Source organism: Juglans regia, chromosome 8 (genome assembly GCF_001411555.2).
Source record: "Juglans regia cultivar Chandler chromosome 8, Walnut 2.0, whole genome shotgun sequence".
Classification (NCBI taxonomy): Eukaryota; Viridiplantae; Streptophyta; class Magnoliopsida; order Fagales; family Juglandaceae; genus Juglans; species Juglans regia.
In genome coordinates, this window is record NC_049908.1 from 9,312,939 (window position 1) to 9,368,931 (window position 55,993).

At 35.9% G+C, this 55,993-nt stretch overlaps 4 protein-coding genes across 4 annotated transcripts; 3 read left to right on the plus strand and 1 right to left on the minus strand.

Annotated features, from left to right (window-relative positions):
• The first annotated feature begins 26,620 nt into the window (after nucleotides 1-26,620).
• On the plus strand, nucleotides 26,621-34,726 carry LOC109000475 (squamosa promoter-binding-like protein 1). The gene is made up of 10 exons (XM_018977346.2): nucleotides 26,621-27,600; nucleotides 27,897-28,078; nucleotides 29,151-29,734; nucleotides 30,480-30,554; nucleotides 30,641-30,748; nucleotides 30,837-30,954; nucleotides 31,257-31,398; nucleotides 31,723-31,873; nucleotides 32,752-33,375; nucleotides 33,976-34,726. Exons 1-10 carry the CDS (start codon nucleotides 26,999-27,001, stop codon nucleotides 34,411-34,413), a joined length of 3,024 nt encoding a protein of 1,007 aa, XP_018832891.1. The 5' UTR covers nucleotides 26,621-26,998; the 3' UTR covers nucleotides 34,414-34,726.
• Nucleotides 34,727-37,127: 2,401 nt separating this feature from the next.
• On the plus strand, nucleotides 37,128-39,691 carry LOC109017247 (major pollen allergen Ole e 10-like). The gene is made up of 4 exons (XM_035693421.1): nucleotides 37,128-37,374; nucleotides 37,770-37,846; nucleotides 38,284-38,590; nucleotides 39,436-39,691. Exons 1-4 carry the CDS (start codon nucleotides 37,290-37,292, stop codon nucleotides 39,462-39,464), a joined length of 498 nt encoding a protein of 165 aa, XP_035549314.1. The 5' UTR covers nucleotides 37,128-37,289; the 3' UTR covers nucleotides 39,465-39,691.
• A 1,587-nt stretch (nucleotides 39,692-41,278) lies between these two features.
• On the plus strand, nucleotides 41,279-45,843 carry LOC108999620 (glucan endo-1,3-beta-D-glucosidase-like). The gene is made up of 3 exons (XM_035692751.1): nucleotides 41,279-41,296; nucleotides 44,585-44,891; nucleotides 45,775-45,843. Exons 1-3 carry the CDS (start codon nucleotides 41,279-41,281, stop codon nucleotides 45,801-45,803), a joined length of 354 nt encoding a protein of 117 aa, XP_035548644.1. The 3' UTR covers nucleotides 45,804-45,843.
• Nucleotides 45,844-51,869: 6,026 nt separating this feature from the next.
• On the minus strand, nucleotides 51,870-54,258 carry LOC109000474 (S-adenosylmethionine synthase 1). The gene is made up of 2 exons (XM_018977345.2): nucleotides 54,160-54,258; nucleotides 51,870-53,264 (listed from the first exon to the last, which is right to left on the minus strand). The coding sequence occupies exon 2, from the start codon at nucleotides 53,253-53,255 to the stop codon at nucleotides 52,074-52,076; it is 1,182 nt and encodes a 393-aa protein (XP_018832890.1). The 5' UTR covers nucleotides 53,256-53,264; nucleotides 54,160-54,258; the 3' UTR covers nucleotides 51,870-52,073.
• Between the last annotated feature and the right edge of the window lie 1,735 nt (nucleotides 54,259-55,993).

The window sequence follows — 55,993 nt, forward strand, 5'->3', positions numbered from 1 at the left end:
TACGTTTTTGCCCAATTGCTATTGTGTTGTGACTTTTGAGCCTGTTTTCTCTCTAGGTAGGATGCATAGGAGAGTAGACAAAAAATGACAGAAATAAGGAAGAGAGAGGTCAAGTGATTGAGAGAATGACACTTTTTTTCGTTGATCGATGAAAATAAAAAATAAAGTGAAATGAAAAAGAGAGATAGGGAGAAGAGAGATATGGGAAGAGAGACTTTAAGAAATGGGAAGAGAGACTTTAAGAGCTATATGTTTTCTATTATCAAGTGTACATAAATATAAGGCATAGAACCTATTTATAGAGAAATAGGTCAAGTAAGGGAGTGTTATAATCAAAGTAATATGTATCAACTTAATCTAGGTAGTATTATAATCAACTTTGATTTGATAATCATATCAAGATAATATCAAATTAAGAGTCTTAATTTGATATTATCTCCAACATCCTCTCAAACTTAAGATGGAAAATCTTGAAATCTTGAGTTTGAAATTTGAATATAGCCTTCATATACATTGATTGATCGCTGATAAGATGGTGAAAATGGTGTTGGTGGTGAAGTAACTAGCAATTGGAACATCAAATTTTGAGTTGTGGCTAACAATGGGCTATATGTGGCCAACAATGGGTTGTATATGTCCATGGTCAACTATAGGACCAAAATTAGAAGGTTGAAACCCAATGGAAAAGAAAAAGACTCATAGTTAATGAGTATACTCCATATGCATGGATGTGAGAATAGACATAATCATCTAAATTAGAAAAATTTTGAGCAATTGGAAGAAGTCCAATGCAAAAATAGATGGAAAATATGAAGCCAATGTGAAAAATTGAGTAGGAAGAACACCAATCAAAGTCAATGGTCTAAGGTCAATGGTCAAAGTCAACTGATGACATGGCACTTGTTGATGTGTGCTCTAGGGTTGATGTTGACTGAAGACATGGCATTAGAGGTTGATGTGGACTTGGGCTAACATGGCACAATACGAGGATGACACGTGTCGTTGGTGATCTTTCTGTGCTTAGACCGCGCACAAATCCTTTGGGCAACATGTGCGGGCAAGTGCAACGTGTGATGGTGTTGGTTCTTGGCTTGTTCAACTCGCCAGCAATTGTTATATCAAAATATGTTGTTAAAATTTTAGAAAAGTAAATACTAGTGGCTAATCGTGGTGTTAAGAGCCGAATATTGTGATGGGCCATGGCGGCACGTGTGACGATGTATGAGATCGAGTCTTTCACAGATTCGATGATCTCTACCTTGCAAACTTAATTCTAAAATTTGTTTCAGAATGAGCAATTCTAGTGATGATAGGTTTGTTGGAAAACAACGCCGAAAAAATTACGGAAAGAGTTTATAGGTTCTGATACCATGATGAAAATAAGAAATAAATATAAAATATAAAAAAGGAGATGGGGAAGGAGATTAGAAAAGGGGAGAGAGACTTTGAAGGTTACATCTTTTTATGTTATTAAGTGTACATAAATAAATACAAGGCACAAACCTCTGTTTATAAAGAAAGAGACCAAATGTAATAAGGGAATTTTCTAATTAAAGTAATATACATCAACTTAATCAAGATAGTATTCTATAAACTTTGATCAATCATATTGAGATAATATGATCTACAACATTGATATTCATGAACTCATGATAATATCTCCTCCTCCTTCAAACTCCACAGAGAAATAGAGAGATATGAAAAAACAACTAAAGATCATTGGCCAAAGGCAAAAATTGATGTAAGCTCGTATTTTGGTTTATGTCCAAGGCTACGTCAGTGTTGGTATTACGTAATAGTTAAGGGTCTTTTTCGTCTTTCTCTGTTAAGTTAGTTTGGATTAAGTTAATGCGAGACTGAGTCGAAGGAGTCACATGAACCATGTTGGTCATGCCTCAGTGTTTTAGGGAACAATTATTTTACAGTTATTTACGTACTGCTACTTATATTTAAACCTTTGAGTTTTTTAGTAATATTACATTAGAAATTTCCTATCAAAAGTCTGTGTGATTGGAGGATAATTGGCTCCTTGAATTGCCAATAGAGTAATCTTAATTTCATTGAATTACAGTAAACATAATAGTGGTATCCGAGCTGTGTTCCTACGCAATGGCTGAGGGTACCCGCCATGCTCAACTTGCGAAAGTTGTCCAATCTGAAGGGGGAAAATGTGAACCTACGAGAAGAACAAGAAAAACAAAGGCAAATGTTGGAAGCAGTATTGCAACAAGCTAACAACTTGGCCACCAGTTACGATCAATTGCCAGTTATGGTTAGGAATCACCAATCGGGAGAAGGCTCTTCCAATCCTAATGTTAAGGTCAATGCTAATCTTTTTTTTAAGGGAATGGGGGAATTCAAGCTAGGACTCGTAGGTTGGACTTCCCTAAGTTTGATGTTCCTAGACCCATGGAGTGGATTCTTAAGGCTCAACAATTTTTTTTCTTATTGTAATACTCTAGATGATGAAAGGTTGCAAATAGTCGATTTTCATAGGGAGGGCAAGGCCCTTTCTTGATATTGCTTGCTCATGGACTCTAGCCTAGTCCGTACATAGGAAGAATTTGTGATAGCCCTAAAGGTGCATTTTAGGCCTTCAGCTTATGAGAACCCTATGAGGGCCTTTACAAAGCTAAGGCAGACAACTACTGTAGAACAACACCTTGATCCTTATGTAGCAAAAAAAGCAAGACTGCCAGTGGGAGAGAGCCATTTGACTGTCAAGGTAGCTAATGGTGCTAGCCCACCTTGCCTTGGTTTCTGTAGGGAAGTCCCAATTCAATTACAAAAATCCCACATAACAACTAATCTTTATTTGTTGATTCTAGGTGACTGTGAGGTGGTGTTAGGGGTTGATTGCCTACAGATTTTGGGATCTATTTTGTAAATTTTTTATATTGATTTAACTAGGCAGTTTTCTTTTGGTGGTGCTGAGGTGAAGGTATAAGGAATATAGTTACCAACCAAGACTATAGAGGAAGGAGATCACATTAATCAACTTAAAACGAGCTCAGCTAAGGGAGTATGGCTTCAAGTTTTGGATGGAGTTAGCCTAGATTCTCAGGCTTCGATTCCACCTGTTGTATAGCAAGTGGTTGATGAATTTAAAAATGCTTTTGCTAAGCCCACAAGTCTTCCTCCACACAGGAGTTACGACCATAGGATACAGTTGCATGAGGTTTCTAAACCCACTTATGTAAGACTCTACTGGTACCCTAATTATAAAATAGAGGAGCTCGAATGATTGGTGGCTGAAATGTTACGTAGTGGCATCATCCGGAGTAGTAAAAGTCCTTACTTCTCTTTTGTGTTACTTGTAAGGAAGGTGGAAGGTAGCTGTCGCATGTGTCTAGATTATTGTGCTCTCAACAAAGACACTGTCAAAGATAAGTATCCTATCCCTAATACTGATGAGCTACTTGATGAAATTTTGGAGCTGTGACTTTTTCAAAATTGGATCTATGTTCGGGGTACCATCAGATCAGAATGAATCCTAAAGATAGCCAAAAGATTGCCTTTGGACCCATGAGGGTCACTATGAGTTTTTGGTGATGCCCTTCAAGCTCATCAATGCTCCATCAACTTTTCAAGGGATGATGAATTAGGTTTTCAGGCCCTATCTATAGAAGTTTATGCTGGTTTTCTTTGATGATATTCTAATTTACCGCAAGACTTTGCAGGAACACTTACAACACCTACGCATTGTCTTAGAAATCTTACAATCTCGTCATTTGTCTACAAAGGCTTCTAAATATATTTTTGCCAGTAAGGAAGTGGAGTACTTGGGTCATCTTATTTCTTAGGAGGGAGTCAAGGCCGACCCCCAGAAAATTGCAACAATGCAGAATTGGCCTATTCCTAATAGTCTTAAGGCCCTAAGGGGACTTTTGAGCCTCACTGGGTACTACAAAAAATTTGTGTAGGGTTATGGAGCACTTGTAGTACCATTCACAACACTTCTTAATAAGAATTATTTTTATTGGACAACAAAAACTCAAGGGGCTTTCAACCAACTCAAGGAGGCTATGGTAAATTTGCCAGTTTTAAAGTTACTGGACTTTTCTAAAGCTTTTGTAGTGGAGTGTGAAACTTCGGGGGAAGGCCTAGGGGTTGTTTTGATGTAGGAGGGGCATCATATTGCTTATCTCAGTCAAGCATTAAAGAGAAAGAGTCTGACTCTATCTGCCTATGAAAAAGATCTTCTTGCTCTAGTCCTGGTAATAAGGAAATGGATGCATTATTTGTTGGGACAGTCTTTCAAGGTTCGCACTTATCACCAAGCCTTGAAATACTTGTTGGAGCAACGCATTGGGACTCCTACCCAGCAAAAGTGGGTATCTAAGCTACTAGGCTATGATTTTACAGTAGAATACAAGAGTGAAAAAACCAACACAATGGTAGATGCTTTATCTCAACTACCCATAATAGATAACAAAAACCAACTAACCAATCCCACATCTACTCCACAAAACCAAAGCAACTCCACAACCATAAACTCCAAGCAGTCAGTGTGATGCAAACACAATGGATGGAAGAGTCAGGCTGTGTTTGGATGTTGAGTTAAGTTGAGTTGAGTTTAGTTTAGTTTTTTATGAATAGTAGTGAGTTGAGATGGTTGAGTAAATTTGGTGGGGTTCATTTGAGATGAGTTTAGGTGTGTTTGGATTTTAATATGAGTTTTGTGGGATCCATTGTTCACCTGACATTCCTTCTGACTGCCGGCACAAAAAACTAAAAGTTTTTGTACAAACTGCACTTGCACCATGTCGCCAAGTATGCAAAAGTAATAAACAATATGAGGGCCCCACGAGAAAGATGGAAATCCGTGTGTTTGGCAATTAATGTTTGTCAGTTATGGGCCCCACGATGAATTCAATTTTGAACTAGACTCCAACTGTATAAACCATGTGTTTGGATGTTGAAGGCAGTTTAAAGATGAACTCATCTCAGATGAGTTTAACATCCAAATGAGTCCTTAAAGAAATATTTCCCCTAGAGCCCTAATTGCAGGAGTTGATTAGCAACTACCATCAGAGGATCTTGGACCCAACTCAATACAAAGTCTGTAATGAATTACACTTCTACAAAGGGAGACTTCATCTTGGGTCCTTGGTTTCATTTCAACAACAAATCTTGTAGCAGTTCCATAACAGTCCATTAGGGGGCCACACAGGAGTTCATAAAATATATGCTAGAGTAAAAATAGAGTTTGTTTTAGCCTGGTTTATGCATTGATGCCCAGGCCTTTGTTCGTGAGTGTGACACGTGCCAGAGAAATAAGGTTGAAACCTTTCACCCAGCAAGATTGCTTCAACCTCTGCCCATTTTGTCACGAAATTGGGTAGATATCAGTATGGATTTCATTGAAGGGTTGCTACCTTTAGGAAGGCATACAGTGATTATGGTGGTGGTGGACAGGCTGAGCAAGTATGCTCATTTTATGTCACTAAACTATCCCTACACAACACTGTCAGTGGTAAGGATTTTTATGGACAATATATTTAAATTACATGGGATGATCCCAAATTATTTTTAGTGATAGAGACCCCATCTTCACAAGCCAATTATGGAAGGAATTATTTTAGATTTATGGCACGAAAATTCTATTGAGCTCTGTTTGCCACCCATAAACCAATGGTTAGACGGAGATCATGAACACGAGATTAGAATGTTACCAACGGTGCTTTTCCAGTGATAGGCTGAGGGATTGGGCTAGGTGGTTGTCACTGGCCGAATATGCTTACAACACTTCGGTGCACACCTTAACAAAGATCTCTCATTTTGAAGTTGTTTATGGCCACCCCATTGAGAATGTTACCATATGAACCTGGATCCACAAGTGTTCAAGCCGTTGATGAGGAATTCAAGAGTCGTGAACTTATAACTGCTCTGGTATGAGAAAACCTACAAGATGCATAGAACAAGATGAAAAGGGTAAGCTTGTGCCTTGAGTATATTTTTCTTTAAAATAGCCATTATATCATCTTGGGACCTTAGCTGAGAGTCCTCCTAAGTGTTTTGTGCGGTCCCTACAACATATTTTAAGAGGGTGGGTGGGGTGGGGTGGGGAGGGGGGATCTATACAGAGCTTCGAAAGGGGTAAGCTTCGTGGAAGAGTGGAGGTTGGTGTTATACCACCATTCTCTCCAAGGCAACCAAGTCACCCACTCCTCAGGTCGGTAGTTGACAAAACACCTTATATATTGCTTGATAACATGGTTTACCACTTTTTTCTGCCCGTCAGACTAAGGATGGTAAGCAAAACTATAACTAACTGAGTACCATGCAATCTGAACAGCTCCTTCCAAAAGGAGATAGTAAATGTGAGATCCCTGTATGTGACTATGGTGAAAGGCATGCCATGTAATTTAAAGACCTGAAATATGAAGATTCTAGCCAGTGTAATGCTGTGTAGGGGTGGGAGAAGGGAAGGAAATGAGCGTACTTAATAAGGCAATGCACCACCACCAAAATCACTTTGTAGCCTTTGGATGAGGGCAGAGAGACTCAATGAAGTTCATAGAAATGTCTGTCCAACTTCTTGATGGAATGGAAAGAGGCTCGAGTAAAGTGGCAGGTTATAGGTTTTCAGACTTGCATTACTGACATGTAGGACACTCCTTAATATAAGTCTTAATGTTCTTTTTCATCCCTGGCCAATAAAAATCAGCCTTGGCCCTGTGGAGGGATTTATGGTACCCAGCATGCCCCCTATAGGGGTTGTCATGTATATACTGAAGAACTTGTGCCTTAAAGGTGGGATTCTTGGGTAAATAAATCCTGCCATTCCTTAGTAATAGCCCATTAACTAAGGAAAACTTTAGAGTCAAGAACTGCTCTTGCTACAATTTCTGACATAGTTCTACAAGCTCCAAGTCAATCTTATAACATGCCCTTAAATCTTGTAGCCACATTGGGTCCAATACTGTGATGCCAACTAGTAACACTACCCCCTCTTTCTTGGACTGCTTGGACAAGGCATCTGCTACCTTATTCTCCATTCCCTTCTTATATTTGATAGTAATATCATAACCAACAATTTGATAATCCCCTTCTGTTGGGAGAGATTTTGCTCTAGCAGAAACTTCAAACTCTTTTGATCTATCCTCGCAGTAAACACACTACCCTAGATGTATGGCTGCCATTTTTTTATAGCATAGACTTGAGCTAGGAGTTTCTTTTCATAGGTGGATAAGTCTAAGGCTTTTCCCTTGAGGGCATGGCTAGGTAAGCCAAGGGTCAGCCCTCCGGCAACAAAACAACCCCTATGCCTACCCCTAAGGCATTACACTCTATGAGTAAAGGCTTAGAAAAATTTGCCAAGGCTAACACTCAGGTTTAGTCATCATTGTCTTCAATTATTCAAAGGCCTTAGAGGCTGTTGTAGTCCATTGGAATGAATTATTCTTCAATAGGGCAATACGTGGGGTAGCTATAGATCCATAATTTTGTACAAATTTCCTATAATAGCCCGTGAGCCCCAATAATCCTCTTAAGGATTTGAGAGAGTTGGGTAAGGGCCAATTAATCTTGGAGAAGTAAGCTTTTACACCTTTAGCTGAAACTAAGTATCCTAAGTATTCTATCTCCCTACATCCAAATTTACACTTACTCTTTTTGGCAAAAATAGTATGAGCAGCCAAAGTTTCTAACACAACAACCAAGTGAATTAGATGGTATTTCTTATTCTTAGTATATATCAAAATATCATCGAAAAAGACAATCACAAACCTCCTTAAATAGGGCTGGAACACCTCATTCATCAACTCTTGAAATGTGGTTGGGGCATTCATTAGTCTAAAAGGCATCACTAGGAACTCATAGTGGCTAGGGGTGCTACCCTCCCCTACGGGGCGTGGGCACCCCTTCCTCGCTAGGGGCCCTAGATGCGGGCCGGAGCAGAAGCGGGGTGGGGCAGCGGGGGCGGGGTGCGGGGAATTGGCCCCCCTCGACACAATTGATGGTTCCACCATTACCAATAGTGGAGATTGCCAGTCTCCTCACCATCCTAGAAACAAACCAATGCATTTCCCTCCATGTGGAAGGAATACATCAGAATTATTTAGTGATCGGGCATAGGATGTAGTACAAAATAATGATTCTCCTAGTATACACATCCAGTTGGATTTTTCCCATTAAATCTGAGAAAATCAAGCTTAATTGAGTGAAATTGCATCCCCTTAAAGCGCTAGAGCCTTCAGTATGTAATTCTTTTTCATTGTTTTTGTTGTGATGGTGACATGAGTGGGTGTGTGCCCCATTCAAGGTTTCTAATAATAGATCCATTTTTTTAGCTAGATTATCTAAAGATTTTTGGTGGCTTTCGACCCTTTGTTCTTGCAGTCTTGGTGTTGCCTCAATCCCATCACTAGCTTCTCCAGCTCCTTATTCCTTGTGTCATCAGCCATTGTTGCTACTACACGTCTAGGATCTCACTACTTTGATGCCAATTGATAGGAATCCAGTGGCGATTTTGAATGAAAACAAGGAAATGTAATGGAAGATAAGATCTGATTGTTCGAGAAACTTGAAACCTCCAATTTTGGCAAATGCCTTTGTGTAATTTTATTCATCGTCAAATATTGGAACATTCTATCGATACAAATATCCCATGCATAACTGGATTATAGGAAAATGACAATAATGCCCTTAATGGGTTGAAATACCACATATATACTAATGGACTCAATTAACTAATATAACCTCATAATATAGGCCCACATCAGAACATAACATCAGCCCCATATCAGAAGTAAACCCGAAGCCCACTCAGCTTTTACCCACAACAATAACACAAACTCAAGCAAAAATCAACTAAGTCTTTAGAGTTATTCCTTCAGTTCCATGCCAACAACCTGAGAGAGAGAGAGAGAGAGAGAGAGAGAGAGAGAGAGAGATCACAAGCTTGGTGTTTCACCAGCGTGTCCAGGGTCCAGGCTGGGCACATTACAGTGGTTGGAGGGCCTTGACTATAATGCTCATGTCTGTCCTTAAGTCAGGTTCATGTCTGGCCTTGACTCCAAACCACCTGTATATCATATTTCGAGTTCTACCTTGCATCTCTAAGGCTACATGTCTAATATTTTTTGCTTGGGTTGTAGTAGAAATCTATCATCATCGTTCGATTGCATAGAGAAAACAAATGCTACTTCTTCAAAAGTTAAAAAGGAGGGGCCAAAGTACCTTTGCAGCTACCTTAGGAGGGTAAACTCTGTCAAGTCTTGTATCAACACACTGCTTAACCTTGTCTTCGAATAGCCTCATTTGTTTTCACAACTCCTTTCAACTTATCTCATCTAATCTAATCATTACAATTTTATCAAATTCTCATATAAAATAAAATAAACAATTCAACTATTTCAAATCTTAAAACAAAAATAATATTAAAAAAATATATTCTAACAATATTTTATTTAACTTTTAACTTTAATCTCAACTCATCTCATCTACGAAAATAAACGAAGGTCTAACTAAACAAATTTCAAAACCTTCTATGGTCAGCTTGGGTGCATGGAAAAAATAATTGAAAACAAAATAGAGGAGCTAGATTTAAGAAACCTTCCTGTCTCCACTCCATTAATTTTTTTTTCCAAAATAATTGAAAACAAATCAAATGAGCAAGATTTAACAAAAGAGTAGTGATTAGAAAAAATGAAAGAGTAGTGCAATCTAGCACCCGTCTGACTAAAGTCTGCCATCCATTCGGTGAGGTTTGATCAATAAGCTTTCGCCCTGTCAGAAATTCAAGCAGGACAACACCAAACATGTACACGTCACTCTTTGTATTCCACGATCCATCCATGTCATACCTGCCAACCACAAATACAAAATGACAAATGTATGGAGCTCAAGAAGTTGTAACACTCTTTTGGTATTTTTAGGAATTAAGAGATGGAATGCTGGGAAATGTGAATGCCTGAGCTTCGAGGGTAGGCTCCTCCAGAAGATGAATTGATAGAGAGAGAGGATTAGCGAAAGAGAAAATGAATCTTCATAGCATTTTTTATAACCAACCCGAATGGGAGAATTACAAACATATATCACTACCTTCATAACAGAAATGAAACTATTATCAAATTAATGACTGTTACTTAGCTTAAATGAAAGACACTACTTCTGACTGGGCTCACAGGCCACGCTACAACCAACCGGCTCACAGGCCCATTAACACTGACTCAACTAATTGTATAACCCAACCCTTACATAACCCGAGCACTGCATAAAGGCCTTTTTATTACTTCTCGGCCCATGGCCCACGATCACCTTCAGACTTCTGCTTCTCCAGACTCTTCACTTTACTTTTTCTCTTTCGTTTCGCATCTCCTCTCTTCTTCTCGCTATGCGACAGAACCCTCTCCTTTAGATCAGCTTGCCCACAAGGTGAGGGAAGGCTTGCTTGATCTCGATGTACAATTCCCATGTAGCATCATCCTCACTCATGCCGTGCCATTGGACCAAGATCTCAACTTGAGGGAGGTTTTTCATTTTTCTCACCTAGCGATCCAGTACTTTCTCCAGCTCTGGTCTGATGATTCCTCTCGGATCCATCGATGAGAGTGTTAGGATAGCCACAACCTGTCGACCTAGCTTCTTTTTCAACTACAACATGTAGATGTGAAATTTTGGCTAGGATTGGGTGACTAAGTTCATAAGTTTGGATATGATTAGATGACTAAAATGATTGAATTTATCTTATCATTAATTTTGCATTTTTGATGAATGAAAATTATCTTGACTTTATCTATAATAATATTGAGTTTATCTAAGGAGTAGTAGAGGTTGTTTAGATAAGTCATAAGTGTGAAAATCGAGTCCATAAGGATCTACACTTATCCAGAACAAAAGATTAAACTGAAATCAGAAGCTGGAGTGAAGAGTTATCGCGGGTGCCAGCATTCCGTCAGGAGATGTCTACGCGACAGACTCACCACATTAGAAGAGTCCTACAGAAACTAAAAGTTCTTTCAAATTGTTTATTTAAAGGATCCTATTGGTTAGGATCTGTAGAGATTCAGATATGGATATTTTCTAGAGCACTTTTCAGTGCATATTTTGGTGAGAAAATTCATTGAAGAATTTTCATATTGTTTCTCTCAAAGAGTGTGATCGTGCTTCATGTTGGAAAATTGATTGAACGAGTTTCAATCACTGGAGTTCCAAGAGAAAAATCAATGTTTGAAGACCGTCAGAGGTTCTGGCTGCTACTACGGTAGAAGACAAATGAGTCATTTGTTTGATCAAATAAGTGCGTCAATTGACAAAGGTTTTGTAATTGAATTTTACTTGTAATTGATTTTCAAATAATAAAATTGATTTTTCTGGATTTGGCTGCCCCGTAGAGTTTTACCTTTAAAAAGTTTTTTAAAGGGTTTCCCTTCGATACTAATCTTGGTGTTATGCAATTTATTTACTTTATGTTATTGCTTAATTATTAAATAATTGCATGATTAACGACTAACCAATTTGTTGAGTGAATTGATAGATATTTCCGCTGTGTTACTATATAAGGGTACTTGGGTAATCTCAATTGGCATCAGAGCATGGTTCACTCATTCAAGTGTGATCAGTGCCCCTGTAGAGCATGTCATCGTTATAGCCACATGAGGTACACGACTTCCCAAAGTAAAGAATATATAACCTCATCATCCGCTGCCACTACTTCTAAGGATATTGTCTTTGTCAAAGGAAGTCAAGTTGTGGGTGATCAAAGAAGATGCAGTATGACAATAATAGGACCACTTGCATGTTCGTGCATTCCTTGCATATAATTAGTCTAGGACATGCATTTTTGTCTTATTTTGTTTTATGTTTCTATTTTTCAGTTTAAAATATATTATTTTTTTCTAGTTTGTTTCTAATTTTTTAAGGGAAGTGCATGTTTGATATGTCAAAGTTTTGAGCACGTGTTCTTACAAAATAAATTCTTGAACCTATGCATCTCTCTACTTTGTGTAGCTCACTTTGTGTATACTAACCCTATAGGTCATCTTGAAAAAGTTCATTTACAAGCACTGTGAGGAACTTATATGTATGCTCATTATAATTAAGCCTCATATTTATTGAGATGATCACCATAAAGAAAGTACATGCCTTGAATTAACTAATACTAGTTGAACCTAGTACAATAATAAAGGGTTCTCCCCTTGCTAAACACAAATGGTTGATCCAAAAAGTCGGTGTTGAATCATTGAAAAAAAATACAAACACCCTACACGGATATGTCCCTTAAGTCCTTATAGAAAGAATCGCTGCTCAAATTATTGTGAAAAAAATTAGCAACAAAAAATGGACATATAAAAGGGTTAGAACTAAATTTTGGACATAATTTTGATGTTAGACTAGAACATGGCTAGACTTTGATTTGGATTTTAAATCTTGTGAATTTTGATAGTACTAATCTTAGTCATTGTTCTATGTCAGTATTTTTTATTCTTGATTATTTGCTTGAAATTTCTACTCGATTTCTTGGTCTTTTATTTATACTTGTGACAGGTTTATATTGCATTCATCAAGTTGATTTTGTCACCAATCCGCTAAAGGGGGAGATTGTAGATGCAAGACATTTATCAAGTTGGCTTTGTCACCAATCCGCCAAAGGGGCAGATTGTAGATGTAAAAGTTTGGTTAGGACTAGGTGACTAAGTTAATAAGTTTGGATATGATTAGGTGACTAAAATGATAGAGTTTATCCTATCATTAAATTGGTAATTTTGGATGAATGTAAATTATTTATTGACTTTATCTATAACAAAATTAAGTTTATCTAGGAGGTACTAGAGGTTATTTAGATAAGTCATAAGTGTGAAAATCAAGTCCATAAAGATATGCACTTATCCAGAATAGAAGATTGAACTGAAATCAGAAGTTGCAGTGAAGAGTTATCGCTGGTGTCAGCATTCCGTCAGGAGACTTCTTCACAACAGACTCGCCCCATCAGCAGAGTCCTACTGAAACTAAAACTTCTTCCAGATTGTTTATTTAAAGGATCATATTGGTTAAGACCTGTAGAGATTCAGATCTGCATATTTTCTAGAGCACTTTCTAGTGCATATTTTGGCGAGAAAATCTCTTGGAGAATTTTCATATTGTTTCTCTCAGAGAGTGGTACTTGAGTGTGAGATTTCTAGTTTTTTATCTCTCTTTTTGAGTGCGTGCATACTCCTTGTTGGAGTTGAGGTGATCAAATTCAATTACTGGAGTTCTATGAGAAAATCCAATATTTGAAGATCGTCAAACGTTCTGGATGCTACTGCAATAGAAGATAAATAATTCATTTATCTAGTCAAATGAGAGTATTAATTGACAAAGTTTTGTAATTGAACTTTACTTGTAATTGATTTTCAAATAATAAAATTGATTTTTCTGAATTTAGCTACCATGGATTTTACCTTTAAAGAGTTCTTTAAATTGTTTCCCTTCAACCAAAATTAGTGTTATGCACTTCGTTTATTTTATATATTTAATTGTTTATCAAATTATTGCATAATTAACAACTAACCAATTTGTTGAATGAATTGGTAAATATTTTCACTGCGATGCAGGGATACTTGGGTAATTTCAATTGGCATTAGAGCATGATTCATTCATCCAAGTGTGATCTGTATCCCTGTATATCATGTCATCATCATTATATGTCATGTCACACTTTGATGAGGAAAACTATGCTTATTGGAAAGTTCGTATGAGGGTTTTCCTAAAGTTTTTAGATGAACGTGTGTGTGACATTAAGTGATAGAACCACTTGTATGTTCTTGCATTGCTTGCATATCATTAGCATTTATGACATGCATTTTTGTTTAGTTTTTGTTTTATGTTTTTGTTTTTCAGTTTAAAATACATTATTTTTTCTTGTTTGTTTCTAATTTTTAAAGGAAAGTGAATGCTTGATATGTCAAGGTTTGAGCACTTGTGTTCTCACATAGTAAACTTTAGAACTTATGCATCCCTCTATTTTGTGCAGTCCACTTTGTGTATACCAACTCTATGGGTCATCTTGATAAAAACTAATTTACAAAGCACTATGAGGAACTTATATGTATGCACCTTATAATTAAGGTGCATACATATAAGTTCCATATTTATTATTAAGATGCTTACCATAAAGGGAGTTCATGCCTTAAATTGACTAATACTAGTTGAACCTAGTACAATAATAAAGAGATATTCCCTTACCAAATACAAATAGTTGATCCATATAGAAAAAGTTAGTATTATATCATTGCAGAAAAAGACAAACACCATACACGGATCTATCTCTTAAATTCTTATAAAAAGAATCGCTGCTCAAATCATTGTGGAAAAAGATGAGTAACAAAAATGGACATGAAATTGGTTGTGCAAACTAGTGTTTGGAGAAGATACTCATGTATTTAAGCCCTAGTATAAAGTTTGACTTTTGAAGTGAGTGATAATCTCTTGGGAGCATCTATAAGAATAAAATATTCATGAATAATATTATCAAAAATAAATTGAAGAGAAAAAGAAATAAAAAGTAATTGTTCTATATAAGTTTGCTCACTCACACACTCATATGGATTTTTGACATTGATGCTCTTTTGAGGTTTGAACATCCAATGAGATTGTTGCAAATAAGAGAGTGTAATTTATTATATATTATTTATGAGTGATACTATGCTTGAAATGAGATGTATTTGGGCATGTTATTTGACTCATTTTTATATATAAGAAAAAGATTAATTATTGTTGATCTTTTATTTTTTGTTTGTTTTATAAAAAAATAAAGAGGTGAAAATATGAAATATATTTTATATTCTTTTTATGATTTTATTTTTGTTGGGTTAGTGTTGAATATTTTTTTCTAGTACATAAGTCTGGAAGAAATTGATTTTGCCTAAGTCCCAGTGGGAGTCTAGAGCATAACCCGTGTGAGTCCTATTGGGACTTTCTAGCGTATGCCTTATAAGGCTCTTAGTCACTACAAACAAGCCCAGACAATTCCGATATGTTCTATCACTCACTCACACACATCTCTATCATCCCATTTGAGCCCTAGTGGCATCTCACCTCTTTCACTTATCATCTCCTAGTATCTCGTGGGTAAGAAACAATACAGATCATCTTCACATACGATTTTATATCATGGTAAGTTTCCTTTCATTCACTCATCTTCATCTATTTTTCAGTTTTAGGGTTTGGCGCACATGAAAAGTGGAGATTGGGATTTTGGTTTTTGATTTATGTTGTTGAAGGTTGGATTATCGTTGGCTGGAATATAAGTTTGCTTTAATCATGTATATAAGGCTCAATTTTGGTGGGTTCCTACATTCTACCTATCAGTTTTAAACTAGTGCCCACCAAGTGTTTGTTTTTATGTCTCAACCAAACTATTTCATTCATTTTGTCATGATTTTACTTACATTCATGCTCATACGTCAGGTGCATTTAATCCATGAAAAGTTGAGACACATGGGAGTTGTTCATCATGTTTTTTTTAGTGTCTTCATCTCGGCTCACATAACTGGTATTTATTATCTTATGAGTTTTGTCAGATTAGTGACAAAAATAGAAAGATTTAAATGTGTTGCTGAGGGGGAGTTGAACGAGCTGAGGAGGAGTTGAATGAGTAAGTGAAGTAAGTATATTGCTGGAAAAAAAGGGGGAGAGATTGAGGGGGAGCAACAGAATATTGATGGGGCGAACTAAATACTGAACATGATTATTGATGATGACTAGAATTTTAGTAGCTTTAAATTACGTCTAACCTTTGATTTTGTTGATACTAATTTCAAAGAGTGTACTATGTCATTTCTTCTCATTACTGCATTAAGACTTTCTTCACGAGATCTTGGTTTGCTGGTTGTTTTATATTTCAGGTGCAAACTACATTCATCAAACTGAGTTTTGTCACCAATCCTCCAAAGGGAGAGATTGTAGATGCAAAAGTTTAGTTAGGACTAGGTGACTAAGTTGATAAGTTTGGATAGGATTAGGTGATTAAAATGATATAATTTATCCTATCATTAATTTTGTATTTTGGATGAATGTAAATTATCTTGACTTTATCTATAACAATATTGAGTTTATCTAGGGAGTAGTAGAGATTGTTTAGATAAATTATAAGTTTGAAAATCGAGTCCATAAGGATTTGCACTTATTCAGAATAGAAGATTGAACTGAAATCAGAAGCTGCAGTGAAGAGTTATCGCGAGTGTTAGCATTTCGTCAGGAGATGTCTTCGCAACAGACTCGACCCGTCAACAAAGTCCTACTGAAACTAAAAATTCTTTCAAATTTTTTATTTAAATGATCCTATTGGTTAGGATCTATAGAGATTCATATCTGCATATTTTCTAGAGCATTTTCCAGTACATACTTTGGTGAGAAAATTTCTTAGAGGATTTTTATATTGTTTCTCTTAGAGAGTGGTACTTGAGTGTGAAAAGCTTCTCACACTGGAGTTGAGGTGATCGAGTTCATCCACTGGAGTTCCTGGAGAAAAGCCAAGGTTTGAAGATCGTCAGAGGTTATGGCTGCTACTGCGATAGAAGGCAAATAGGTCATTGTCTGGTCAAGTAAGAGTGTCAATTGACAAAAGTTTTGTAATTGATTTTCAAATAATAATATTAACTTTTCTGGGTTTGGCTGCCCCGTAGGATTTTACCAAAAAAAAATTTTCTAAAAGGTTTCCCTTCATAACCAAAATTGGTGTTACGCACTTCGTTTATTTTATATATGTGATTGTTTATCAAATTATTGCATAATTAACGACTAACCAATTTGTTGAGTGAATTGGTAGATATTTCCGCTGCGATACAGAGGTACTTGGATAATTGAGTTTTACTTGTAATTGATTTTCAAATATTAAAATCGACTTTCTTGGGTTTGGCTGCCTCATAGGGGTTTACCTTTAAAGAGTTCTTTAAAGGGTTTCCCTTCGTAACCAAAATTGACGTTACACACTTCATTTATTTTATGTATTTGATTGTTTATCAAATTATTGCATAATTAATGACTAACCAATTTGTTGAGTGTATTGGTAGATATTTTTGCTGTGATACACGATATAGGGGTATTTGGGTAATTTTAATTGGTATCAGAATGTGGTTCACTCATTTGAGTATGATCCGTGTCCCTGTAGATCATGTCATCGTTATAGGCACATGAGGTACACGACTTCCCAAAGCAAAGAATCTATAGCCTCATCATTCACTAACATTACTTCTAAATGTATTGTTTTTGTCATAGGAAGTCAAGTCGTGGGTGGTCAAAGAAGATGCGGTATGGCATTAATAGGACCACTTGCTTGTTCTTGCATTCCTTGCATATCATTAGTCTAGTACATGCATTTTTGTTTTGTTTTATTTTTTGTTTCTAATTTTTTTAAGGGAAGTGCATGTTTGATATGTCAAAGTTTTGAGCACGTGTTCTCACAAAATAAAATCTTGAACCTATGTATTTCTCTATTTTGTGGCTTTCACTTTGTGCATACTAACCCTATGAGTATCTTGACAAAGTTCATTTACAAGTACTGTGAGGAACTTATATGTATGATAATTATAATTAAGTTCCATATTTATTATTGAGAAGATCACCATAGAGAAAGTTCATGCCTTGAATTGATTAATACTAGTTGAACCTAGTACAATAACAAATGGATTTCTCCTTGCCAAACACAAATGATTGATCCATATAGAAAAAGTCGGTGTTGAATCATTACAGAAAAAGATAAACACACTACATGGATCTGGCCCTTAAGTCCTTATAGAAGGAATCGCTATTCAAATCATTGTGGAAAAATATGAGTAACAAAAATGAACATAAAAAGAGAGTTGCGCAAACTAATGTTTGGAGGAGATACTCATGTATCTAGGCCCTAGCATAAAGTTTGACTTTTGAGGTGAGTGACAATCCCTTGGGAGCATCTATAAGAAGAAAATACTCATAAATAATTTTATCGAAAATATATTGAAGAGAAAAAGAAATAAAGAGTTACTTTTCTATATAAGTTTGCTCACTCACATACTCACATGAACTTCGACATTGATGATCTTATGTGGTGTGAACATCCAATGGGATTGTTGCAAATAGGAGAGTGTATTTTATTGTAGGAAAATGATAGGGTTACTACCCTCTTACTACTCATTTACTACTTTTTTTTATATTTGATTTTTTTTTTAATTTTTTATTTTACTTAATAGTTAAGGAAGTGATAATTAGTAAATTTATATATTTTTTTAATTTTTTCTTAATGATTAAGGATGTTAAAAAAATACTTAAAATAAAATGATAAAAAAATAAAAACACTACAAATAGTAGATGGGTAGTAGATAGGTAGTAAACCTATCACTACCCTTTATTGTATATTATTTGTGAGTGACACTATGCTTGAATTAAGATGTATCTAGGCATGTTATTTGCCTCATTTGTTTTTAATTTTTATGGTTTTGTTTTTGTTGGGTTAGTGTTGAGTATTTTTTCCTAGTACATAAGTCTGGGAGAAATTGGTTTTGCCTAAGTTCCAATGGGACTTTTAAGCATAACTCGTGTGAGTCATAGTGGGACTTTCTAACATATGCCTTGCAAGGCTCTTAGTCACTTAAGTGACTTATGTCACTACAAATACGCTCTGCCCCTAGTGTATTTCTCTAAGTCCCCCTAGACACTGCTCACGACACACACATTGCAAGAGCCCTAGCCGTTCTCTTCCATATCTCATTCGATTTACTTACGAGAAATAATCGGTTCCGAGTTTCTTGATTCAATGTTCTCCATCACGGTATGACCTCTAATTTATTCAAATCATTATCTCCTTTTAGTTCTAGGGTTTGGCACATCTATATCTGAAGTTTGGGATTTTGATTATTGAGTTGTGAAGTTAGGGATAGAATACTTGGATACTTAAATATTTGTTCATATGGGGTTATATTATGCATGTATTGAGGACGCGTTTTGGTGGGTTATGTGATTATACATTTCGGTTTTAACCAAGTACACATGAAGTGTTTGCTTTTATGTTTCAACCAAACTACTTCATTCATTTTATCATGATTTTACTTGCATTTATGCTCATACATCAGGTACATTTAATCCATAAAAAGTTAAGACACATGAGAGTTTTTCATCATGTCTTTTTTAGTGTCTTCATCTCGGCTCACATAAGTGGTATTTATTATCTTATGAGTCTTGTCAGATTAGTGACAAAAAGGGAAACTATTGGAGGAGTAAATTTATTTGTTTTGGGTATTGTGAAATTTAGGGGGAGTTTGAGTAAGTGTGTTGTTGAGGGGGAGTTGAATGATTTTTTTTTTTAATATTTAAGATAGTTTAATATTGAGGGGGAGAACTAATTATAATATTGAGGGGGAGAACTAAATTCTGGTTTGCAAAAAATTATTTTAGAGACTTTTACTAGATGGTTGATTTCATTTAAGTTAATTTTTGTTGGACATAATTTCTTGATGTTGGACTAGAACATGCTTAGACTTTAAATCTTGTGAACTTTGATAGAACTAATTAGTCACTGTTCTACTTCAGTAATTTGTTTATTCTTGATTATTTTCTTGAAATTTCTACTTCATTTATTAGTCTACTGGTTTTGTTTTGACAAGTTTATATTACATTCATCAAGCTGATTTTGTCACCAATCCGTCAAAGGGGGAGATTGTAAATGCAATACATTCATCAAGTTGGCTCTGTCACCAATCCGCCAAAGGGAGAAATTGTAGATATAATAGTTGACTAGGAGTAGGTGACTAAGTTGATAAGTTTTTATATGATTAGATAACTAAAATGATAGAGTTTATCCTATCATTAAGTTTGTAATTTTAGATGAATGTAAATTATTTATTGAATTTATCTATAACAATATTAATTTTATATAGAAGGTATTATATGTCATTTAGATAAGTCATAAGTGTGAAAATTGAGTCTCAATGAATATGCAATTATCCAGAGAATAGGTTGAACTGGAATCTGTTACTGCAGAGAAGATTTATCAAGAAATGTTAGCATTCTGTCAGGAGACGTCTTCGTTACAATCCGTCAGCAGAGTCCTACTGAAATTAAAACTGCTTTCAGATTATTTATTTAAGAGATCCTACTGGTTAGGGTCTGTAGAAATTCATATTTGCATATTTTCTAGAGCACTTTCCAGTGCATATTTTGGTGAGAAAATTTATTGGAGAATTTTTATACTGTTTCTCTCAAAGAGTGGTACTTGAGTGTCATAAGTGTTTTATTTCTCTTTTTGAGTGCGTGCATATTCCGTGTCGGAGTTGAGGTGATTAAGTTCAGCCACTGAAGTTCTAGGAGGGAAGTCAATATTTGAAAATGGTCAGAGGTTTTGGCTACTTCATAGGGTTTTACTTTCCTGTAATTGATTTTCAAATAATAAAATTGACTTTCATGGATTTGGCTGCCCGTAGGTTTACACCTTTAAAGAGTTCTTTAAAAGGTTTCCCTTCGTAACCAAAATTGGTGTTACGCAGTTCGTTTATTTTATGTATTTAATTATTTATGAAATTATTGCATAACTAAGGACTAACCAATTTATTGAGTGAATTGATAGATATTTCTGCTGTGAAATAGGGATACTTGGGTAATTTCAATTGGTATCAGAGTATGCACGCACTTAAAAAGAGATAAAACACTAAAAAATTCTCTAGTACTTGGGAAATTTCAGGACTCATGGAAGACAGGGGTAATTGCAGTTTGTAGGCAACCTCTCTAACACGGTGGATGATCTGGAATGGGCCGTAAAATGGTGGGGACAGCTTGAGGCTGCAACGGCGAGCCACCAAAGACTGGCTGTACAGTTGCAATCTGAGGTGTACCCATTATCCCGACTGAAAGATCTATTCTTTTCTCTTTAAATCTGCATATTTTTTCATGCGATCTTGGGTCTTGTGTAAATTATGTTTCAATAGCTGCAACATGTGTTCTCTAGATTTTAAGTTGGACTCCACTGTTTTTGTTTTGGCACCCTGGCGTGTAGCTCATTAGTCTAGGGGGAGAGTAACCATATAGAGCCTCAAAAGGGGTTACCCGAGTAAATGCATGTTGATTGGTATTGTACCATAATTATGCTAAAGGTACCCCAATGTGTCCAGTCCTTTGACCGATCTCTTGCAAAACACCTTAGATAATTTTCTGGAGTTTTATTTACTGCTTCTAACTGCCCATCTGTTTAGGGGTGGTAGGCTGTACTAAAAGCTAATTCCACCCCTTGCAACTTAAACAGTTCTTGCCAAAACAAGTTAGTGAATGTACTATCTCTATCAGAAACAATTGATTGGGGCATGCCATGTAGCTTTAAGATGTTCTTTGTGAATGAAGTGGTCACTATTTTTGCAGTAAAGGGGTGAGCCAGAGGTAAAATTGGCAGATTTTGTGAGTCTGTCCACCACCACCCACAAACAATTCTGACCTTGTGACAAAGATAGCCCATTAATAAAATCCATAGTAATTTGTGACCAAAGTTGGGAATGGATGGTTAGAGGCTGTAGCAACCCACTATGCTTAGATTGGTCAGCCTTGACACTTTGGCAAACGTCACAACATTTAATAAGGTGTTTCACATCTAATTTCATCCCCTGCCAATGGAAGTCCCTCCTAACCCTGTGTAGTGTTTTGTCATACCCCGAATGACCGCCCATAGGGCTAGCATGCAATAGGTGTAGCAACCTTTGCCTAAATTCTTTATCTTCTCCAATTACCAATCTGTCCTTGTAGAATAACAACCCATTTCTTACTGAATACATAGATGGTAACTCCCATTTTTTTATCTTTCAACAATAATTTCTTCACCTTAGGATCCCACCATATCCATGTTTGATTTCCTCCAACCAATCCAAGGTTGGCAAAGAAATTGCAGTAATGGTAACTTCTTCTCTACCATCATTCACCTTAACCTTCCTGGACAATGCATTAGCCACAACGCTGTCCTTACCCTTCTTATACTCAACCAAAAGGTCATAATCCATTATCTTTGATACCCATTTTTGTTGCATGGGTGTGCCCACCTTTTGCTCTAGCAAATATTTGAGGCTTTGATGATCTGTCATCACCACAAAAGGTTGACCCAGGAGGCAAGGCCTCCACTTTTGCACGACCATCACTAGAGCATATAGCTCCTTCTCATAGGTTGATAAGGCCAACACCCTTCCTTTTAAAACCTTGTTGGAAAAGGCTATTGGTCTTTTTTTTGCATGAGAACAACCCGAATGGCACTCCCAGAAGCATCACACTCTATAATGAAAGGAAGTGAAAAATTTGGGAGAATAAGTACTGGGGTTACTGTCACTGACCTCTTCAACTCTTGAAATGCTTCTCTTGCCTCCGCACTCCAAATAAACTGATCTCTCTTCAATAGTTGAGTTAAGAGAGCTGCAAGGCTGCCATAGCCTTTAATGAACCTCCTATAGTAACCCGTAAAGCTAAGGAACCCCTTTAGAGACTTGAGTGAGGTAGGAAAAGGCCAATTCTCCGCTGCCTTGAGTTTATCTGGGTCTGCTTTCACTCCCTCAGCCGAGATAACATGTCCCAAGTAAGCTACCTTCAAGGTGGCAAATTGGCACTTGGACCTTTTTGCCAATAAACTATTCCTTTTCAAGACTTCTAAAGTCACCCTTAAGTGCTCCATATGCTCTTGTAGTACTGCTGTATACCAGAATATCATCAAAAAATACACGCAGAAATTTTCTCAAATAGGGCTTAAATATTTCATTCATGAAACTTTGAAAAGTAGAAGGTGCATTAGTCAACCCAAAAGACATCACAAGGAACTCATAGTGCCCCTCATGTATCCTAAAGGTAGTCTTATGAACATCCTCTGCCTTTACCCTTATTACGTGGTAACTCGAGCGTAAGTCAAGCTAAAAGAAAAACTTAGACCCACTTAAGTTCATCCAACAACTCCTCCACTATGGGAATAGGGAATTTGTCATTCACCATTACACTATTCAAGGCTCAGTAATCCACACAAATCCTCCACGTTCCATCTGCCTTCCTCACAAGTAGCACGGGAGATGAGTATGGGCTAGTACTAGGTCTTTTCAATTCTTTAACAATCTTTTCAATTTCATCTTTATGGAAATATGGGTATCAGTATGGTCTTACTGACACGGATTTGGTGTTTGGAAAGAAGGTAATTGCAAGGTCTTGCTCTCGGGTTGGGGGTAGTCCCCTTGGCTCCCTAAAACTTCTTTATACTACCCCAGTAGTTGCTGGACAGCTTCAGAAATTTGGCCGCTTCCACTAGACTCTTCCTCACAAGTTTCCACCAAGTGCAACAACATTCCCTTCCTTTCCAGCTTGTGATGTTTATTAAGGTTCCCCTCCTCAATGAAATTAGAAGGGGACAGTCCTTGCAAGCAAACAATTTGGCTCTTAAGCTGAAATTGCATGGCTAATTCTTTAAAGTTCCACAATATAGGCCCCAACTCCTTAGCCACTACACCCCCAACACCATTTCACATCCCACCAACACTAACACATATGAATATGTAGTGAAAGTATTTCATTGCATTTTAACTCTCATTGTTGTACACTTGCCTTCACAACCCACAAGTTAGCCATTAGCCACCCTCACCTTCACTTTTTCTTTATGGTTAACTTTTAGTCCCCCTTTTAACTATTAAGAGATCTAAAAAATTATGTGTGCTGTCAGTATCAATTAATACCACAATTTCTTGATTTCCCAACCTCCATTTGATTCTCATGGTTTTCAGGTATAAGGACCCTAATAAGGCATTAAGAGAAATTTCTGGTTGTGGTTTTTGGCTAGTCAAATCTACTACGTCATCACTTTCCTCCTCTTCATTTGTTACAACACCTCCCCTTGTTCCTCCTCCACTTCCTCAATTAAAAATAATTTGTGTTGTTGATATTTATGCCTAGGATTCCACTTGGAATCGCAATAATAATAGAGATCTTTTTCACACCTCTCTTACATCTGTTGGGGCTTAATTTTCTGCACAGACACAATGGCCTTAGGATCCACTCTAACATTATTATTTATGGGTGCAGGTGGTGTTCTCAAAATTCCCATATCTCAGCTATTATAATATTTCTTACTAAGATTCACATTTTCTTTCTAGATCTTAGTTAGGCTGTATGCATTCAACAAATTGTTTGGATGGAACATCCTCACAGGTAATCTTATCTCATCATTTAGTCCGTTAAGGAAATAACTTAGCTTATACCCCTCAGACAACCCTCTATAGACCTTGTCTGTTTCAACTATGTTAAAGCCTCCATAGGGTCAACATAGGATGATGGCCCAAACCTTACCAATAGGACCTTAGTGAAACTCTCACAATCTCTTAAAACCCCTGACTCTTCAAGGTCTTGAAACTAAACTAGAGCTTGGCCTTCCATGTGAAAGGAGGCTAATCTCAATTTGTGTTGTGGTAAGGTGTTGTAATATGAGAATAAATGGTTTGTTTTGTAGATCCACTCATCGGGATCAATACCATTAAAGGATGGGAAATCGAGCCTTACCTGCAGTGGAGGAGGTTCACCACCTTGCTCAACATTTACCAACTACTAAGTAGCACCATCCCAAGATGATTCTCCACTGTTCTTTCACTGCAACTCGATTAAAGTGGAGAGCTGCTGCATCACTGAATTCGACTGCCTCTTGAGGGCCACATCTTAGTTTCCAAATTTTGGAGTTGAGAGTCAGTGGACTGTTTGAGGGAATTAAGACCCTCATGTAATTGATTTAAACGAGTACCTTCAGCCATGTGAGATTGTTTGTAATTTTTTGGTCACTAGGGATCGATTCTCTTGTAACACTCTTTTTATTTTTTTAGGAATTAAGGGATGGAATGAAGGGAAATGGGAATACTTGAGCTTCAAGGGTAGGCTCCTCCAAAAGATGAATTGATAGAGAGAGAGGATTAGAGAGAGAAAATGAATCTTCACAGAATTTTTGATAACCAACCCGTACGGGGGAATTACAAACATATAGCACTACCTTCATAACAGAAATGAAACTATTATCAAATTACTGACTGTCACTTAGCTTAAATGAAAGACACTACTTCTGACTAGGCTCACAGGCCACGCTACAACCAATTGGGCTCACAGGCCCATTTACACTGACTCAATGAATTGTATAACCCAACCCTTACACAACCCGAGCACTGCATAAAGGCCTTCTTAGTACTTCTCGGCCCACAGCCAACGATCACCTTCAGACTTCTCCAAACTCTTCACTTTACTTTTCCTCTTCCGTTTCACATCTCCTCTCTTCTTCTCACTGTGCGACACAAGTGCACTCTCATAAGGAAATAAAAGGAAAATAAAAAACAAAGTCTCGGTAAAAAATGCAAGGACTCATTACTTGTCAGGAAAGATCTCACAAACCAAAAGGTGCAGTAATCAAGTCATTTAGAGCAATATTAAATAAATCAGCTTCCCTCATGACCATATCATACTTCATACCAAAAAAAGAAAAAAAGACGAAGGTGAAATGAAAGTAATCAATTGCTTACTCAGGTGCATCATAACCGAAGGTTCTAACAAAACCACCATCGAAGGAGTAGGAGTTTCATATGACAAAAAGAAGTCTGCAATCTTAGCAACAATCATCGAAGAGTAGTACACTGAAACCACGACTATTAGGATAGGCCTTCTCATGAAAGTAAGCAAGCCCTTTTGCAGCCCCTACGGCAATTTTTACGCGTTGTGCCCATGAAAGAACAGGACCAGGTTGTCCTCCTCTGCCCCTCCCTGTCACAGGAAAAAAAAAGAGAGATGAAACTCATAGACAAGAATAGGGGAATTCCCATCAAGGCAGTAACCAAGCAATTGGACAAAATTTTCATGCTTCAGCCTTGACAACATAGAAACATGTAAAGTACAACATTAATTAACATAGAAAGCTTAACCCATTTTATCCACTTGGCTTTCATAGTAGTTGCAGTTGTCTTTACCAGGTCTAAAAACCCCCGGTCGGAATGTTTGCAGCCGTCAAACTTCTCTATTGCTACAGAGATGAGATGTTAAAATGAAAGGAATTCTTTTACGTTATCATCTATAAAATTATTTTTATTATAAAATTATTTTTATGTAATTATTTTATTATTTATAAATATAGCAGTATTCTATATTTATTTAAATAAAAAAATAAAAATAATAAACCACGTAAATAGGAGGTGGGGTGCACCGGTATGCCCCACCATTTTCGTCGGTTGGCGCTACTGTTCTCTCGGCTTTTCTCTCACTCACTCACTCGGATGGTCCTTTGTACTGTAGTACAAATGGTGGGGTAATGTATTTTCTAATTTTTAACTGCTATTATCGACAACATGTTCTTTTTGTTGTGTGTGCGCACCCTACAATACCCAATCTCACGCGACATCATCTTCACCTTATTCATCATCAGCGGGAACGTCGTCCATCCGAATCTCTACTCCCACTTGGCTTTGGATTCGTGTGCCTTTTCGGACACCTCTCCTCCTTCCCTCCCTCGCCGCCGTCGATCTCCTTTTCTTCAGTAACGCACTACTGCTGGGCAAGTATTTTTATTTGCTTTCTGTTTTATAACTTTTTCATTTAATTATACTATTTTGTTCTGTATTATTGTGTAACAGAGATTGTAGAGTTTTTTTTTCTTGCTTAATGTAACAATGCTTAATTCTTTTGTATAGGTGGAAACCTTAGTTCTTGAAGTTTGTTTCATTGATCCGGGGCTTCTTTGTAGTTGATTTTGGAGGGTTCGATGGTTAATTGAAGTTTTATTCGATAGGCCACGGTTTTGGGGTTTGCTTTTTGTGTAGTTGATTTTGAGGTCTTGGTGGTTTGAAAGCTTTGTTTGGTATGTGGGTTGCACTTAATTGGAGTCATGGTCGTGTCGGTGTACTGTTTCTGGACTTATGGGGAAGAAGTGAAGCTGATTAGTTGAGAGTTGTGGTTGACTCAACTTTGGGTCTTGAGCTCGGTTTTCTGCAATTGGATTGGATTTTCTGGGTTTGTGCTGTTTTGGGGGTTTGATTGGTGGTTTGGATCTTCTTGGGAATTCTGGGTTTGATTCATGGATGCCAGATTTGGAGGTGAAGATCATCATTTCTTTGCTATGCGTACTGCAGATTTGCGAGCCATGGGGAAGAGGAGTTTGGAGTGGGATTTGAATGAATGGAAATGGGATGGGCATCTTTTCACGGCCAGCCCAATGAATCTGGTGCCTTCAGGTAGCATGGACCAGCAATTTTCCCCCCTTGGATCTGGGATTCCACCAACTGGGGGCTCGTCGAATAGTTCTTCGTCATGCTCTGATGAAGTGAATCTGGGAATTGAGAAAGTGAAGTGGGAATTGGAGAAGAGGAGGAGGGTTAATCTGCTGGATGAGGGCAATTTGAACGATGAAGAAGCAGGTACCCTTGCGTTGAAGCTTGGCGGGCAAGGTTATCAGGTGCCTGAGAGGGAAGTAGGAAACTGGGAAGGAATGAGTGGAAAGAAGACCAAGTTGGTTGGGGGTACTTCAAACCGTGCCATTTGTCAAGTGGACAACTGTGGAGCTGATCTGAGCAATGCCAAGGATTATCATAGGCGGCACAAGGTATGTGAGATGCATTCCAAGGCCAGTAAGGCGCTCGTGGGGAACATCATGCAACGATTCTGTCAGCAGTGTAGTAGGTAAGAATTCAGTCGTTGACTTGAATTATTGTAGTAGTCAATATCTTTGTAATCACTTATTAGCATCACAGGGCAAATGTGCATTATTAAGGTTGCTGTGAAACTTAGTATAGAACTATGGAATATGGTTAGGGATATTTTGTAGCTCAAAATGCTAGAGGTCTCCAGCTTCTTGCTCACATTGGCATCAGATAATTTTCCCATGGCTTGCAGTTCCTTGTTATATTATCCCTTTGCAGATTCATCTTTAAGGAACAATCCTGCTGCTTATATGATTTTGTTAAATTTATGGGCAGGTTTCATGTACTTCAGGAATTTGATGAGGGGAAGAGAAGCTGTCGTAGACGTTTGGCCGGCCACAATAAACGGAGGAGGAAAACAAATCCTGATAGTGTTGTTAATGGAAGTACACTGAATGATGATCAGACTAGTGGTTATCTATTGATTAGTCTATTGAGGATACTTTCCAACATGCACTGTAAGTGATGCTACACACTTGCACTATAACTCAAATCTGATTCCTTATGAATTTTTTCATTTTGATCCTTTGATATTTGCTTGATTTGCTGCTTGGGGCTCTATTGTTTGCAGTTACTCTTGTCTGCTTTAGCCCTTGTGAAATGATGATAGATCTTTGAACTTTTCTTTCTTCGTGTGCGGTTACTCTTGTCTACTTTAGCCCTTGTGAGAATGAAATGCCAGCTGCTCAGATTGTACTAGAGCACTTGCTTGTCCTTGTTATAGTTATATTGGTAGATAGGGGAAATGAATTTAATCAGAAGCTAAACGTAAATATTTTTATAATTTTGATCTAATCTTCTCAATAAAGATGCATACGGTTGCCTATAAAAAGAAATATAGATACATATGGTGGCTTTTGAGATGAAATAGGGTGGTTGGTTGTGGATCTAATCAATTGCAGAATGTAGTTGGTGAAACATGTTTTTTTATCGGTTAATTTAGTTGGTGAAACATATCGGAGGATTGTTTCTTAACTTAAATTGAACGATGTTAATACATGCAAACATGACATCTTCCTAGTCTGATCTTTAGGATGAGCCAATCTGTTCTGAATCCTGAAGATTGAACCTGCATATGTGGCAATATTCCTGACTGCTGAATTTAATGTGTAAATGATTTCTTATTTGAGAAAATAGCTAAACAATTCCAAAACATATGTTTTACATGCCGTGGATCGCATCAATGTCTAACAGGACCTTCTTTGTCTACTGAATATCTTGCCTCTCCCCACAGCTTGCTAATTTGAAAATATAATTCATTTTATTATAATTAGCACCAATTACAAGGATTTCATATCTCACATCAATGCCAACCAACTTACTGGGATGTGTAGCAGACTCAATCGCTGTCATTGTACCTGATCCACTATTATTGGATTGATAGCGAATTAGCTTATTAAGTAGGGGCCCCAGCACTCTAGTTGAAATGGCCGTCATGATAGATGTGTCTCGTGGTCTTTGAAATATAAAACAAATAACTATATATTTGGTATGATTATTGAGATGAGAGTTTTCTTTCATGAATTTCAGCCAACAGATCTGACCAAGCAACGGATCAGGATCTACTAACGCATCTTCTAAGGAGCCTTGCCAACCAAAGTGGTGAACACAGGAGAAAAAACATACCTGCGATTATGCAGGATCCTCCAAGTTCGCTAAATGCTCCAAATTCGATAAATGCTGGGAATTCACATGGAAATTCTGAGTTGGTTTCTACTTTACTCTCAAACGGTACTGAAGCCCCTTTGAGGCCTCCTAAACAGCTTCACTCTATACCTGTATCTGAAATTCCACGGCAAGGCCGGAGTGTAGATGATGCTAGAAGTGAAGACATACAAACCGCCTCTTCTACAAAACCATGCAGTTTGAACAGCCCTCCAGCTTACTCAGAAGTCGGAGATGGTACTGCACAGCAGATCAAGATGAACAATTTTGACTTGAATGACATATATATTGACTCAGATGATGGCATGGAAGATATTGAGAGATCACCTGTCCCTGCTAATACAGGGACTAGCTCCCTTGACTCTCATCAGTCAAGTCCACCTCAAACTAGTGGACATTCAGATTCAGTGTCTACCCAGTCGCCTGCAAGTTCAAGTGGAGATGCTCAGGTATATTTGTACTCCAGAAAATGCATTATAATATACAGACACCCTCTCTTTGCGTTCTCTTCAATTTAAAGTCCATGGATAGTACATTGAGTCTTGAGATGGAAAACCTTGGCTTTCTGTGGTTATGCACCATCTCTGTCTCTGAACATGCAGTGCCCATGGTGTTGTAGAACCAGTAAGGATGTGCATCATTTTAGTCGATCACGCATTTACCTTTATGGACTTGTGGGTCTGAAAACTTTCCAATTTTTCTAAGAGTGGAAAGTAAAGGAAGAAAACATAATAAAGGGATTTTCTTTGCCATGGAACAAAGAAGTGCCAGTTTATTCTTGAAGCATACACACACCTTGTGAAGTGCAGGTTCTTTTCAGTTACACATGTTGGAATGTTTTTTTTTTTTTTTATATGGCTACCTTGGAAATTCATTAGAGGTTATGTAAGGTTCCTGTTGTATTTATCGGCCATTGTCTCTTGATCCTTTCCTTACTGGTCACTTTATAGGATCTGAAGTTCTGTATGTAGTCCAGGTCACCGACTCCCATACTTTTGTTTGCCATCTTCCTATTGCCATTTGTACTGTTATCTCTACCTTCTCTTTTCTTTCATGTTATCATATGAATAATTTGAACTTTGTCCCCTAGTTTAAAAGCTCAACATGAAGCTCGTCTTTTTTTATTTATTTATTATATATATATATGGGATAAGAGGTTGTCTTCATCAAACATTGCTTTAACCTCCATTTCAGAGCCGCACAGATCGAATTGTATTTAAACTATTTGGGAAAGAACCAAGCGATTTTCCTCTTGTACTGCGAGCACAGGTAGTCGAAACAATAAATTCTTAGTGAAATTGTTTTGCATTTCCTTCCTTAAATAGCTGATTCATGTAAAAATTTTGAACTTCCAGATTCTTGACTGGTTATCGCACAGTCCTACTGACATTGAGAGCTATATTAGGCCTGGTTGTATAATTCTGACTATTTATCTACATCAGGCTGAGGCTGCATGGGAGGAAGTAAGCTATGCATTCTTGGAACTATACATGTGTACTTCTTAGGCGACAGTTTCTGAACTCATATGAGTCTTTAATTTGTTTTTTACAGCTCAGCAATAACTTGAGTTCCAGTTTAAAAAGGCTTTTGGATGTCTCTGATGACTCTTTCTGGAGAACAGGATGGGTTTATATCAGGGTGCAGCATCAAATAGCCTTTGTTAACAATGGTCTGTAAGTTTTAATTCAAGAATGAAACTATAATGTGTGTGTGTGTGTGTGTGTGTGTGTGTGTGTGTGTGTAGATGAAGAGTAATGCTAGATACAGTCATGGGTTGTGCAAGCCCATGCAAGTCTTTTGAAAAAGAGTGGGGTCCACCATTAAAAACTTAATTTTTTAGTGTTACTCATTTTTTTTCAAAAGGAGTGCGGCGCTTGCGCACTCTATGACTACAAATATCATTTCTCATAGATGAAATACTCACACTTGTATGGAGGATTTACCATTCTTACCAAGGCATTCATGCTGCAGGTCAGGTTGTCATAGACACATCCTTACCTTTCAGAAATAATAATTATGGCAAAATAATGAGTGTCAAACCTATTGCCATATCTGCATCTGAGAGAGCTCAGTTTCTAGTTAGAGGCATTAACCTGACTCGGCCTGCCACAAGGTAATACATTATCATTCCTGTGATTGCGTTATACTTAATCCCAATGCCCTAGAAGTGATGTTAAGCTGCGAATCATCCTTAAACGTTTTTTAGAAATGCTTTAGCCACAAAAAATATCCCACAAAAGTAAACCCACAAACTAACGTGGCTTGATTTGATACATGAGATTGTAAAGCTACGATCTAACGTATCATATGAAGTCATATCAATTTGTGGATTTGCTTTTGTGGGATCTCTGTGGCTGGAGCACTTTTTTCCTTACCTGTGTGTTATGTAGTGGACCAGTGTGCTTCTACTGATCTGTCATGTTCTTTATTTTTCCAGGTTACTATGTGCACTTGAAGGGAATTATCTGGTCATGGAAAATACTCATGATTCAATGGACACTTGTCATAACTTTGAGGAGCATGATGAGCTCCAAAGCATCCACTTTTCTTGCTCTATTCCTGCAGTGAATGGAAGAGGATTCATTGAGGTGCTGATTGTTGTCTTGTATTTATTGTCATCCATCTTGACCCATTGTTTAATCCTCCGGCACCCATCCCAAATAACGATATTCTATAGGTTGACCATAAATATTTTTTTAGAAGTATTTACTTAGTAAATCTTATAAAAAAATTATGTTGTACTTGGTAATTTTCTGTCCACAAACTAGATAGGGGGCCATTTTTGTACCATCTGAGAGTGTACACTTATGTCTTGATTGTTTCCCTATTACTGTTAATTGGGAGTAAGGTAGAGGATGGATTTGCTGTTGATTCCTACTTCTGTCAATGTTTTGGTTGGTAGCAGTTGGTTTATGGCAGAAATAGTAGAAAGAATGTAGATATAGGGAGCATGAGCTTCAATCTTCCTGTTCTAACTGTTGTTTATAGGTTAAATTTTCTGAATAGAAGATGTGGAAAGTTCAGAATAATGATGTGGCATACACATGCATGTTTATGTTTTCATATAGGAAAATGCTTTCTATACTTACAATTTTACTTACATAACCATACATGCTGATGTGTTAACTATTGAAATGGTGAAGATCTTGAAATTCTTAATTTGAAATTTAAATTAAAAAAGAAAAAACTGAAAAAATGGGGCAGATACTCAATGCACATAATATTGTGCGTAAAATTCTATGTACATGTAGCACTATTCTTTCATATAGTCACACACAATGACTAGTTTTGACAATATCTTAGCTCTTAAGCTATTTTCTTTTTTCTTTTTTTTTTTAATAAATTATGATTCTGTAGATATTTCAAGCATATATGTTCAATTTTATCCATCTTGGTAGAAGGGATAAAACTCCCTTAAGAATGCATTCCTGGAAGCTGAGGTTTATGTTTTCTTGAATTCATCCAGATTGAAGATCATGGCTTTAGCAGCAGCTTTTTTCCTTTTATAGTCACAGAGGAAGATGTTTGTTCAGAGATTCGTTCACTTGAGAGTGCATTGGAGTTGACTGGAACTAATTCTGATTTTGAGGGGGCTGGAATGGAAGCCAAGAATCAAGCCTTGGATTTTATCCATGAAATGGGTTGGCTTCTTTATAGAAACCAGCTGAAGTCTAGATTTGGTCACTTGAATTCTAATGCAGACCTCTTTCCTCTTAAACGGTTCAAGTGGCTCATGGAGTTCTCGATGGACCATGATTGGTGCTCTGTAGTGAGAAAGCTACTTGACATCCTGCTTGATGGAACTGTGGGTGCAGGAGAACACCCTTCCCTGAATCTTGCATTAGGGGAGATGGGTCTCCTTCACAGAGCTGTAAGGAGAAATAGTAGGGCATTGGTGGAGCTTCTTTTAAGATATCAGGTTTCAGACGAATTGAGATCTAAACACATGGCGTTGTTTGGTGGCGGCACTGAAAGCTTCTTGTTTAGACCTGATGTTTTAGGCCCTGGAGGTTTGACACCACTTCACATTGCAGCCGGTAAAGATGGTTCTGTGAATGTATTGGAGGCATTAACGGATGATCCCAAAATGGTAAAATTTGTCATAGATAATTTATTTCTGAAAATAATCTTTTTAAGTTCATTACCTATCACACAATCATCTTAAGATCATACAATATTTAGAACTTCTAGAATGAATTGTTATTGGAACCACCCCCCCCTCCCAAAAAAAAAAAAAAGAAAAAACCATATCTAGGGTATTTATGCCAGCTCTAAACTGGGTTATTTGCTAGTGTAGAATGTTTCAGCCAATTTCTGTGTTCTAGATTACCTATCTAGTATGACAGCTGGGCCACAGCTTTAGCACTCAAATTTTTACATTGTCAGCATAGTCAATCATATTCGACTCCATTGTTTAATGTACTAGCCTCCTTTTACTGATTCTGTGGCTGGTCCAGTGAGCCCAAGTCTAATGTTTTTCCTTTTGTTGTTTTTTTGTTGGTTTGTGCTTTTTTATTTTTCAATCATGGGTCGTGCTCCCTGGTTTCCAATCAACAACAGGTTGATATTTCACCTTTGGTACCTTATAGTTCAAGTTTCAAATCTTTTGTATGTGTTCAGATCTGGAAAGAAGAACAATTTATGGAATATGATTTATTGAATATGATTTATGCCGGTGAATCTTATTTAGGTGGGAATTGAAGCCTGGAAGGGTGCTCATGACAGCACAGGTGCCACACCTGAAGATTATGCTCGTTTACGTGGCCATTTTTCGTACATCCATCTGGTGCAAAAGAAAATTAACAAAAGATCAGCTGGGCATTTGGTGGTTGATATTCCCAATGTTCTCTCATACTGCAGTGCAAATCAGAAGCAACATGATGAGCTGGTCGCCAGCTTTGAAATGGGGACTGAATTGAGACATATCCAACAACAATGCAAGCTTTGTGATCAGAAACTTGCTTATGGAACGGCTTGCAGGTCTCTGGTGTACAGGCCCGTTATGCTTTCAATGGTAGCTATAGCGGCGGTCTGTGTCTGTGTGGCCCTTCTGTTTAAAAGCTCACCTGAAGTTATGTACGTGTTCCGCCCCTTCAGGTGGGAATTGTTGGACTGTGGTACGAGCTAAGGTACATTAACGTGAAGCTGATAATCATGATAAGGGTGTGAGTGTGTGCATTTATAGACAGTAGAATAGAACCCTTGCCTTGGGTTGGGTTTGAATTCAATGACATTAGTGACATATACTTAATTTAGTGTTCAGTGTACTTGCCTCAGGCTTGTTTAGTTACTTAAAATAAGTACGTTCTATGATTCCAAGCTCTTTGACTCTCTCTGGGTTTGCCTTTGTATTAGTGAGATTCTTTCGTCATAGGATGAATAAAGGAATATTAAGGTACTTCTTGATCGGCAAAAGAATATAAAGCTACTTTGAAGATGGCGTATGTTCTTGTTCTTTCCGTGGATTCTGTTCTTTGTAATGGGAACATAGCAATACATTCTAGTGTTGATGTTCGTTCATTTACCTTGATTTTCAGCATTGAATTTACTGAACGTCTTTGTTACTTTTTTTTCTTAATAGTTTTAAGAAACTTTCTATTTTTATTTAGTGTATAAATAATACGAGAGACAACTTAAATCTTTTTAAATGTGTTAAAAATACAAGTGATCTTTCGTGGCTTTTTGAAATTATATCATATATCCCAATTATATTATCAAAAATACAAAAATTGGTTGTTACTCTTGCAACCAACTCGTTTGGTTATTCAGTTCAGATAAGATGAGATGAGATATTTTGTTAAAAGTTGAATAAAATATTGTTATAATATTATTTTAAATAATGCTATACATCACACTCTCATCTTATTTTAATCATACTAAATAATATGTGACATATTCATCATCATTAGATAATAAAGAAATATATAATAAATAATCATTTAATAGTGATAAATATATCACATTATATTTAGTGAGATGAAAGTGAAATGGTAGTATGATGTATAAAATTTTTCTATTATTTTTATTTTAGAATTTGAAAAAGTTGAATTGTTTATTATATTTTGTGTGAAAGTTTAAAAAATTTATAATAATTATATGAGATGAGATAAAATAATTTAATTTCATGTAACTATATATATCGCATGGTTGGAACTTTGATAAGTTACCTGAACTTTACCTATCCCAAAGAAAAACGTTAAATACATAAAAAGAATTATAGAAAGAAAGTTTGTTTTGATAATACTTTTTAATAAAAAGAATTATAACAACGGCGTGACTTTAATTAGTTAATGTTGTAGGTCCCACTGTGTGTGAAGGCCAGCTCGGCGAGAGTGCTGTATGCCTGACTCTATACTTAAGAGTATCCGCATTCCTAGGTATAGTTTTAAATGAAGATTGCAATATAAGTTTAAACTATTTTAATTTTAAAATTTTTTAAAATTATAAAATTATCCATCTTAAAATGATATTTTCTCATATTTAATAATGTGTCTGCACATGCAATCTCCACTTGAGGACTGTAAATAGAATTTCTCTTTTTATTTTACTTCGTAATTAAATAAGTATTTTTTAATGATGTTGTAAATTTTTTATATTTTTTTAAATATTTAAAATTGTTAAAAAAATTTATATAAAAAAATAACTATAAAAAACACACAAAAAATACATGCTAAAAAAGCCCAACGGAAGCTCCCAGCAAGAGCCCCCAGTGGTGACTAGCATTATTCGTCAATTCAAGTTGAAACGATGAGATGGAATTAGATGAAAAATTTTCAAAAGTTTTGAATTTTGTTCCTGAAAGCTAATTTCCTCGTTTTGGGTTATGATTGATTCCATTGGAGCAGAATAATGCCTATTCAGATGCTCCGACATGAAAGAGGTGTGAGCCTGAAGGGCAGCCATGCCCGTTTAACCCAAAACCAGTAGGTAAAAGGGCACATTGGAATGGAATGTGTTAGTTGACAAACAGGAATGACGTGAGAGAGAGGTGGGGAATAATATATAGACATACATGAAAGATAAGGTTCGTTGATTTGATTTCTATAAACCAAAACATCTATCAAATTACTAAAAGTTATCATTTTAAGAAATAATTTGCAATGTATTTGATGGTTCATGCTATGTGACGTTTACCTTTTTCATCTTCATTTTAAGAGTCAATATATTACAATTTGGTTTGAATTGAAAGGGAAAGGAGAAATTTTGAAGCAATATGGAGGTTAAATACATATATATATATATATATATATATACACGGAAAATACTTTAACCACAAATGAATTATACAAAAGTAAAGTTACAAACTAACGTATCTTGATGTGATAAGTCAGATTGTGAAGTTATTTTTATTATAAAGTAGATCTAACAGATTTCATGAAATCATGTCAGTTTATGGATTTACGTTTGTATAATTTCTTTATGAAAAATAATTAACCCACAACATTTTGTACAACACATTGTACAACAATGTGTTAAATGATGGATAATTTTGTAAAATTATGTTACTTTTATAAAATGTTTTACAAAAATACTCCTCATTTAACACATTGTTGTATAATGTGTTGTATAAAATGTTGTGGGTATATCATTACTCGGAAAAAAAAAAAAAGAAGAAAAGGACACTTGACACTCTCCACCTACCAAAAGTTTATACTTTGCACCTCAAACTATCAAAACAGGCACATGACACCGAAAATTGAATACTTTCTCAGTCCTACGTTCTTAAAACTAACCAATTAGTCCAGTCCACAGTCTCTAGCTCTCTGCCATATCCAAGCTGGTAATTATAAACTCATTCTGTCTTTAACCATCCTCTTTACAGCAGGGCACTAGTACTGGTGCTGTTAGTTTCCATTTTTAACCATCTGTAGCGCATTCTCTGGCACCAGTTATATCTACCTCTCGACTGTGCATGCCCTCTTCACTAATCTCCCTCTTTCTGTCTCTCTCTCTCTCTCTCTCTCTCTCTCTCTCTCTGTGTTGGGTCTGCTTTTACAGTGACAGATGAAAATGAAGATCGCTAGAGGGACATTGGCAATAATCCTTCCTCTGGCATTGGCGTTTCTTCTGTCTTTCGCTGCTTGCTCTGGTGTGTCTTGCTTTTCATTACTTCCTAGACCTCTCTTATTCAGCATTTTGCATATTATTGATTATTTCTAACATGCACCTAACCAAATGGGATTAAGGAGGTGCATATATATATGAAAGATCAATGATTATTTCGTTATAGTAACACTGATGACATGTGCCAGTAGCAAGCAACAATTTCGAAGTAATGGCAAATTAACATGGTATTAAAGAAGTTATCTTGAGTTTGAACACTGATCCTTTAATCTTCGATTCAATTAAATATTCTATATGTTGGGTACTTAACTAATCAAGCCCATATTTTCTTATCAATTTAAACTTTAGGGACCGTCCATGATTTTGGGGCTGAATATTGTAACTTTTTTGCACCTCTAAGCTTCGTAATTCGCCATGCAGAGTCAAGGACGCATGTAAATGAGAAAAGGCTGCAAGTAGCTTTTTCAAGATCACATCTGAAGGGGAAAAAGCTGCAGGTAATTCTTTAACACTTGTAAAGATATCGCTTATCTAAAATACTTAAATCGATAGAAAGAGATAGATTTTATTATTATATATCTTAACACTTTTTATCACTTGTGGATCAGATTTTCCGTAAACGAGTAGGTTCAACAAGTGAAATATTTAATTAAATTAGATAAAGCATAGAGTCAAAATTCAAACTCAAAACCTCTATTATGATAACATATGAAATCACTACTTATTCTAAAAGTTTAAACTAAGAATAATTAGATTTTATTATTTTATATCTAAACAACACTTCAGTTCTCCCAGCCATCTGAGCAAACAGCCAACCATAAAAAAAAAAATGGCCATTTCTTTTCTTAATTAATCTCCCATGATTTCTCAAGAAAAATCATGTTTTCTTTTCCTCAAGACCTGATTTCTCTCTTTGACATCCAATTTTTTGTAGCCCGCAAAAGCAGACGACAAGGAAGCAGTACTGTCTTCTGATCGAACGGAAAAAGGGTCGACGACGAACACGTGGTGCATTGCAAAGCCGTCGACAAATAATGATAAACTTCTTCACAACGTGGAATACAGCTGCGGGGAAGATAATGTGGACTGTCATAGCATTCAGCTTGGAGGAAGCTGCTTCCATCCAAACAATGCAGTCTCTCATGCTTCATTTGCTATGAATCTCTTCTACCAGGATTCCGGGAAGCACCCTTGGAACTGCGACTTTAATGGAACCGGTCTCATAGTTTCTGACAACCCATGTAAGTAATTATATATCCAACATTAACCACTAGCATTGATTTCTCTCCTATGCAAAATTATATTCTTTAGAGATTGATTTTATATATCAAGAAAAACTTATATATTAAATTATATATTTTTTAGTCAAATAATAATAAAATATTATTATTTATTTATTTCCTAAAATATTTTTTTTTTTTTTATATTTTGCCATTAGCACCACAGTAAATTCTATCCTATCATTTAGCATTCACTAAAATTTTTTTCTAAAATTATATCCGTTGGTGGAGATAGGGGGAGGAGAGAGAGAAAAAGTAATAAAATAAGATTTAGAGAGTGAACAGTACATTTTCAAATTTGTATAAACATTATTTATAGCTATATAAATTTTTAGATATGCATAATCAAATACTAATGCTCTAACAAATTCTTTCTAGGAAGAAAGAAAATGTTGTTATTTCTTTTAAATTTATTAAGAAAAATTATATTCTCAAGCAGATTGTTGTGTAAAGCACAACTAGTAAAGTACTTATATGTCATAATTTGATTTGAACGATAAATTTTAAAATTTGAATCTTACAAATCAAATCTTATCATTTAAGTGATATAGATGGTGTGCTCTACTGACTTGAGAATAAAATAACTCATTGTTTAAAATTTTAAATGGACTTCTATTTAATAACATGCCACGTCAACGTATGGACTGATGAAGATCGAGAAAATCTAGAATTAATAGTATGAAAAAAAAGTTGAACAAATAAGAGGTTATCATTATTGTTGATTAATGCAGCATTATCATTGAGCTGAGGATTGTTTACTGGTTTTCAACTGAGTTATCTTTGATGATGTGTTTTGGCATTGGCAGCTTTTGGTAAATGTCAGTATCCGGCTTGATGAGAGAGCTCAAGATAAGAAGTCAAGGAATGAAGACACTTTGTATCGGAAGAATAAATCAGAAGGTTTTCAGAGTCCTTGTTGAAAGGGAAGAGAGAGATAACTCAAAATTGAATAAGAAATAGAGGGCAGCAGTGGTTTTTATTGAGATATAATTAAGATCCAAATGCTGTTAGAAATAATATGTTATTCAAAACATTCGATCAAATTTTTCTTGAAAGTCTCAACTGAAGATAGACATATGAAGTCTGTCTCTCTCACTCGAGACACTCGTAAGAGTTAAAGGGCATATGTTTTTATAAAAAAATCAACATAAAATTAGTAAAAAGGAAGTATGGTGCACATACTCTTTAGAAGCGTGATTGGAATTACAAAAGATAGGCATTCTTAGGCCTCGTTTGAACTTGGACTGAACTAAGATTAACTCAATTCAATTTAATTTTAAACTGAGTTTAACATCCAACTTTCAAATCATTAAATTCATTTCAACTCAAAACCTCTTTATACGTGAGACCCATAATTTTTTTCAACTCAACACCTCTTTACATGTGAGATCTACAACCTTTTTCAACTTTTCAAAAAGAAAAATGCTGAATGTAACCGGACGAAGAAACCGTTGGATAACCGTGTCCTATGTGACACTAAATAAAACGGTAACGTTTTACTTTTTCAAAACATTTAATTTTCCTTCATTTCTTCTCCGCGTCTTCATCCTTCTCATTTCCAACTTTCAAACACAAATGCTCCTCAAGCACAAAAGGTCATTCATCTTCCCCAAGCACCGTAAAAAATCAACCTTCCAAAACTTTTCAAAGAATCAAAAAAAATATCTGAGAATCCAAAAAGAAAGCAGTCAATGTTCTTTTACAAGTTCTATAATTATTTATTTATTTATTTCTTGTTATTAAACTATGTCCAGTGTTCATCGATTCGAAAACTCTGAACGTTATTTTCAAGTTCTCAACGACCGCAGAAAATACCCAAATGAATAATGATTTTATAAATAAATAATTAATTTCATTGTATTTAAAACTCTTATTCTGAGTTCATTAATACCCATTTTTGTTTTTCTCTGTTTTGGTTTTGACGCAAAATTGCCCAAAGGGAAAAAAAAACAGCTTGTTCTCCCTTAATAAATAGTGCAGAGCAGAAATAGACGAACCTCCGTAATCATAATCCTCAACACACACGTTTTCTTTGAAGTGGGTTGCGAACCAAAACTCAAACGACTACAATGCAGAGCAGCCTTTTTGGGTTTTCTATTGCATAATTCTGAATTCTTTCCTCCTTCCCTCGTGTTTCATCTGTTTTTTTTTTTTTAAATATATTGGCTGATGTGGCAGCCGAGTCCCCAACGATTTTGCCGCTCGGTTGCATGTAGCAAAGCTATTTCAGAAATACATATAAACTCATCTTAATATTCAAACACATCTAAACTCATATTAGATGGATCCCACAAAATTCACTCTACCATCTCAATTTATCTCAACTCAATTCAACATCCAAACGAGACCAGTAAAACTTGCTGGAATAGTATGGAAGAGAGAGTTGGACTTGCATTTAAAGGAGCTTGGTGAAGTAATTCACTCAGTTGCTTACCATCGATGCACGTGAGAAAATGCTTAATGAGCTGTTAGATGAATGAAGTAAATGCCACCAAAGTCTTAAAAGTTCAAGCAATTTCCTGAGTGGCCTCTCCAAAGTTCATCAAGAAATGTCAATAAAAGAGAAGAAACAGAGTAGTAACGAAAGATAAAAGGCCAATTTTGTTGGTTTAGACAGCCTTAATTTGACTGTGATAATGAGTGAGAGAGATGAATAAGGAACAGCAGGTACCAGTGCCAATGTGTTGTAATTTTTGGGTTATTAGATCCTAATTTCGGGTGCTTAAAAGGATTGTCGAATGATTAAGATGCAATCGGTATACATGAAAAAGGGCAGATGTATCTTTGATCTCCCTAGACGACATTATTATTCTGTTTTTCTCGAAAAATCAACCAAGGGGGCCTGGACCACCTCCAGGCCTGGTAAACTGCATCACCAAGGAGGTGAATAAAAGTTTTGAGATTACCTTCCATCCCAGTGTCAAGCCTGGTCTCAAAGGAACTCCCCTCCTACCAATCACTGACCTAATGTTGGAAGGATACTGTTGAAAGAGTTTTACTACTTGGTGGTGTATAAACGTACAGTTATACTGTGAGAACATGATTTTTTTAAGAATAATATTAAATATAGTCTTAAAATGTAAAAATCCCCTACACTCTATTTAAAAAAAAAGTGAAATCTATTATTAAAAAATAATTTTTTTCATGTGGGTTTTAAATTTATCCATTTTTTCAAAAGGAATGCATGGAACATACAAAGTTTCGTTTGGTTACACAGATGAGATGAAAAGAAAGTTAAAAGTTGAATAAAATATTATTAGAATATTATTTTAATATTATTTCATTTTGAAATTTAAAAAAATTGAGTTCTTTATTATATTTTGTGTAAAAATTTGATTAGATGAGAAGAGATGGTTTGTGTAATCAAACAAAGCCTAGAATGGTAAATAACATTTTTTTAATGATAATTGATGTGATAAACTTATTCGTTAATAATATGTTTGACGTCTCAATAACTAAGCTTATAAGAGCAATGGCAATGGTCTAACCAAAGTTATTGCCAAAATTTGGCTAAAACTAGAGGTTTTGGCTAAAGTCAACGCCATTCAAGATATTAATTCACATTGGATTATCCATCTCAAAGTCAAAATAATAATAAAATATTATATATTTTAATAATGATATTTTTTAATATATTATTTTTTCCATATTTTGCAACTACACTCCACATGTTAATTAATAATTTAATTTTTACTTAAATTATTGTTTTCTGACTATTTTTTTCTCAACCTAATATAGCCTTGTTTAGCATAAAAAATTGAAAAAATCTGAACATAATCTAGCCTAGTCAGGAAAAATAAGAACATAATCTGAACATATAAATCTGTCCATTCCGCTAATGAAAGTTTAGCAAGAACTTAATATAGCTATGAGGAAAATCTGGAGTAATTTGTCCAAGATAAAAACACAGTCTATAGCAAACACATTTAGAAGGAAATCTGTCCATACATAGAGATCTGGACATCTAATATTTTTATAGTACATGCAAAGAGACCATACATCAACACTTTGCTGAATCAATCATACAAAACATATCTGAAATTGAAGATCCAACCCAGCATTCCACAAAAATTTAGAAGCAGCCCACACAAACTACTCATCCATTTACAAGTAGAATATCATCCATGTCAAACACAAAAACCAATCGTCCATATGAGCCAAAAAATATATTGTCCAGATCTCATCCACAAAAGAAGAACAAGCCATGAGAAACCAAAAATACCAGATCTTATAGTTGCTACCCAGCCACATGTTTCTCCAGCCCACATGAGGCTGGGCAGCTACTAAAATCAGAGTTTAAATAATCTGTCCATCCAGTTACACACCTTTATGAGGTGTGGACAGAGATGTAGATGTACCTCTGAAATGGGACTTCGATGTCTCATAAATTTCCCTTTGAATATTAAGGAAGTATTTTTGCTACATGACATTCATGCCAGTAAGATCCAATCTCATCATCTTCATCTCAAACTTTTCCTTCTTTAGTTGAAATTCTACACATTTATCGCGATCTGCCTTCAGCACAGCTGCTCTCCACTCTATCATACACAGGTGTCTCACCTCCGTCATTCGAGCTAAGGCCATGTTTTATTCCCAGGACTTCCGCTTCCTCTCCCTTTCTTTCTTGGTTTTTTTGCCTAGAAGTCTCTCACCAAGAACCTCCACGTTCTCCTCCACAGAGTCACCGGCAACTTGACTTTCTTGCTCAATGGTAAGACGTTTATCGTGTGGCCTTCTCCACGTACAAAGGGTCACAATGTGCTACTGCCATTTGGGTTGGTGTCTCAAAACACACCAACAGTGCTCCATTGTGAAATTTGCATTCTCCATCTCTTTGTACATAAGTTTTGCCTTCTCAATATGAAAATGTGAAGGAATTTTGTTAGTTTATAAACCAACTCTACAAAATTGCATAATTAAAGGAAAAGGCTACATACATTGACTTGCTCTATTGCAATGAATCTATCTGTACTAAAAATGCACAAAAATTATTTGTGCATTTCTGGATCGAGAACCAGCGATTCATCAAAGACATTGTAGAATAGTTCACAGTGTTTGGTTTTTTAATAGTCATGATAAAAATCTGAAATTCTGTCCCACATTTGAGTGGATTTTTTATCAGTATCCTATATAACATCAATGCTAATGTTGAGCCAAACGGAGACGAAAATGTAATCCTCCTTTACAATTAAAGATGCACATCTTTAAATGTTTTTTGTGGGTGGCATCTTTTCACTGTCAAGGGGAGTTGCTGGGACCACAATATTAAAATGTTACGTGTACGTTAGGGTGCTATTATAACTTTCTCCTCTACTTTGAAAAAGCAGTGGTTCTACCAATCACTACACCTAGAGGGGGGTGAATAGGTGTATTCCAATTTTTGTGGTCTTTTCAAAAACAGAAACAAATAAACAGTTAATCAATGAACAAGAATAATTAACACAATGATTTTGGTCACGAAGTGGAAACTCATTTGAAGAACTTCTTCAAATTCTAAAACCACTCCGGGTGTAAGGCACCACCTAAAATCCACTATAGAAAAAGTTCATTACAACCAATATAGAAACACTCACAAAACCTTTGTAGTTCCTAAACTTGGCTTGCAACTTCACGAGTGACCCACTCGATCTCTACACGCATGTAGTGTCGGAACTCCGACCTTCTATAGCTTTCCACGAGAACCTCTCGATCTCTGCATCAACAGCAGCTCCGGAAACCTTCCGACCAACAAAACGTCCACTTCAATGGACTTTGAAAGAGGTTTGATTTTGAGAGTGGTGTGGTGGATTAGTGTTTGTCCAAAAGAGTTCTCCCAGCCATCTGAGCAAACAGCCAACCATAAAAAAAAAAATGGCCATTTCTTTTCTTAATTAATCTCCCATGATTTCTCAAGAAAAATCATGTTTTCTTTTCCTCAAGACCTGATTTCTCTCTTTGACATCCAATTTTTTGTAGCCCGCAAAAGCAGACGACAAGGAAGCAGTACTGTCTTCTGATCGAACGGAAAAAGGGTCGACGACGAACACGTGGTGCATTGCAAAGCCGTCGACAAATAATGATAAACTTCTTCACAACGTGGAATACAGCTGCGGGGAAGATAATGTGGACTGTCATAGCATTCAGCTTGGAGGAAGCTGCTTCCATCCAAACAATGCAGTCTCTCATGCTTCATTTGCTATGAATCTCTTCTACCAGGATTCCGGGAAGCACCCTTGGAACTGCGACTTTAATGGAACCGGTCTCATAGTTTCTGACAACCCATGTAAGTAATTATATATCCAACATTAACCACTAGCATTGATTTCTCTCCTATGCAAAATTATATTCTTTAGAGATTGATTTTATATATCAAGAAAAACTTATATATTAAATTATATATTTTTTAGTCAAATAATAATAAAATATTATTATTTATTTATTTCCTAAAATGTTTTTTTTTTTTAATATTTTGCCATTAGCACCACAGTAAATTCTATCCTATCATTTAGCATCCACTAAAATTATATCCGTTGGTGGAGATAGGGGGAGGAGAGAGAAAAAAAAGTAATAAAATAAGATTTAGAGAGTGAACAGTACATTTTCAAATTTGTATAAACATTATTTATAGCTATATAAATTTTTAGATATGCATAATCCAATACAGCCCAATTTAAGGTCATATTATGCAAATATATAGATGCATAATCCAATACTAATGCTCTAACAAATTCTTTCTAGGAAGAAAGAAAATGTTGTTATTTCTTTTAAATTTATTAAGAAAAATTATATTCTCAAGCAGATTGTTGTGTAAAGCACAACTAGTAAAGTACTTATATGTCATAATTTGATTTGAACAATAAATTTTAAAATTTGAATCTTACAAATCAAATCTTATCATTTAAGTGATATAGATGGTGTGCTCTACTGACTTAAGAATAAAATAACTCATTGTTTAAAATTTTAAATGGACTTCTATTTAATAACATGCCACGTCAACGTATGGACTGATGAAGATCGAGAAAATCTAGAATTAATAGTATGAAAAAAAAGTTGAACAAATAAGAGGTTATCATTATTGTTGATTAATGCAGCATTATCATTGAGCTGGGGATTGTTTACTGGTTTTCAACTGAGTTATCTTTGATGATGTGTTTTGGCATTGGCAGCTTTTGGTAAATGTCAGTATCCGGCTTGATGAGAGAGCTCAAGATAAGAAGTCAAGGAATGAAGACACTTTGTATCGGAAGAATAAATCAGAAGGTTTTCACAGTCCTTGTTGAAAGGGAAGAGAGAGATAACTCAAAATTGAATAAGAAATAGAGGGCAGCAGTGGTTTTTATTGAGATATAATTAAGATCCAAATGCTGTTAGAAATAATATGTTATTCAAAACATTCGATCAAATTTTTCTTGAAAGTCTCAACTGAAGATAGACATATGAAGTCTGTCTCTCTCACTCGAGACACTCGTAAGAGTTAAAGGGCATATGTTTTTATAAAAAAATCAACATAAAATTAGTAAAAAGGAAGTATGGTGCACATACTCTTTAGAAGCGTGATTGGAATTACAAAAGATAGGCATTCTTAGGCCTCGTTTGAACTTGGACTGAACTAAGATTAACTCAGTTCAATTTAATTTTAAACTGAGTCTAACATCCAACTTTCAAATCATTAAACTCATTTCAACTCAAAACCTCTTTATACGTGAGACCCACAACTTTTTTCAACTCAACACCTCTTTACATGTGAGATCTACAACCTTTTTCAACTTTTCAAAAAGAAAAATCCTGAATGTAACCGGACGAGGAAACCGTTGGATAACCGTGTCCTATGTGACACTAAATAAAACGGTAACGTTTTACTTTTTCAAAACATTTAATTTTCCTTCATTTCTTCTCCGCGTCTTCATCCTTCTCATTTCCAACTTTCAAACACAAATGCTCCTCAAGCACAAAAGGTCATTCATCTTCCCCAAGCACCGTAAAAAATCAACCTTCCAAAACTTTTCAAAGAATCAAAAAAAATATCTGAGAATCCAAAAAGAAAGCAGTCAATATTCTTTTACAAGTTCTATAATTATTTATTTATTTATTTCTTGTTATTAAACTATGTCCAGTGTTCATCGATTCGAAAACTCTGAACGTTATTTTCAAGTTCTCAACAACTGCAGAAAATACCCAAATGAATAATGATTTTATAAATAATTAATTAATTTCGTTGTATTTAAAACTCTTATTCTGAGTTCATTAATACCCATTTTTGTTTTTCTCTGTTTTGGTTTTGACGCGAAATTGCCCAAAGGGAAAAAAAAACAGCTTGTTCTCCCTTAATAAATAGTGCAGAGCAGAAATAGACGAACCTCCGTAATCATAATCCTCAACACACACGTTTTCTTTGAAGTGGGTTGCGAACCAAAACTCAAACGACTACAATGCAGAGCAGCCTTTTTGGGTTTTCTATTGCATAATTCTGAATTCTTTCCTCCTTCCCTCGTGTTTCATCTGTTTTTTTTTTTTTAAATATATTGGCTGATGTGGCAGCCAATTCCCCAACGATTTTGCCGCTCGGTTGCATGTAGCAAAGCTATTTCAGAAATACATATAAACTCATCTTAATATTCAAACACATCTAAACTCATATTAGATGGATCCCACAAAACTCACTCTACCATCTCAATTTATCTCAACTCAATTCAATATCCAAACGAGACCAGTAAAACTTGCTGGAATAGTATGGAAGAGAGAGTTGGACTTGCATTTAAAAGAGCTTGGTGAAGTAATTCACTCAGTTGCTTACCATCGATGCACGTGAGAAAATGCTTAATGAGCTGTTAGATGAATGAAGTAAATGCCACCAAAGTCTTAAAAGTTCAAGCAATTTCCTGAGTGGCCTCTCCAAAGTTCATCAAGAAATGTCAATAAAAGAGAAGAAACAGAGTAGTAACGAAAGATAAAAGGCCAATTTTGTTGGTTTAGACAGCCTTAATTTGACTGTGATAATGAGTGAGAGAGATGAATAAGGAACAGCAGGTACCAGTGCCAATGTGTTGTAATTTTTGGGTTATTAGATCCTAATTTCGGGTGCTTAAAAGGATTGTCGAATGATTAAGATGCAATCGGTATACTTGAAAAAGGGCAGATGTATCTTTGATCTCCCTAGACGACATTATTATTCTGTTTTTCTCGAAAAATCAACCAAGGGGGCCTAGACCACCTCCAGGCCTGGTAAACTGCATCACCAAGGAGGTGAATAAAAGTTTTGAGATTACCTTCCATCCCAGTGTCAAGCCTGGTCTCAAAGGAACTCCCCTCCTACCAATCACTGACCTAATGTTGGAAGGATACTGTTGAAAGAGTTTTACTACTTGGTGGTGTATAAACGTACAGTTATACTGTGAGAACATGATTTTTGTTAAAAATAATATTAAATATAGTCTTAAAATGTAAAAATCCCCTACACTCTATTTAAAAAAAAAGTGAAATCTACTATTAAAAAATAATTTTTTTCATGTGGGTTTTAAATTTATCCATTTTTTCAAAAGGAATGCATGGAATATACAGAGTTTCGTTTGGTTACACAGATGAGATGAAAAGAAAGTTAAAAGTTGAATAAAATATTATTAGAATATTATTTTAATATTATTTCATTTTGAAATTTAAAAAAATTGAATTCTTTATTATATTGTGTAAAAATTTGATTAGATGAGATGAGATGAAATAGTTTGTGTAATCAAACAAGGCCTAGAATGGTAAATAACATTTTTTTAATGATAACTGATGTGATAAACTTATTCGTTAATAATATGTTTGACGTCTCAATAACTAAGCTTGTAAGAGCATTGGCAATGGTCGAAACAAAGTTATTGCCAAAATTTGGCTAAAACTAGAGGTTTTGGCTAAAGTCAAAGCCATTCAAGATATTAATCACATTGGATTTTCCATCCCAAAATTAAAATAATAATAAAATATTATATATTTTAATAATGATATTTTTTAATATATTAATTTTTCCATATTTTGCAACTACACTCCACATGTTAATTAATAATTTAATTTTTACTTAAATTATTGTTTTCTGACTATTTTTTTCTCAACCTAATATAGCCTTGTTTAGCATAAAAAATTGAAAAAATCTGAACATAATCTAGCCTAGTCAGGAAAAATACGAACATAATCTGAACATATAAATCTGTCCATTCCGCTAATGAAAGTTTAGCAAGAACTTAATATAGCTATGAGGAAAATCTGGAGTAATTTGTCCAAGATAAAAACACAGTCTATAGCAAACACATTTAGAAGGAAATCTGTCCATACATAGAGATCTGGACATCTAATATTTTTATAGTACATGCAAAGAGACCATACATCAACACTTTGCTAAATCAATCATACAAAACATATCTGAAATTGAAGATCCAACCCAGCATTCCACAAAAATTTAGAAGCAGCCCACACAGACTACTCATCCATTTACAAGTAGAATATCATCCATGTCAAACACAAAAACCAATCGTCCATATGAGCCAAAAAATATATTGTCCAGATCTCATCCACAAAAGAAGAACAAGCCATGAGAAACCAAAAATACCAGATCTTATAGTTGCTACCCAGCCACATGTTTCTCCAGCCCACATGAGGCTGGGCAGCTACTAAAATCAGAGTTTAAATAATCTGTCCATCCAGTTACACACCTTTATGAGGTGTGGATAGAGATGTAGATGTACCTCTGAAATGGGACTTCGATGCCTCATAAATTTCCCTTTGAATATTAAGGAAGTATTTTTGCTACATGACATTCATGCCAGTAAGATCCAATCTCATCATCTTCATCTCAAACTTTTCCTTCTTTAGTTGAAATTCTACACATTTATTGCGATCTGCCTTCAGCACAGCTGCTCTCCACTCTATCATACACAGGTGTCTCACCTCCGTCATTCGAGCTAAGGCCATGTTTTATTCCCAGGACTTCCGCTTCCTCTTCCTTTCTTTCTTGGTTTTTTTGCCTAGAAGTCTCTCACCAAGAACCTCCACGTTCTCCTCCACAGAGTCACCGGCAACTTGACTTTCTTGCTCAATGGTAGGACGTTTATCGTGTGGCCTTCTCCACGTACAAAGGGTCACAATGTGCTACTGCCATTTGGGTTGGTGTCTCAAAACACACCAACAGTGCTCCATTGTGAAATTTGCATTCTCCATCTCTTTGTACATAAGTTTTGCCTTCTCAATATGAAAATGTGAAGGAATTTTGTTAGTTTATAAACCAACTCTACAAAATTGCATAATTAAAGGAAAAGGCTACATACATTGACTTGCTCTATTGCAATGAATCTATCTGTGCTAAAAATGCACAAAAATTATTTGTGCATTTCTGGATCGAGGACCAGCGATTCATCAAAGACACTGTAGAATAGTTCACAGTGTTTGGTTTTTTAATACTCATGATAAAAATCTGAAATTATGTCCCACATTTGAGTGGATTTTTTATCAGTTGAGCCAAACGGAGACGAAAATGTTATCCTCCTTTACAATTAAAGATGCACATCTTTAAATGTTTTTTGTGGGTGGCATCTTTTCACTGTCAAGGGGGGTTGCTGGGACCACAATATTAAAATGTTACGTATACGTTAGGGTGCTATTATAACTTTCTCCTCTACTTTATAAGAGAGTGGTGAAGAATGGATCATCATCGAATGGTGTGTAAGGAGTCAGCCATGAACATATAGTAATCCATGAACAATTGGAGTAGCCATGCAAGCACAATGAAAAATAGCAATTGGAGAAGCTATTTCAAATATGCAAACTCACAAACATTTACTCCTTTGTACTACCTAATTCATGTAAATTTACTTGCCCAACTCAAGCTTTACAATGAAAAAACACCACTATCATGCATACAGCAGACCCTACTTTGGAAGTCCCACCTGCCATGCCCAAAACAATACAAAACAACCCACAAAACAAATTCTTAATAATACAAACAAATTCATGACCAAGAGGGAGATTCTGAACAAAATAATCATATTATGCAAACCAAAACACAGTCCAGCTGAGAGAGAGGTTCTGAAAAATGACATAGAAATCGAGCAAACCCCCAAAACGATCACATATGTTTTCCCAACTACCACAAGATTTAGACTAGTTCAAGCAAACAAACACTTCCACAGAAATAGAAAATTAAAGAATGGATGCAAAAAATTTACCCTTGTGAAGCACAATAGAAATCGAGGGAAGAAGACTTTAATCGAGGCAGTCTAGGGCAAAAATCGAGCAACCAATATCCAACGTTCGTAGTTGTTACAGCTGTCGATTTCCTCTTGCAATGGTTGAAGACTATCCAAGCTTTGTGTTCCTCGGCGCAGAGAGAAAAAAAAGGCTGGAAAAAAATGAAACGAAACTGAAAGAAAAAGAAAAAACAGAGAGAAGGGGAGGGAGTGAGTGTTCCGCAAGGGAAGAGAGAAATGGAGAGAAAAAGAAGGGAAGGGAGAACGGAAGAAGGTTCGGCAATGGAGAGAAGGAAGAGGAAAAATGGGGGTGTCGGGGGTTATGTGAATGTGGAAAGGGGGTTCGACGAGAGAAAAGGAAGATGAAAAAAGACATCAATCATGGGGGAACTGAAAATGAGGGAACTAGGATCTTGGAAGGAATTTGAGAATAAAAACTTGCTTTTGGAGATGAACAATGCGACGCCAAACTTGGAAAAGAGTTTGGAGTTACTATAGCTTAAAAGTGGAACTGAAAAGTTTTGACTAGACCATTTCATTAATTGTTAGGCAAAATTTGGATATGCATCGGCAATGTCAATGCTCAAAGTAGAGATCTAAAGTGCAGTTTGGATAATAAGTTGAGATGAAATGAATTGAGATAAAAATTAAAAGTTGAATAAAATATTATTAAAATATTATTTTTAATATTATTTATTTTTTAAATTTAAAAAAATTAAATTATTTATTATATTTTATATAAAAATTTAAAATAATTATAATAATTAAATAAGATAAAATACTTATTGTATCCAAACAGAATAAAGTCATCTCACCGTACATCCACCTCATCTCACATCAGCATTGACGGGCATCTCTCCTCCTGAAGACGGCATCCTCAGTTATTGAATACCACAAAGATAAAGATAAAGGGGACGTTTCCAGAGAACACAACAATACAATTTGTTGCTCCCTTAATACTCTTATGCTAGCAATCCCTTTTTTGATAAGTTACTCTTATGCTAGCAATCACAACCGGCTCTTACTAACTAGAGTGCCATCAATAGGACGAAATCTGCAGGCATTTTTTCATTGTATATAACACGATTACATAAAATTCAAAATCCAAAAAAAAAAAAAAAAAAAAGAAAATAGAAATGGGAATCTTAGGTAAGGGATTAGAGCAGCAAGTAAACACGCAAATTATTCATCCAGTACCAATAAAACATGCAATAAGAAGCATAGACATGGTAAATCATAGATGCATCTTAAGATTGGGGCTTCTCCCACTTGAGGGGCTTCACAACCTCCCAGGTAAAGTCTGAATCATCTCTTCCGAAGTGTCCATAGGCAGCAGTCTTCAAAAATCTACCATTGCCTCCCCTCTTGAGGTCCAGGTTAATAGTTATCATTCCAGGCCTGAAGTCGAAGGTCTCTTTTACAAGCTTGAGGATCTCCTTGTCAGGAATTTTTCCGGTCCCATATGTGTCAACAAAGACTGACAAAGGCTCAGGCACACCAATGGCATAAGAGACCTGAACGAGGCACCTGCGAGCAAGCCCATTGGCGACAATACTCTTGGCAGCTTGCCTAACAATGTAGGCACCACTCCTGTCCACCTTCGTAGGGTCCTTTCCAGAAAAAGCACCACCACCATGGGCTCCCCAGCCACCATAAGTGTCGATGATGATTTTACGTCCAGTGAGACCTGCATCACCATGAGGGCCACCAATGACAAATCGGCCTGAAGGGTTAAGGTGGAAGATGGTCTTCTCATCAAGGTACTTCTCAGGGATGACAGGCTTGATAACATGCTTCTTAAGGTCAGCAGCAATCTCATCGTTTGTGACAGTCTCATCATGTTGAGTGGAGATGAGAACAGTGTGAACACGGACTGGAACCATGGCACCATTGTCATTGTAGTACTCAACAGTCACTTGGGTCTTACCATCTGGTCTCAACCAGGGGCAGGTGCCATTCTTCCTGACTTCAGTGAGGCGAGCTCCAAGCTTGGTTGCAAGGACGTGGCTAAGAGGCATATATTCAGGGGTCTCATCTGTGGCATAACCGAACATGTGTCCCTGGTCACCAGCACCAATCTCCTCAGGGCGCTTGGTGAAGTGGCCGTGGACGCCCTGGGCAATATCAGGGCTCTGCTGCTCAATGTTGACCAGGACCTTGCAGTTGTCGGCATCGAGACCGACATCATCAGAAACAAATCCAATAGCTCGGCATGTATCACGGACAATCTTCTCATAGTCTACGTTGGCCTTGGTAGTGATCTCTCCAAAGACCATGACCATGTTGGTCTTGGTGCATGTCTCACAGGCAACCTTGCTGTCAGGGTCCTGAGCAAGACAGGCGTCGAGCACCGCATCAGAGATCTGGTCGCACAGCTTGTCGGGGTGACCCTCGTTGACGGATTCAGAGGTGAATAGGAAGGTCTCCATTCTCTTGAGCTACATATCAATAAAAATACACTCTGAAACAACTTAATATGGCAAAAAGGAGCACTTATCACACAAAATGTTCGCTTGGTAATTGAAGAGAGGTCTAATCAAAATTGACGGATATAGAATTCAGAAAAAGGTATATCCTTTATGGTTGATAAAAGTTCGTTACCCTTCATGCGAACAGATAATAAAATAAGGGAGAATCCTAAACCAATGTTATCTTCATGAATTCCAGAAAGTTTACATTCGCAAAAAGATCAATTATAAGAGGACCAAACGTATCAGATTCCTTAATCAATCCAAAACCCCAAGGAGCAATATTGATCTCAACTACCACCATCCATGACCAAATCTACCGTGTCATAAAGCATAACTTGTAATTCTAGAACTTCATTGAAGCAATAAATTTATCAACCAAACAAAGAAGCTGAGCCCTCGAGAATTTAAGAAGTTTGACAAAATACAGTCTGTTACATAGTGACCTGCTTCATCTCTTGTGGGAATGTTCCAACCCCAAAAGAAACAGAGACCCCATTGACAGATCTTGAAAACATGGTAAAATCACGAGAGACTGATACAACTCAAAAGTTGAGTACCGAAAACGAAAAAACACCCCAAAATGAGAGAAACACAGGCTCAAATGGCAAAATCAATAAGCCATGTTCAACTACAGACAAGCCACACAATCCGATCTGCCACAAAGTCTTACAATGTTGCGAGTCTTCGAGATCCTTTAAAAAAAAGTATCCAAACCCAACGGTAAACTAAACTCTCCCACACATACTCTACACACAGCAAACGACCAAACTAAAGAACATACTCCGCAGATCTGCAAACGCTAACAGGCAAAACTAAGAAAACCCAAATCCAAATGCCCCTTTCAGAAGCGAGAGAAGGGTACCTGTAGGTTGTGGGTTGGAGCAGATCTGAAGCTCGACTATGGATTCGTGTATGAACTGCGCCCAAACAAGCGGAACTCGACGAGTTTTATAACCTCACAACGCCCGCTATTTATAGACCCAACAGCCGATGCGACCGGTTACCGGACTGTACGCTTCGTGATTCCAATTTATTTATTTTTTTCATTCTTTTCTCATGTATCGAGGGAATCTCGTATGCTGTGTAGGCGGCGTTATTAACATTTTTTATATCATAATCAATTACTATTTATTACTTTATACTCTATATTTTATAAAAAATATTTATAAAAAAAATTATTATAAATATAAAATATGAGAATGAATAATAACTGATGTATAATATTTCTCTTAAAATTAAAGTAAGATTTGGATAATTTTTTTATCAAATAGTATAAAATAAAACGATAGAACCAGAATCAAATTTCTCACCTTTATATAAAAAATGGTAAGATTTAAATTTTAAATATATATTTTAAATCAACTTATACTAAATAAATACATTATAAAATATATTATATACACCGACTTAAAAATAAAATTTTTATTTCTATAATTGTTAGGGTTTATTTCATACCCATTGAATTGCTATAACCTTCTAATTATTTCATCACAGTCAATTAACAAATTAAAAAATTAGATGAAAATTTTAATAATTTTTTTTAAAACCATAAGAATTCACGTATAAGTATCATTTTCACAATTCTTCACACAACTTTATTTTAAATTAAGAATATTTTTATAAAATAATTTATAAAAATTAGGTCGTTATAAAATTTAAGTCAAAGTGACCCCCTCCCCTCTCTCTCTCCCTCTCTCAAAAGCTTTCACCTAACATGAAAAAATTCGACAAATTTAAAATCCACATAAAAAAAATCATATTTTTTTGAAGAATTCTATTTTTTTCAAAAAGAATATGCAACTTAGAACTGTATCTAGTAATTAGCATTACTCTTTTACTATATATTTATTGAATTTGGTATTTTATCTTTTTAGGAATCTAAGTAAAGTGGATTCCAAATAATATATAGTTGCCTCAATAAATTTTTTAAACAACATTAATTGTTTAATAAAACTACAGTGCCAATTTCATATATTCATCTCTCTTACAATTTAAACTTTAGAACTCGGTCGAGAAACTTAGAGATCACTTGGACCCGTTTAGATATTGAGATAATATGAGATGAGTCTAAATGATTTGTAAATAATAGTAAAAATTCTCATCTCTCACCTCAGTTATATAACATATATATTACATCAACATTTCTTTTAAAGTCCGACAAAATATTCAATTGACAAACCGAAATAACATAATATGAAGTTAAGAAATTTGGAGAAAAAAATAAAATTATAAAACTCAAGAGTGCTTAATTTGTCCCAGGAGTCGGGCTACTCTATCACTCAGAGTAGTCCGCTCTATTTAACCAATTTGTGCTTTTTAAATTTTTTTTTATATATTTTTTAATATATTTAAATATTTTAAAACAAAATCAATATACTTTAAATTACTTCTTTAAATTACTACACTTAAAAAAATCAATACAGCCACAGGGGAATAAGGAATCAGTGCCGTCGGATTTTGGTTGGTTTGGGGGTTGGTGAGAAGGAAACGACAGTTTGCCTGATTTTTTATAATCTTGACTGCTAATTGTGCTATCTCAGTTAGCTATTTACCGGGAAACACCGGTTGATTCACCTACCCTAACTGGTCATCCGCTTCTTAGCTTGAGCCGTTGGCTTGGGCTTTTTACGGTTTTGTCCATTTTCTTTGCTTTAATTTGTTTTTAATCTGGTAAGTACTGACATTGTAAGTTTTTT

Excerpts from the sequence above, each read along its gene's own strand:
- LOC109000475 (XM_018977346.2), top strand. The coding sequence starts at position 26,999 with ATGGATGCCAGATTTGGAGGTGAAGATCATCATTTCTTTGCTATGCGT. Across the intron at positions 28,079-29,150 it reads GATACTTTCCAACATGCACT|CCAACAGATCTGACCAAGCA; the intron begins GTAAGTGATGCT and ends CATGAATTTCAG. Across the intron at positions 30,955-31,256 it reads AATAGCCTTTGTTAACAATG|GTCAGGTTGTCATAGACACA; the intron begins GTCTGTAAGTTT and ends TTCATGCTGCAG.
- LOC109017247 (XM_035693421.1), top strand. The coding sequence starts at position 37,290 with ATGAAAATGAAGATCGCTAGAGGGACATTGGCAATAATCCTTCCTCTG. Across the intron at positions 37,375-37,769 it reads GTCTTTCGCTGCTTGCTCTG|AGTCAAGGACGCATGTAAAT; the intron begins GTGTGTCTTGCT and ends TTCGCCATGCAG. Across the intron at positions 37,847-38,283 it reads TGAAGGGGAAAAAGCTGCAG|CCCGCAAAAGCAGACGACAA; the intron begins GTAATTCTTTAA and ends AATTTTTTGTAG.
- LOC108999620 (XM_035692751.1), top strand. Across the intron at positions 44,892-45,774 it reads CATAGTTTCTGACAACCCAT|CTTTTGGTAAATGTCAGTAT; the intron begins GTAAGTAATTAT and ends TGGCATTGGCAG.
- LOC109000474 (XM_018977345.2), bottom strand. The coding sequence starts at position 53,255 with ATGGAGACCTTCCTATTCACCTCTGAATCCGTCAACGAGGGTCACCCC.